The sequence below is a fragment of the Miscanthus floridulus genome, chromosome 9, assembly GCF_019320115.1.
Source record: "Miscanthus floridulus cultivar M001 chromosome 9, ASM1932011v1, whole genome shotgun sequence".
Classification (NCBI taxonomy): Eukaryota; Viridiplantae; Streptophyta; class Magnoliopsida; order Poales; family Poaceae; genus Miscanthus; species Miscanthus floridulus.
In genome coordinates, this window is record NC_089588.1 from 116,077,604 (window position 1) to 116,149,349 (window position 71,746).

General features: G+C 46.3%; 3 protein-coding genes and 1 pseudogene across 3 annotated transcripts; 1 reads left to right on the top strand and 3 right to left on the bottom strand.

Annotated features, from left to right (window-relative positions):
• Positions 1-21,588: 21,588 nt before the first annotated feature.
• LOC136480661 (tropinone reductase homolog At2g29290-like) lies at positions 21,589-22,038 on the top strand. The gene is made up of 3 exons (XM_066478140.1): positions 21,589-21,642; positions 21,729-21,878; positions 21,958-22,038. Exons 1-3 carry the CDS (start codon positions 21,589-21,591, stop codon positions 22,036-22,038), a joined length of 285 nt encoding a protein of 94 aa, XP_066334237.1.
• A 784-nt stretch (positions 22,039-22,822) lies between these two features.
• On the bottom strand, positions 22,823-26,013 carry LOC136482732 (noroxomaritidine/norcraugsodine reductase-like). Its single transcript, XM_066479927.1, has 4 exons — positions 25,579-26,013; positions 23,972-24,197; positions 23,290-23,396; positions 22,823-23,193 (listed from the first exon to the last, which is right to left on the bottom strand). The coding sequence occupies exons 1-4, from the start codon at positions 25,873-25,875 to the stop codon at positions 23,029-23,031; spliced, it is 795 nt and encodes a 264-aa protein (XP_066336024.1). The 5' UTR covers positions 25,876-26,013; the 3' UTR covers positions 22,823-23,028.
• Positions 26,014-35,656: 9,643 nt separating this feature from the next.
• Positions 35,657-36,229, bottom strand: LOC136480662 (uncharacterized mitochondrial protein AtMg00810-like). The gene has a single exon (XM_066478141.1). It carries the CDS (start codon positions 36,227-36,229, stop codon positions 35,657-35,659), a length of 573 nt encoding a protein of 190 aa, XP_066334238.1.
• Positions 36,230-49,171: 12,942 nt separating this feature from the next.
• Positions 49,172-52,602, bottom strand: LOC136480663 (uncharacterized; annotated as a pseudogene).
• Positions 52,603-71,746: the final 19,144 nt, after the last annotated feature.

The following is a 71,746-nucleotide window of genomic DNA, read 5'->3' on the forward strand; positions in this document are numbered from 1 at the left end:
TTTCACCAAAAGAAGTCGCGAGGGTCGACAAGCTCCCCCAGGCTACGGTCAGCTCCGATAACCGATGAGTGGCATCGAATTGTTGCACCACGTCATCGGACAGGGAAGGGCCGCCGGAGGCAAAAGAAGGGGAAAGAGAAGCCGGCTGGGGCGAAGCAGGAGCGACCAGAGCAACCTCTAGGGAAGCCAGAGCCAAATCCCCAGAAGAACCCAGCACAACGGCCATAGTTACCTCTGGAGCGACCAAGCCCGCAACTCCGCCAGGTAGCTCTGAAGCCCCCGCCGCGACTTCATCAACAGAATGTTGTGAGTCTCGAGGCTCAGAACTCGTTGGCTCGGCGGGAAGCAGAGAAGAAGTCGATGGAGAAATTAGAGAAGACGAAGCACTGAAAAGTGATAAAATGAAGCACCAATAAGAACTAGAGGAAAGAAGATAAAAGCCAAAAAGATGAAGCAAGAATCTACTCACCCGACTACTTTTTTCCTTGCGAAGCCAAGAGAAGGCCTCGCAGGGGGAACCACGACGGCGAAGACGTCCCCGTCACCCAGCGACGGGAGCGGGACAGCCGACAACGGAGCCACGGAAGAAGCCGGAGCTGGAGCCGTGGAAGAACTCCGCACCGGAGGAGCAGTACAGCTCGGGGCAGAAGAAACCAAAGAACTCGACCCCGGAGCTTCGGAAGAAGTCGGCGCGAGAGCGTCGGAAGAACTCACACCCGACCTCCGATTACTTCAAAAAAGTTCAAGACTAAGATTAAAAACAAAGAGGAAAAATTCAATGCGACAAGAATACAAAAAACAACTCACCACCGCATGATAAGGGGAACTTCATCATCCTCTTCTTCCTCGGCCAGCGAAACCAGAGCACCCGCTGAAAAAGAGATGAAAAGTACTCGGTTCAAGAGAGAAACATGAAAATAAAAGAACAAAGAGTACTAAATGTGCTCACCTAAGAGCATGCTAGCAACAACTGGAGTACCTGAAGGAGTACTTGGTTTGCGAGGCTTCTTGGAGACAGGCAAGCCAGATGAAGACCCGTCCATTCGCCCCCTCTTCGGGACGCTGCGAGGACCGCGAGGGACTAGACGAGGAACATACTCTTCATATACATCATCAAATCTGAAAGATACCCCAGGAAGGGCTGTAAAAGTTTGAGACTTACTAATTACAGAAGTACCGGCTAGATGATCCCCAGCCTCCGCCACAGCAGGGAGAACATCAAGGTGGATCGGATCAACAAAGTTCCGCCCAAGCACCTACGAAAAAAGACAAAACACCAAGACAAGGAAAAACTAAGCAAGAACGGACGCAGAAAGAGTACATAAAGAACTCAAGTAAAAAGAAAAAGGAGGATAGACAACTCACAGCTGGGGGCGGGTTGTTGGCCGAGTACTCAGGGACGGCAGGAGGAATGACGCTCACTCCTTTCAGCATTTTCTGGAGACGCTCGAGTACCTCCTCACCGGTCAGCTCAAGAGCTGGGACCATGCGCGAAGAATCCTCGGCCCCAGAATACTCAAAGCCGAGATGTCCCCGCTCTTTCAAGGGCTGAACCCGACGACAAAGAAAACTTGAGACAATACCAAAGCCGGTCAATCCTTGCTGTTTTAGCGTACTAATCCTATCAAGGAGAGGTTGGATCGCTTGAATCTCAGCAGGAGACTCAAGCTTTTTGTCCCACCGGTCGTTTGCCACAGGACCGGATCCGGAGTGGACAACAAGAGAAGGGATCAAATTGGCAGCGTAAAACCACTCGGCGCGCCAATCCTTGACAGAATCGACCAGGTCATAATCAAAAAACTTGATTTTGAGACCCTGGCGAAACTGAATCCCGCAACCGCCAAGGACACTGGTTTCCTCGCGGCGGGGTTGAGGTTTCAGGCGAAAGAAAAAACAAAAAAGAGATAGAGAAGGAGGAATCCCAAGGAAGGCTTCACAAAGATGGACAAAAACAGAAAGATGGAGAACGGCATTGGGGGTTAGATGGTTCAAACTAACCCCGAAATACCCAAAAACTGATGAAGGAAGACGGAAGCAGGAAGACAGAGACCAGCGTGGACAAAAGAGACAAAAAGGACAATCTCACCAGGACCCAGGGCCGGAACCCGATGCTCGCCCGGAACTCTCCATTCAGCGATGACTTTGTTCTGGATTAAGCCATCACTAACGAGCTCGCGCAGCTGGTCTTCGCTGGTTGTTGGAGCCGGCCAAACCTTCTGAGCTGCCCTCATGGCCACGAACTCCTGGTTTTCAATCAAAGATAGCGACGACTCCTCGTCCACAAAGGTCGCCTGAGATTTGCTTGCGGTCTTTTTCTTTCCCATGAATTGGCGGAAGCAACAAAGGCGCTAAGGAGGATGAAGCTAGAATGATGGTGCTCGGGCGATAACGACAATGACGGCGGCGGTTTTCTGAGAACTAGGGTTTAAAGGAAAGAGCTGGGTGACAAGGGAAAGAAGATAAAAGGTCTTTAAATAGATTTCTCAGTGATACAAACGGCCCATAAGGCCCGTTAAAGCACATCGTGGGAAAGCAACGGTCCATTTACCGATGCAGCTAAAACGATGGAGGGCACGAATCCACACAACGGTACGAACCAACGGGCAGATTTCAGACTTATCTGCAGCAACGCAGCAGGGTTATCAGATGACCACAGGAACAACTCGTTGAACCAAGAAGAAAGAAAGGGCTACCTCACAAGTAACAAAAGAACCCGGTTATATAAGAAAGAACTCGATAGTCTCATGAATGACAGGGATCAAAACAGAAGAGTCAAAGACAACTCAGAAGACAAGATTCGTTACATTACAATCGACTTCAAAAATAGAAGATTACAAACCCTACAAGACCCAATGAACTCGGCATCACGAAAAGCAAAGTAGCAAAGAGGAACACGGACACGACTAGGCTCTGGAACGACTACGTGTCCCAAATTGCTACTCGGAAGGATAGACCGCCATCAGCTACACTGTTTTCTTCAAAGGACGAACGCAATGCATCCAAGGCGGAAATCGGTAGCACGGCAGGGCAACATGGAGCAGAGAAGGCCGGCGGGCATCTGTCTACCCAAGACCAATGTGATGCTGGATATGGTGTTGATCTGCACCGGACGGTCTCAAGACAGGCGACGAGGATCAACCCAGAACTGCCGGATGAAGGAACGAAGCCCACATCACAAGACTTCCTCCAACTACCACCACGTACATCCTGGCACAATGCTGTCGCGGGATTAGCCTACCTCTAATCCCTATCACAAGACTTCCTCCAGCTACGACAAGACATACAGGAACTACAAAATACGCCCGGGGGCTGCTCTACTTCACAAACTACCATGTTCACAGCCAAGAAGGTTTCAACAGAATGTCCAATGGATGAAAGCAAGCACTCCGGGACAGTATTTATAGGCCAAAGGATCGGCGCACATGGAACAAGAGTACCAACGAAATATGCCCAACAAAGGACACAATGAAAAGACAGGACTCAATAATGAATGACTCAGGCGAGAAGAAAAAGTACTCGAAGACGGGCATATTCGGAAGAATATACCAGCACAGTACAACCCGTGAACAAAAGGCATTTACGCTCAACCACCACCATACAACTACATCTGGCAACAGCAGACTATCAAAGAATACGCCAAGACCTCGCATCTAAGTTCTTCCTGAAACAAAAGAACCCGGACATAAGCTCGGAAGCTGCATGCGGCGAAACTACTCGGATAACGAAATAATCCAAGTCTCGGGGACTACTTCAGAACACAAATTTTTCAAACAACATAAAGGATCAAGACCCTCCAACTTTTTGTTCCAAATAGCAAGAGGCTCGGGGGCTACACTCAGTGAGTGCACTTTTTCTTTGAAAAAGCGCACGTCACCAAAAGACTTCCTCAACGCAGACCACTTCAAGACATTACGACAAAAGAACCCGGAATGATCCATATTCGAGTTCTTTTTAATAAAACTTCAACGAACAATCAGAGCAACTTCAAGACAAGATCCTCTAGCTCCTTGTTCCAAATAGCAAGAGGCTCGGGGGCTACAACCAGATAGATGTATTTTTTCTTAAAAAAAGGCACTCGCGACTCAAAGATCCCAAGAAGCGCTACAAGGTTTCACTCCAGAAAGCACTCGGATGACATTTTGTTCCTACCCAACAAGACTTGAAGGAGCAGAGCGAGACTTTCAGAGCTCAACCATGAAGTGCTCGGGGGCTTGTCGATGCGGGACCCATAGGATACCCCGCAAGAGAGAGAGAAGATCTAGTCCAACTAGGATTCTTCCCATGTAATCTTAGTAGTATAACTATTAAGTAATCCTACTAGGAAGCCTCATTATAAACCGACTAGGACTCTGGCCTCCTGACTATATAAAGGAGGGTAGGGCTCCTAAGACAGGGACAACAATTGTACAACACAACACTCGACAATCAATCCAACGCAAAGGCTAACGCCGACTGGACGTAAGGTTATTACTCGATCTACGATCGAGGGCCTGAACCAGGGTAAATCAACTGTGTCTTGCGTTAACCATCGAGTTCGGCATACGCCAAAGCCTGAACATACTGCCCCGGGTACCCCTGTGGCAGGCTATCGGTGGTGAAACATCGACACCACCCAAGAAGAAGCAGCAGACCTATCCTGCTCGGGTGCATAGTACGACTGTGGATGAGATTTCTGAGGGAGAGCCCGTAACCGCTGGTAAGTTTCCTATCAACCAAAACCCTGCTGTTATTCTATTTGATTTTGGATTATCGCATTCTTTTATGAGTCAAGCATTTGCATGGAAACATGAACAACTATGCACAGAATTGGGTTATGGTTACCGTATAAGTTTAGCAGGGGCTGATGTTTTGACCAATCGGATGGTTCAAGGGGCAACCCTTGAATTAGGTAGCAGAAAGTTTCGAGTGAACTTGATAGTTATGCCTGGACTAGTTCTGGATGTCATTATAGGGATGAATTGGATGAAGGATTGGGGAGCAGTTATAGATACAGGAAGTCGGGTACTTACCCTTAAGGATCCCCTGGATGAGGGTACTTTCCAAGTACCATTGCCTTAGAGGACAGACCTTATAAGTGTGATATGTGCTACTGAAATTATTCCTATTCATCAGATTCCGGTAGTGTGTGAGTTTCCGGATGTATTTCCAGATGACTTACCCGGTCTTCCGCTAGATAGGGATATTGAGTTTGGAATTAAGTTAATCCTCGGGACAACTCCAATTTCAAGGAGACCCTATCGGATGCCTCCGGATGAATTAGTTGAGCTGAAGAAGCAACTAGAAGAGTTATCGAAAAAGGGGTTTATCCGGCCAAGCAAGTCTGAATGGGGATGTCCTGCCTTGTTTGTGAAGAAGAAGAAAGAGGGCACGTTGAGAATGTGCGTGGATTATAGGCCACTTAACGCTGTAACCATCAAGAATAAGTATTCCTTGCCTCATATTGATATTCTATTTGACCAGTTAGCCAAGGCTAAGGTGTTTTCAAAGATAGATTTGAGATCCGGTTATCATCAGATCAAGATTAGGCCGCAAGATATACCGAAAACCGCATTTTCCACCAGATACGGGTTGTATGAGTATCTTGTCATGTCCTTTGGCTTGACAAATGCTCCTGCATACTTTATGTTTTTGATGAATATAGTTTTCATGCTGGAATTGGATAAGTTCGTGGTTGTGTTCATTGATGACATTCTGGTGTACTCCGAGAACGAGAAGGATCATGAAGAGCATCTGAGAATTGTCTTGACCAGACTTAGAGATCATAAGCTATATGCTAAGTTTAGCAAATGCAAATTCTGGTTGAAGAAAGTTCCTTTCCTTGGTCACATTCTATCAAAAAATGGAGTTTCAGTCGATCCAAGTAAGGTGCAAGAGGTTATGAATTGGAAGGCACCGACCACAGTTCCTAAGGTTAGAAGTTTCTTAGGATTAGCTAGTTACTATCGTTGTTTTATACTGGACTTCTCAAAGATTGCTAAGCCAATGACAAGTCTGCTACAAAAAGATCACAAGTTCGTGTGGACAGAGGAGTGTGAAGCAGCTTTCCACACCTTGCAGAAACTGTTGACCACTGCTCCTGTTCTAGCACAACCGGACATTGAGAAACCATTTGATGTGTTTTGCGACGCATCGAAAACTGGTTTGGGCTGTGTCCATATGCAAGAAGGAAGAGTCATTGCTTATGCCTCATGTCAGTTGAGAAAGCACGAGGTCAACTATCCAACACATGATCTTGAACTTGCTGCAGTTGTGCACGCCCTAAAAATTTGGAGACATTATCTACTTGGTAATGTGTGCAATATTTTCACAGATCACAAGAGTCTCAAGTACATCTTTACCCAACTAGAGCTGAACATGAGATAACGAAGGTGGTTAGAATTGATCAAAGATTACAACTTGAATGTGCAATATCATCCTGGAAAGGCCAATGTAGTGGCAGATGCTTTGAGTAGAAAGTCACATTGCTTGAATGTGCAGTCATTACTTGAAGATGGGTTCAACCTGATGCATCCTACTATGTTACATAGTATTCAGATTAGTTGCTCTTTAGAGAGTAAGATAATAGAAAGCTAGAAAACAGACAAGGGAATATTCCACATCAAAGAGAAAATAAAAGAAAAGCCATCTAAGCACTTTAAAGTGGATGAACAGGGCGTGTTGTGGTTTGATGACCGTCTTGTGGTTCCCAAGGATCGAGAGCTTAGGAATAAACTCATGGATGAAGCTCACCTTTCTAAGCTATCTATCCATCCGGGAAGTAGTAAGATGTATCAAGAACTGAGACCTCGTTATTGGTGGACCAAGATGAAGAAAGAAGTTACAGCCTACGTTGCCAGATGTGACATGTGTTGTAGAGTGAAAGCTATTCATATGAAACCTACCGGTTTGTTGCAACCTTTGTCCGTACCTAGTTGGAAGTGGGATGATATAAGTATGGATTTTATCTCGGGTGTGCCCACTACTCAAAAGGGACATGATTCGATTTGGGTGATTATGGATCGTCTTACCAAGACCGCTCATTTCTTACCTGTCAAGACAACTTATCGACCACCTCAATATGCCGAGAAGTATATTGCAGAAATTGTGAGGTTGCATGGTGTACCAAAGACTATAGTATCTGATAGGGGGCCACAGTTCATGGCTCACTTTTGGGAACATTTGCACAAAGGCTTGGGAACTAGTTTGATTCGTAGTACCGCTTATCATCCTTAGAGAGATGGTCAGACTGAACGAGTGAATGTTGTTCTAGAGGATATGTTAAGAGCCTGTGTGTTGTCTTCTAGGGGTTCATGGGAGTCATGGTTACCATTAGCGGAGTTTGCTTACAATAATAGTTATCAAGAAAGCATCAAGATGGCTCCATTCGAAGCTTTGTATGGCAGAAAATGTAGAACACCACTAAATTAGGTTGAGCCAGGAGAAAGAAGGTATTATGGCATTGACTTTGTAGAAGAGGCCAAGAAGAAAGTTCATATTATTCAACAAAATATGAAGGTGGCCCAATCACATCAGAAAATTTATGCAGACAGGAGAAGGAGACCCCTTGTGTTTGAAGTTGGTGACTATGTTTATCTGAAGGTCACGCCAATGAAGAAGAAATGGTTTGAAGTCCGAAGAAAGCTTGCTACTAGATTCGTAGGACCATACAAGATCTTGGAAAGAAGAGGTCCAGTAGCGTATAAGATAGAGTTACCTGAGACAATGAGTACCGTCTTTCTAGTTTTCCATGTATCGCAACTCAAGAATGTTTGCGTGTTCTGGAGGAAAGAATAGAACCTCGGGGCATCCAACTCAAATCAAATTTGGTGTATCGTGAGCAACCGGTCCGTGTGCTAGACACTAAAGAACGTGCTACTCAGAATAGTGTGGTGAAAACATACAAAATACAGTGGAATCACCATGATGAGGGAGATGCAACTTGGGAAACGGGAGAATATCTACAAAAAGCTTATGAAGATTTTTATAACAAATGGTTCGTAACCCAAATCTCGGGACGAGATTTTTATAAGGGGGGAGGGCTGTAACACCTCGGTGTTAAGCATGCACTAACATTCCATCCCATTAGCATAATCATCATCACCTCATGCATAAGCATCATTCATGCATTTCATTTCGAAAGAAATGAAGTATCATTTCATGTGATGCTTAAGTGATTGAAATTCATCTATGGTTCAAACAATGTGAAATGCCATGCTCATGCTTGGGTGCCATGATTTATTGTTTTGATCACTAAGATAGCTTATAAATATTTAGGATACAATTTGGAGCAAAGTTCATATTTAAATTTTACCAAATTTTGCCTTTAAAAGTAATTCTCCAAAATTAGGGTTTTGAGTTAATATTGATTTTATTTTGTAATTCAAAATCTATTTGGAATTGGACTTTGGTCATAAAAGAAAAGTTGTAGATCTTGAAAAATGGAACAACTTTTATTTTTACACCAACTTTTGAAACTGTTTTGAAATTGCTCAAAATTTGCTTTGAAGGAAAAAGGAATTGAAATTAATTTTAAAAAAAATAACATTTCACCTAATTGGGCCGCAGCCTCGCTTTCGGCCCAGCTCGCAAAGCCAGCCCAGCTCGCGCGCCCGGCCTGCTCCCGCGCGCCGCGCCCAGCCACGTCAGAGAACGCCCACCGCGTGGCCGCCATGCGCCGGCGACGCACGCCGCTTGGCAACCCTGGCCTGCCCCACGCGACTTCACCTGCCCGACCGCGCTGCCTCCTCCTCACTCCTCCACTTCGCTCTCTCACCTCCGCCAGTGCAAGCAGCAGCCGCAGCACTCGCCTCTGCCACGCGCCAACGCCAGAGTTGGCCATTCTGGCTGCTCCAGTGCGACTGAGCCATCTCCATCTCGCCCGCAGCTCTGCCTCCACCTCGCGCACCCCGTGCTCGCGTCACTTCGCCGTGGTAAGCGTCCCTTCCTCGGGAATCGCTCGCCGGAGCGAGGTTGAGTTTGCCGGAATGCTCCGCTCTATGGACTCCCCCTCTCCGCTCCACCTCGCTCCTTCCTTTCTCGCGCATGAGCACCGCACCGCGTCGCTGAGTCTCCCGAGCACCTCCTCTCGCCGTGCCATGGCCGGGGAGGCCTCACCGGCGACAACCCGCGCCGCCGCTCCGCCATGCATGGCAGCGGCCGACTTCCCATGCTCCTTATCCCATGCCACGGACACCGTTAGCTTCGCAATAGGGTGGGGAGCATGCCAGTCACTTGCACCAGGCCGGAGACCTCGCCGTCGGCGAGATCTCGGTGTTCCGCCGCCTCCTCTGTCCCGTGAGGCTGCTAGCTGGGGCTGGCTGAACCGCGGGGGCCACTGTCAGCCGCAGGGGTGCGACCCTGGGTAGAGATCCGGGTGGATCTAGCATTTTTGAACATGGATTTTCAGAAAGGATTTAAGAAATGATTTTCAGATTTCTATTTAAATGCTTTGGGAATTTATAACTTGCTCAAAATGGCTCCAAATTTGTTGAAACAAATTTTGTTGTGTTTCTTGTTCCTAGATCTACCTGATAAAAATATTGCATGTCAAATTTATGATACTTTTCTATGTAGCTTTATTTAAATTGAATAAATGCTGAATTCTTGGGAAATGTATAGTAAATAGAATATAGGTTAGAAAAATATGGTTCTAATTTTGTTGATCTCTTTAGGTGATGTACTTTCTGTGAAAATTATATTCCATGCATGTTCTGTAGAAAAATTATGAGGTGTAGTTCAAGTGCCTTTAATGACTGATTTTTGTTATTTTTGCTAGAGAGCAAAATTTGTATAAAACAAGCATGTGATAATTTTTGTACAGTGATTTTATGATATGAAGATCATGGGAAAAATACTAAATCTGTTGTTTGACACTTTTCATAATACAAAGTATTTTCATGCTCATAATTAGGTCCAAGCTTGTCATTTTTGTGTAGGCTATTCCACTTATCCAAATGCCATAAAAATATGATGGTAGACTACTTAGGGTAGTATTGTGTTATGGTAATTTTCTAAGATTTTTCTAAGCTATAAAAATAGATGTTGCTATTCAAACCTAGTATTAATTAGGGTTTAATCAAATGTTGCTTTATGCATGATTAAGAAATTAGTGAAGCTTTGGTGTCTCTTTGAAGCATTTAATGAGATGTGTTGACTTAGCATTTAGTAGTAGAAGAGAATGCAGTAGATGACATGTGCTTGTAGTACATGTTCTTGGATGATGTTGACTACCTTGCATTCAAGCATATCCATTGTGTTCATTTCATCCGATGCACCTTTTGCATAAGCACTTACGCACATGCATCATACAGGATCGCAAACCGAGAGCCCAGTCATCATAACCGAGGAGCTTGAGGAGCAGCTCAAGGTGCAGCCACAGGAAGTGACCGAAGCAGACGAGGAGGATGTTGAGGAACTTCCGGAGTGGCCCAATCACCACCCGAGCTCCTTCGAGAGAGGCAAGCCCCGGAGCATTTTTCTCCCCGGTTTGCGATTATTAATTAAATGCTTTACTTTAATTGATGCATTACGTTCAGGAGTTGTTTGTAACCGTTGTTGCATTATACCTTGTCTACCTTTGTTATACTATATCCTTGTTACCCTGGTATCCACAGTCGAGTCAATGCTTAGCTGGCTTAGACCGGTAGAAGTTGGGTGATTTCCTGTCACCTGCGAGCTATAGGTGGTTACCTGGATCTGCTTGGAGAACTATGTAGTCATGGTATAACTAAGTGTTAAATGAAGTTGAGACCGGACGGAGACTTACAGAGTTTTGGGACTGTAGTGCTTTCTGTCTGTGTCGATTAAGGACCGACCGTTGTTGGGCCTCGAGTCATGTTGAACGCATGCCTTACATTTAGCTGGCCGAATAAAGTACCTTTCGACCGCGAAGCTGGGAGATTATTCAGGCCGAGTAGATTGCCCGCAGCGCACTATGCCGGAGCAGGTGTGGTAGGACATGGGGGCGCGATGATAAGACCAAAGGGTAGTCGGTCGGCCCCCAGGTACATGTGGTTCCTAGCAAACTCAAGATTTCCTAGATATTTGACTCGGTGACCGATACCTCACTTTAGCGGGCGAGTGAGGTTTGTGTAAGGAATAAATCACCAGCTGGTTAGGAATCGATTCGAATCACCATCGCTCCTGGATAGTGAGCACTTGACTTGAGTGACTTCATCGTAGTAATGTTGATGGAACACTTGGACAGTTATAATGAATATGACATTATGAAAGTTGTTAATGATCATTGGTTATCATTATTTGTTTAATCACATGTTTGCTCTAGTATAGGTGCAAATCTAGTTGACAGGTAATAATAGTTAACTTGACAATAATGCTTTTGGAAAGGTCCTTGAAATACTAAAAATGCCTCTTTTTGCAAATGAGTCAGCCACCCTACTATAAAGCCCTTCATAATCCTTGGTGTCACTTTATTTTTGGTTATGTCGGGTAAGTCTAGCTGAGTACCTTCTCGTACTCAGGGTTTTATTCCCACTTGTTGCAGATGGCCAGATGTATTATGGCTACTGTATCAACTACCTTCATCCAGCGATGGGTGATGCTTAGGACCATGGGCATGGTCATTCCTTACATCTCGTCTGATGCTTTTGTCGGAGATGATCATTCGCTGGCACTGTATTTGAACTCCATGTGAGTGTGTGTGGTTTTGAACAAATGGCTTCCGCTACTTCTATTTGAACTCGTTTTGTAATAACTATGTTTAAACTCTGATATATCTGAGATGCGAACTTTTATGTAATATGTGATGGTGACCGCTAAACTTATTACGATCTTGGCTGGTATGTGAGTTGGTTTAAAATCCTTCGTGATTTCACGGACTAACGGGTTATACGGACTTAAGTTTGCTAAATTGTCTGCTTTGTCGGGTGATTTTCTTACTTAATTTCGTATAATTGGTCGGTTCTGTTACACTACCTATTGCAATCAGGGCTATAAAACCAGAGTTCTTGAAAATGGCCATCACCCGCATGTGATACTTCTTTTCGAAGATCTCATAGAAGATGATTGGCAAGCAAGAGCTAAGTTACCTACATGAATTTGTGGTGGAGACACAAAACTAACTAGAGATGTGTTTACCTCCTGCTTTTTTTATATAATGCCACATCTCATGATTCACATGGTTCATCAGATACAGGAGCTAGGCCCTTGCTACTTGCATGAAATATGGTCCTACGAGCGGTTCAGGTCGGTTCTAAGTCGATACGTGCATAATCGAGCATACCGAGAGGGCTCCATGATAGAGGGTTACAGTATTGAAGAAGTCGTTGAGTTCTGTCAAGAGTACCTAAAAGTAGAGAAAGGGATTGGTAAACCCGATTCTCATCACAAGGGTAGGCTGGCTGGGAAGGGCACCAGTGGTAGAAAAGTGTTCATAGACCATAATTACAAAGAGGTGAGTCAGGCACATTACAGTGTCTTACAGAGTACACAACTGATGCAACCGTACATTGATGAACACTTGGCTATCATTATGGTGGAGAGAAATAGCCGTTCGGATGATTGGGTCATGAAACAACACAAGCAACGACTAACTACATGGTTAAAGGACCAAAACATACCACCTGGAGAAACCATAGACTCTATTACCATCAGTAGGTTAGTGGAGAGGCCATCGAGACAAGTGACATCTTGGAATGCTTATGACATCAATGGGTATACGTACTATACCCACGCAAAGGATAGTAAATATGTGAACCAAAACAGCGGCGTTCGAATAGAGTCTCTCGATGGATTGGGGCGAAAGATCCAATACTTTGGCATCATTGAAGATATATGGGAACTTGACTATGAAAGGGATATAACGGTGGTCCTGTTTCGATGCCGCTGGATCAAACAACACCAACTGATCGAGATCGGATTGAGAGTCCTGGACCTCAAGAATCTAGGCTACCAAGATGACCCTTGGGTTCTCGCTTCGCGTGTCGCACAAGTTTTCTATATGTCTGACCCACAAAGTAACCTCCCCCCGAAGAAGAAGACAGCACGTGGTTGCCTCTGGGAAATAGCACATTATTGGAGTTGATGGCATGGATGATGTTGAAGCTTACAATAACTACGATGAGATGCCGCTATTCATAGACTTTCCTAAGAAGATCAGTGTTGTGGAAAAGAACCTCCCCAAAGACATAATGCCATGGGAACAAAAATGTGTCAAGGGGAAAGTCGTTACAGCGGACTAGCTAGTTGTTGAACATGGAGTGTTTATATAAGTGTGTGTTTGTAAGACTTCATTTATGCATGCGTGTGAGACTATATATTTATGTATGTGTGTAAGACTACATATTTTTGTATGTGTGTGAGACTACCCATTGCAACATCCAGATGACTCTATTTGAACATCCACTCTATTACTACTAAAACTTTATGAAATCACTTAACACTTTATGAAATGAAGAAATGACCAAAACAAAAGTAGGAGATCTTGATGAGTTATACAACTTTTATATTCATCACCTTTACAGCTGAAATCATTTAGTGTTTAAAAATCAGGTTTGAAGCTATTATTTTCTGAAATTTAAAATTTGAATTATTCAAAATTAGTGACAAAAATAGATGACTAGACTAAAATGATAGAGCATGATTTTAGAAAATTTTAGGGAAAAAACCATCACATTTGGAGTTAGTATGAGGGAGAAAAACTAGTTACAAGTTTCTCGTATAGTTCATGAAACTATGAGTCATATGTGAATTTATGAACAATGTTTACTCATACTTTGTCACATGAAGAAGTGACCAAAATAAAAGTTTTAGATAGTGAGGAGTTCAACAACTTTTATGTTCACGACTTTTATTGTTGAAATCATTTAAGGTTTCAAAAATTTGTTTGAAGTTGCTATTTAGTGAAATTCAAAATTTCAACTATCAAATTTGGTCAAATGAAAATATGATCAAAATAAAAGTTGTACATATTGATGAGTTCTACAACTTTGGTATTCATGAGTTTTTCATCTGAAATCATTTACTCTTTCAAAATATTATTTCAAGTTGAATTTTTTTGAATTTCAAATTTTGAATCGTTCAAACAAAGTCACATGACAAGATGACCAAAATAAAAGTTGTACAACGTCATGAGTTATACAACTTTTATGTTTACAACATTTTCATTTTATTTTATTTAATGTCATAAAATTGTAGTCAAAGTTTTAAAATTCAAACTTTTAATTTTTGTTTTTTTGTTTTCTATATTGTTTTGACTACAATTATTTATATATATATTTCTTCATATATAGAATAATACAAAATATTATATTTGTGCATATACACGATTTTTTTTATTACTTTGTGTTTTTATGATATAAAAAATATAGAATTTATAATTTAAAAAAATAGAAAATATTTGTAGGGGCGGTTGGATCAGGAACCGCCCCTACAAATAGTCTCGAGTATAAATAGGAGGGCGCACGGGAGTCATCTAGTCTGGGCGCTCTCTTCTTCCTCCGACGCCGTTAGGCTGCCCCGTGCGCCTAGGGTTTCCGCCGCCGACCACGCCGCCGGCCCCGCCGCCGGTCCTGTGCCCGCTCCCGCCGACACCAGCCCCCAGCGCTCGGCGTCCCGCACCCGGCCCCCATCGCCCGCCCCCGCACGCTGACGACGCAGGCTCCCGGCGCCCCGCGCTCGGCCCCCTGCCCCCGCGCATCGATGACACAGGCTCCGGCGCCCGGCCTCCCATGCCGCCCCTAGGCCCCGCGCGTCACACAGGCGAGCTCAACCCCACCTACCACAAGCTCCCGGCGCCGCCCCTCGGCTCAGCTCAGGTAAACCTCGTCGCTTCGCTCTTCTCGTGGTGCTGCCCTCCTTGAATTCGGGCGCGGTTTAGTTGTTCGGAGAGGGCTTTGCTTGCTCGGTCGGGATGGGAATTGGGAACAGCCTATCGCTTGACGCGGGTAGGGATTTGCTAGATTCATGATTGATTCATATATGTTTCTAGTTCAAAATCATGGGGGTATCTGAGGCAGCTTGATCCTAGTTAAACTGATGCTCATGGGTGCCTGAATGTTTCTGTTATTTCTGCTCACGCTTCACAATGAGGAGTGGATGTGTAGGCCTGGAGCTGGATCCAACATTGAAAATTCGAGACACTAGCAGTAGTTTTTGTGAGACATTTAGTTCTCAGGTTAATGATGCGGATTTGTTTGTGTGTATCTGTGAACCTCATGTGGTTTATTTGCGTGTTAGTTTTTCAATCGTCTTACTGCAGATAGAAAGCTATATGTCACTGAAGAAGGGGTGTGTTTATCCTGTTTCTCATGGAGTTCGTAACATGTGGAAGGCTGGATGGGGTGTTGGTTTAGTCTGGTTGCTTCCTGTTACTTTGTTTTGCATTGTTTTGTCCCTGGTCAGCTATAAGGCAAAAGTTGAGATGTGATACTGAATGTGACGATTGATCCGATATGCGTGAGCAATTTCGATGGGCATTTTTGTGATAGTAACACGAGCTTGGGCATACATATACTCAAGTGCTTGGGCATTCATATACTGCTCGTGTTACTAACACGAGCTTGGGCATACATATACTCAAGTTGAGATTTGGGCATACATATACTCAAGTGCTTGTTCGATTATGTTTCTTACTTCTTACAAGACAAAAAGAATAGAGTGCTGCACTACAACAATATTCACATCGGCTTAGAATTAGTAGGTCTTAAAATCCTCAAGGATGTATTGGAGCAACCACTTGAGTTAGAACTTAGAAGGAACATCCATCTGTAGTTTGGCATGATGGGCACACTGACTACTGACTGCAATAGTTGCTGGGCCAGATCTTAGACTCATGTCTGCTCTGTACACTATAGGCTACTATACTAGAATTTGCTACTGTTGTTTGATTTGTGCTAAAATTGTTTGTGTTTTGCTGAAGCTATGTTGACATAGCCACATATATGCTTCCTGAAATTCAAATTACCTTAGCTTCTGTATATGTATGCCCAAATCTCCTAGTGTGTCAAGCTGTTACGATGGAATTAATGGTGAAAGGTGTTCCGCTACTAAACTTTCAAACTTTCTGATAAATCTGGAAATTAGCTCTCATATCCCCTGGATTTTCTTAGTCATTATAGAAATTTTATATGGGTAGACTGTTGGTAAATGAGAAAAATGAAAATTTATTGCTTCCAGTTCCAATATAGTGTGTCCTAAGAGTCATTCCCACTTTTTTCTGTTGTCTTGTGCTACTTGCTCTTTACTTATGTTCAGTAGGGTCGGTCACTTGATTTGAACTTGTTCAGTAGGGTTGCTCTTTTTCTGTTGTCAGCCAGTAATTTGCCTAACAAAAGTTCTAATATATGCACATGGCTCTACAGTGATATATATTCTTCTTACATTGTCATTTGTCAGTATTATGATGATCCTCAAGTTTTAGTAAAAATTAAAAATACACTATTGTGGCTAGTGGCTACTAATCTTCTCTGTACTTGCTGTCTTCTCTGTACTCCTCTTCTACTACTACTCTCCTCTACTCCACTCTACTCCTCTCCTCTCCTAACCAGTTGTTGCTTTTTTTGCTACTTCTACTACTTCCCTACTACTATTGTCTACTACTTCTGATTGTCCGATCTGCTTATCAGGTTCGGAAGATATTAAGCATATGATGTTCATGTGTGATCGAGCAAAGTCAATATGGCAGTTGTTGCTTTTTCTGGAAAGCAGCACCTGCTTTTTTTTGCCAAATCTCCCCTCTCCTCTATTTGTTGCCATCTTTCCTATCCTCTATGTTTTGGAAGCAGCACCTACTTTTTTTGCCAAATCTCCCCTCTCATCTCCTTTCCTTTGTTTTGCTGATGATGAAATTGTCCAAGTCCATACATTATATGGAATATGAGCTGATGATCAAGACTTGTGAGGAACTTGGCATCATTAGCAGCCGCCCCTACATTACCTTCTCCTCTCTTCTCTGTTATGATGCCTTGATGCTCCAAGTTCATGATCAAATGATGATTGACATGTTTCTGAGGCCTCTACTACTACTGCTACTACTCGTTTTTTTATATATTGTTGTTTTATAGGACTACTTTGGTTTATAGACCTTTTTTTATTTCTTATACCTTCTCGTGTACCTAAAGTACACATTCTTGCATCTATTAGAACAAAGCATGAAATAATGTCGCGGACACCATACAGTGTAGCCCGATGCCCTAAGCATGATGAGCAGTCAAACCTATGAGGAACAAGCACTAGAGGATCAGCTTACTCAGGAACAGTTTGATAACGAGGTAGAAAAGGATCTATAAGTGATGCTTACTCAGGAGCAGTGTGACGAGGAGGAAGGGGGAGCAGGAGAGGCTATTGAAGGTGAAGAAGAAGAAGAGGATGATGATGATGATGACTCAGAAGAGGGATATGAAAGTCCTGACGATCCTTTCCCATGTGAAGCCAGAAGGAGGCCAACAGAGGAAGATTTGGACAAGGATTTTGACCCGAACGAGGAGGTAGGGAAAAAGCCTTAGCTTGTAATTTTTGCTAAAGCTTTGATTGTGTTACCTCTGCTAACACTTTGACCTGTCGTATATACAGGTCCCTCTTAAAACTTGGAAAAGACGACGTCGACGTCCGCGACATCTCGCTGGACAAGACGGAGTAGAGGAAAGGAGAGCAGAGGCAACAGCCACAGAGACAGATCATGATGCCTCTGCTCCACAACCTCAAGACACAACCACGACTACCAAGCCTAAGAGAAAATAAGAGGATATAAAAGGAAATCTATATCCAGATAAGGCATGCTATGTGATAACGGAGGTCGGGCTAGTAGGGGAGATCCTTGAGCCGAAGGAATTAAGAGGACGATTCCGTAATGCGATCGTGGCCCTGGTAAGAGATAAATTGAACCCAGCAATCCCTAACTGGAAAGAGGTACCAGAGAACACAAAGAATGCACTATGGGATAGGCAGCTGAAGCTCAATTTTAGATTTCCAGAGGGTAAGCACGAACTGGTAAAAAAAATGCTATCAGGATGATGGGAGAGTCATTCCGATGTTGGAGGTCGGAGCTCAACATGAAGTATATCCAAAAGGGGTTAACTCGCTTCAAAGAGTTCGGCAAAATAACTCCTAGTCAATGGGAGGAGCTCGTGGCTCAGAAGACTTCACCGGAGGTATTGGAACTCAGTGCTCGTAACACCGAGCTGGCGAAGAGGAACAAACACCACCATCATCTAGGCCCTGGTGGCTACTATGACAAGGAAGAGCAGTTTAGGAAGATGGACGAAGAGGCCGCAACTGCTGGGAATATCGATGTGACGAATTTGAAGGTACGCTCAAGGAACTGGATATATGCGAGGAGTACAGAATCATCCTGCGGTAATCTTAAGTTTGATAAGTCGGAGACCCAAGAGGCAGTATCAAGGATACTGAAATATGCTGAAGACAAGGAGAAGGGCTCATTCAATCCTTCTAGAGAGAGGGACGAGCTTAGCCTTGGCTTGGAAAACAAGGAGCACATAGGCCGCACCAGGGGGCTAGGGAAAAGGATGACCTGGAAGCAAGGATTCAAAGAGGACAGGCACATGTACAAGAAATATGGTAGAGACCGAGAGACTAGTCTTGAGCTCCAGGTGAAGGCTCTAGTTGTGAAGGCGCTGGAGGAGCAAGGACTGTTTACGGAACCACAGATATTAGTGACGCCGCCGAGAGAACTAGCATTAATTGGCAGCCCTCCAAAAGTTCCTAGCAGCCAAGGTTCCACTGCAGCCACAACCCCCGTCGATCGCATACTGGAACCAACTAGTTGCACCTTGGTGTTTCTCAGCGGCCGACAGAACACTGTGATGGAGGTGGCAACGGGTGTGGCACATCCTCCCGGAGGCTTACACCACAATAATAAGATACCGTCGGACTACACAAGGGTCGAGGTGCATACAGTGAAGCCCGAGTTCATGTAGTGGAGGATAGACTACGCAACTCCCGAGGGGCTGGTGTTACTCGGAGACGTTATGGGGCAGTTCATCCTCTGGCACAAACAGGATATTATATTAACTGCTTCTTCGCCGCCTCCCCCTCTCCCAAATTTGGAGCGAGTTGTTGAGGTTGGGGCGATATTTTCACCGTCTCGTGACCCCCACATTCCTGAGATGCCACATTCTTCCCCGCCTCCTAGCGAGCATGTGCCTGATGAGATGCCACAACCTTCTCCAGCTCATACCGAGCAAGTGCATCATGAGATACCACAGTCTTCTCAACAAGCACAACCGATACATGAACAACGAGTGCCTCCTGAAGAAGGTGATGCACAAGAAGATGAGGACGTGCCTGAATGGGAACTTCAAAAGAAGCATCCAATCACCATAAGGCCAGTTTATGCTCCGATCAAAGACGTCTCGTCGGTGTCCAAGTGGTTTTCCCATGACCAGTTCAAGCCTGAGAACCAAGTTAAAAAAGTCTCATCATGGGGTTCTGAGGAGGCCGTCACTAGCAAACTCCACCAAATTGTAAAGCAGTATCCAAACGTTGATGCCATCAAATGGTCAAAGGATTGCCCGAAAACATATGAAAGAGGCAAGCCCTTCCTACCAAACAGGGACATCCAGCGCCTACCACTTGGAATGAGAAGGTTCCATGATTGGTACTTGCGTGTTCTCCCAACGAGTATAGATATCATACAAGCATGCTTCCCCACCGGCACATTTGGAAGCCTAGCCGGGAAAATTGTCTTTGACTTCAATGACATGCAGACATGCTTTCACCTGGGAGAAATGGAGATGAATCTAATTCGCACGTGGTGCCTGTAAGTCCTTGTCCTCCCGATATGATATGAATGTAATCTTTGAATTTTGTTGTAACTAACCCACGCCGTGATTTGTAGAATGCAAGTGCACATTGTCAAACAAATGCCAAGTGTGAAAGCTAGGTATGTAGACCCTCAAGCTATAGCCCAAACAAATTTTAATTACCCTAAACGGTGGACACTGGATGCCAAAGAGCTAGCTGCTGCAAAGACTCTTCGGGAGAAAGAGTGCATCCGTACGGCGAAATTAAGGGAAGAGTCCCTTAAGGTTGCGGCATACATTGCCCTGGCTTTTAAAAATCTCCAACAACACTTTACTATATGGCTACCATACAACTTCGAGTAAGTTCAAATCTATACTTAAAGCTTTGTTCGATATATTTTATTCGATGCAAAAGAGCTTATCTAGTTCTATGATTAAATCCATGCAGCAATCACTAGATTTGTATAGCCGTCGATGTCGGGAGGAGCATGGCATGGGTCTTTGATTCAATAGATAGGGACTCGGCGACATACAAAGACTTCATATCGATTCTCAAGACGTATACATATCGACAATCCTCATTAGCTTATATGTTTGTATACATACTTGTAACGTTCACTTTTGGATACTAACAAGTTGTATTTGCTAAAATAATTCGAACAGGGCATTTAGGTTCTATGTCACTCATCATCACGGAAGCCTTTATCCAGCAAGGAAGGAAAAGCTGGCTATAAAAACACTATGTGCGGTAAGTGTAACTTACTTCTTTAGTACTCCGTTACATGGGTGTCAAAAGCATTACCTAACATTTTCATATGCAAAACACACAGTGCCCCAAGCAGAGGCCTGGGAGTGTACATTGTGGATACTATATATGTTCTATGATGAGTAACACCAGTGCCTACAGGAGACACCCCTTAAGGGTAAGTTTGAACCTCTTCATCAGTAGTATAAAAACTTCGTACATGGTATGAAATACTAAACCGAAACTTGTTCTCTTGTAGTGGAGAAAAGAGAAAGGAATGAAAAAAAGACCCATACAAAGATGACCAACTCTTAGAGCTCATCGGCGATCTTTGTAACTTCATATTGGACCAGATTGTACACATCAAAGGCGCCTACCATGACCGAGAGTCTGACTTAGGTAGAAATCCTCAGTACCAACACCTTCATGAGCCTAAAAGGCTAGCTCTATGACGTTGATATCAATGTGTATGGAATTTATATATTTAATGATGGATTGTATATATTCTTATGAATTGGACTTGTAATTTATAGTTTATATAATACTACTGTGCTTGTAGCGTTCGGAACGTTGGTCGCGGGGTGTTCGGCAACGCGAACGCGGTTCGAAACATTGGTCGCGCGGCGTTCGGCAACGCGAACGCTGGATGAAATACGCGGAAACAAACAATTCTGGTCGAATTTGAATTGTAAATTTGAATTTTTTTTGTGGAAAAACGTATAGGGGTGGTTCTAGATTAAACCGCCCCTACAAATAGGTATTATAGAAGCGGCTGGCACTACAACCGCTCCTACAAATCTATTTGTAGGGGAGCCGCTCCTACAAATCGATTTGTAGGAGCGACCTGAGAACCGCCCCTACAAATACATGATTTGTAGAGACGGTTCGATAGGGGCGGCTGGCCAAACCTCCTCTATAAAAGGTTACCAGCCGCCTCTAAAAATGATTTTTGTAGTAGTGGCCATGCCCGTGCTAGTGTCGTGCCGGGCGGCCCGTTTGGCCAACTATATACGTGGCTGAGGTGGCTCTTTCTCCTTGAGAAGTGCCCTTCGTCCTCAAATTATTTGTTACTGCAATCACAAAAGTCGCAGTGGCATCGCATCATTGTAGTACTGGTTGAACACACAGGAGACACAGAAACAGAGGATGGCAGCGGCGGCCAGCGGCGAGAGGTGGAGCCTGGCCGGCGCCACAACGATGGTAACCGGTGGCGGCAAGGAGATCGGCCACGCGATCGTGGAGGAGCTGGCCGGGTTCTGTGCTCAGGTGCACACGTGTGCTTGCAGCACGGCGGACCTGTGGAGTGCCGCTGGGGGTGGGCCGAGATGGGGCTCCGCGTCACCGTCTCGGTCTGTAACGTCGCCGTGCGCGCCGACCGGGAGAAGCTCATCATGCACACGGTCAAGGCGACCATCGACGGCAAGCTCGATATCCTGGTAAGCTAAAGGTGAAACCATACATCTCCGGGCTCCGGCTCCGGGGATCCCATACACGGCGAAGTAAGTGCCCGTACAGGTGAACAATGCGGCGCTGCTGATCCTCAAGCCACCGGCGGAGTACACGGCGGTGGACGACTCCCAGACGGCAACAAGATAATGGAGTTTGTTTGCTTGGCCGTCACCGACAGGCCAATAGTTCACCTTGGAACTCGGCCGTCCCCGTCTGGTCAATAATTACTGTCTGTGCCGTTTGTTTGTTGGGTTGGGCTGAAAACATGATCGTGTCAGGTTGTAATGTAATTTTTTTTGGCATTCGTTCAGCAGCTCCAAATGAAAGATCTTTCACCAGAACACATGCATCAATATCATCATCATTCGATGTTTCAGTCACAGCTTTAAGACCACCTAGGACGCTCATAAGAAGCGTGTCATTTGTATGGTTAAACTCTTCTTCTTAATTATAATGATACATAAATTTTTTGCGTATTCGAGAAAAAAATATCATCATCATGAGTTTCAAAAGACAGCGAGCCAGTTACTAGGCCATGGCACAAGCCAGAAGAATGCAGGATCCATGAGTGTGCTGCCTTGGTCGGCGGCGTCAACGGCGCATCCATTGTGATTGTGGTGGCCGTCCTCGCCTACCTGCGACATGGGCATTAGTCGGCTGCGGCCTGCGGACGTCCATAACGAAATGGCTGATCCGAAGGCCGGAGATGGATACGTTGACCCACTTGGGACCTTGTTTGGGTCTTGGAAGGGCCGGGCCGGTAAATAATAGTAACTGAGAAATAACTGATTAATCTCGCCTCGAGATTTTGTCGGCCCAATTTTCAAAGATGCTGATAGTGTAGGATTAGTGTGGGTGCGCCGTAAGATTCTGCATGGTATTGTGTGATAACTAATAAAAAAAAGGTGGGCTACTTTTGAGATGCGTGCAATTCTAGGAGAGAGGACTACTAGAGCAATTGTCATAACAAAAATATAGACACAGTAGCGTGGTGCCACAAAAGAAAATACGCAGTCATAAAAAACAACAAGACAACCAGCGGAGGTTGCAGTTCAGAACGCGAAATGACAAACGGATTGGACGACGAAACAAGAACACGACGAGCGTTATTCTGTGGCGGCTAAATCACCTGCTAGATCAGGCACTAATGGTCCAGCCGCCGTCCACGCAGATGACCTGGCCAGTGACGTAGGACGCCGCCGGCATGCAGAGGAAGGACACCATGGACGCCACCTCCACCGGCTCGCCGGCCCGCCGCATAGGGGTCCTGGTTAACGATTGCTCAATGGCCTCTGGTGGTGCCTATTAGGAGTATTTAATTTACATTGTCAACTAATTTCATGTCGGCAATTATATATACTGTATTAATTATGTCTCCATAGTTAGGAGTATAAGTACCTCTTTCGCCATGTCGGTCATGATCACCCCAGGTGCCACGCAGTTCACACGAATCTTATCGCTGGCCCACTCGGTGGCTAGGCTCCTTGTTAGTTGGTTCATTCCGGCTGACATGCGCGCAAATAAAACAAATTTACTTTCAAGGACATAACATATGGTAAGATAAATGACGTATATACCCTCTGTGATTACAATAGTTATGTTGGTAATAGACACTAATGAGGTATACATGGGTCTTTTGGGTGTTTGTTATAATTTGGTACAAACATTGAACTCTGTATTTCTTATATTTCAGGAGGAAGGGAGTATCTCAAACAAGTAAATTTAAACTTACGGTGTGTGTGTGTGTGTGATTTAAATACTTTCGAATTTTCCAGTTTCTGTGTTGTGCCGTATACCAAGCAGTTTAACAAGGAAAATGGAATGTCAAATTCAAAATTCGAACAGAACAATTCCCACTTGTACTTGTCTTGGCAAGTAGTTGGACAATTTTTTCCATCATCTTGACAAACAACCTTAATTAATTTATTTCTTCTAATACAACACTTTGTCAGACGTTATAAAAACAATAAAAATGAATAATTATTTACTTTAAAACATTGGAAGTTATGCTTAGAATTGTATTCTGAAATCAGAATATCTGAAAAGTCTTGTGAATTTGGAAAATTATAAAGGCCTATACCTTTGGCAGTGCCATAGAGGGTGACGTCGGGGTAGGCCAGCAAACTTCCAATGGAGGAGACATTGACGACGCTTCCGCCGCCAGCGAGGGAGGCATTAAGGAGGAGAGGATGCGCGAGCTGGCAAAGGTGGAAGCACGACTCCAGGTTGATCGCCATGCAACGTGAGAAGTCTTCCGCCGTGCACTGCGCCACCGGTTTCGGGAACAACTGCGCCGCATTGTTCACCTGTGTACGTGCAAGCATGTATATATCACTACTACAAAAATGATTTTGATAGACAAGATGTTTCGTTAATAGAGGTAGACAAAAAGGTAAGGTAGTCTCTAAAGATAACCAATAATTTTCAGAGGCGGTCGACTCATTTTTAAAGCTAACACAAGTCAAAAATCCATTAACAGAGGCACTTCTTAAGAGGTTTGTCTCACTAAATGAGCCTGAGGCTCACGAGGCCTAAAACTGAACATGCATATATAAGCACACACTTAGCTCTCTCTCGCCGTTTCTCTCCCGACTCAACACGGTGGCAACCCTCTCTCACTCCAAGCTGCCGAGCCACGGGCACAGAGCATAGTGGAGAAACCTGTGTTTCGGCTCTGGTTCGGCTTTTCTGTCCTCAAGCTTGACACCATCGATGGCTCCAGTGAGATCGATCTGTGGCAGCGTGGCACTGGTCCACATGCGGACTGCAGTTGGGCTCGGTAGCAGGCCTTTAAAAACGCTCAACACCCATCTCTAAAAACCCTTTTTTTTGCGCTAGTTTTTTTTCCACTCTTTCTACATCTCAGTCGACTGAGATGTGCTGGTTGTTTAGCCGATGGCGCTCGCGCCCCTTCCCCACGCGCATGCACACGTATCTCCTTCTCTCCCCACGCGGCGGCGGCGGCGGCGAGGTAGGCCCTCCTCCTCCTCTGGACCTCGCCCCAACTCCGGCGAGCTTCTCCTCTCTCGCCCCAACTCCGGCGAGCCTATCTTCTCTCTCTCCCAACATCGGTGACCTTAGTAAAACGAGGGGCCCCGGGGAGATAGACAGGGCCAGCCGGTGGGGTCGGCGCCCGGGAAGTTTGGAGCCCTAGCCACGGTGGAGGCGGCCAGCTAGGTAGGGGCTGGGGAGTCCTGACCGTTCGCCGGAGTTGAAGAAGAAAGCGACGGCAGGAGCTAGGAAGGAGCAGAGGGAGTCTACCACAGGTGTGGTAGGGTCTCGCCGGAGCTCTGCGACCGCGGCCGCAGCAGCAGAGCTCCGATAAGACCCTACCGCGGCGGGGCGGTGGGCGGCTGCGGAGGTGACTTCTGCTGTGGCGGGGGTAAGAGCTGCTGGAGCCTGGAGGAAGAAGATGAATAGGGGCTCATCTGGACCGTCCGTTTCGGATCCAAGGGCTGAGATGCGTCGCCTTAAAGAAATGCAAATCTCAGGCGCCTGGAATATAGCAACATCTTTTTTTTTTTGAGGAACTGAAGGAGCTAAATCCCCTACAGGAAAGGATGCATTAAAAAAACAGGAATGAGAGGAGGTGCATCATGCATGGACGTTCAGTATTGACGTGTGATCTGCCGTCGTCGAATGGACATGGATAGCATGTACGGGATAGGACAGTAGGTTTCAGCTTACCAGAATGTCGAGCTTGCCGTCGAAGGTGGCCTTGACAGTCTCCATGAGCCTCTCCCGGTCGGCGCGCACGGCGAGGTCGCAGGCGGAGACGGTGACGTGCAGGCCCTTCTCGGACCACCGCCGGCGGCACGCCTCCAGATCTGCCGCGCTGCGCGAGCACGTGTGCACCCGCACACCGAAGCCAGCCAGCTCCTCCACGATGGCGTGACCGATCCCCTTGCTACCGCCGGTGACGAGCGCCGTCGCGCCCGCCAGGCTCCACCGCTCACCCCTGCTATTCCCGCCGGCGGCCGCCATGGCCCTCTCCCTCCGTACGTCTCCGTGCGCGCGTCTCACCTCCCAGTTTACGATGCTAGCTAGCTGCTTCAGTGATTCGGTGCTTTATGAGAGCAAACAGACACCGCACGACGATCCAATCTTTTGTAAAATCTGGCAGCGAGCTTGTCGCCTACTCGCCCCTGATACAGATACAGTGTCCATTTGCCCGTCTCATCGATCCGACGCCAGTCGCTACACGTCGTCGCAATCGGCCACGCCAGAAGAGTGTACTTTTCGCACTGTGTTGTTTCCAGCCGTTCATTTGGTCGATAATATCTGGACACAGACAAAACGGAACAGCCGTGTGCGTCTCTTCCTTGCATTGACAGGCTACTAGTAGTGATGTCGGTAGTCGTAAATACTTTGAAAATATCCATGAAGATTTTAAAACTTTAATTTGACTGGGAAACTGTGAAAGCTTAAATAAATATATCCGTATTACTAATTAAAAACCCTAACAGACGTGCTAAGAAAAATTAATAAATCCTAAAAATTCTCATAGTGGTCAGAAAAATCTAGCATTTAATTTGTTAGACTCTAATCATCATTACCGGCAATAGCCATTGGATTTATTGTTGTTTACAAAAAAAAATTATCCAACTCCGTTATTATAAAAAAATACATAAAGTAATCGCTAATTCTGCATCTAAATTACCCACATCCGTCATTATGAAAAATAATTTAAAATAACCACAAACGGAAACGAAGCAAAAGCTTATTCGTCCTGTTCGTTTGGACTTGTTTGGCTGATAAGCCATGTGTCGATATTTTACCACCGATAGCCTGCCACGGGGGTACCCGGGGCAGTTTTGTTCGGGCTTCAGCGTATGCGGAACTCGACGGTAAACGCAAGAGACAGTCGATTTATCCTGGTTCGAGCCATCGACCGTGATCGAGTAATAGCCCTACGTCCAGTCGACGTTAGTCTTTGCGTTGAATTGATTGTAAAGTGTTGTGTTGCCATATGTTTCTTCTGCTCGACCCCCATCTAAGGAGCCCTGCCCTCCTTTATATAGTCAGGAGGCTAGAGTCCTAGTTGGTTTACAATGTAGAGTCCTAGTAGGATTACATGGTGGTATTACTACTAGGATTACATGGGAGGAATCCTAATCAAACTAGATCTCCTCTCTTCCTTGCGGTGTATCCCGTGGGTCCCGTATCGACAAGCCCCCGAGCACTTCATGGTTGAACTCCGGAAGCCTTGTTTTGTTCCTCTAGGTCTTGCCGAGCAGGAACAAGCGTCGCCCGAGTGCTTTCTTGAGTGAAACCATGTAGCGCTTCTTGAGATCTTCGAGTGGTGTGTGCTTTTTTGAAGAAAAAATACTCCCATCGTGTAGCCCCTGAGCCTCTTGCTGTTTGAAATAAGGAGCTGGAGGGTCTTATCTTGAAATTGCTCTGATTCTTCATCGAAGGGCTCCCGAGCATATACCCAGGTTCTTTTTCAAAAAGAACTCGGATATAGATCGGTCCGGGTTCTTTTTGTCGTGAGGCCTTGAAGTGGTCTATCTTGAAGAAGTCTTCTTGGTGACGTGCGCTTTTTCAAAGAAAAAAGTGCACTCACTGAGTGTAGCCCCCGAGCCTCTTGCTATTTGGAACAAAAAGTTGGAGGGTCTTGAATCTGAGTTTTTCAAAGAACTGAAAACCTCTTCTGGGGATATGTAGGATCTTGTAGACATTCTCAAGGGTGTATCCAAGTAACCCGTGAATTGCAGTAGACTATCCATATACCGTTGCAAGTCAACAGAGCTGCGCCACCGAGTACTTTCCATAATTAGCTTGCGCGCTTGATGTCTTCTTGCATGCTGCTGCATGTCATGCCTCTTCCTTTGTTTCGCTTGAATAATGAAAGTATATATAAATATGCACGTGCATCCTCATATTCATGCTCATCTTGCTGACGCAAAATCTTCTCGTTCGATCATGATCCGGTCCAAGTAAGGCAACCTAGATAATCCGTCAAAAGGCTTCGGGTGGGCAGTCCCCTCACCGGAGACCCCGTATCACCCCACCTTAGAATTTCCAAATCACCGCAACAAGGTTGACCTTAGCTGTCGAGTAGTTGATCACCCCAACCGAGTAGTCGATCACCGCGGCCGAGTAGTCAGACATCCTGGCGACTTGTTGAGCAGCAACCGAGTAAGACAGTGTGGGGCGTGTGTCTCACCCAACGAAGTAGTCGCCAAGTAAGGCAGCCAGCGGTGGGCGAGCTCCTTATTTGATGACGTGGTCCAGAAAATGGTTCCCTTTCCGGCGAGTAGGCTTCACGGATTAAGGCCTCAGCAACCTAGGTAAATCAAATGTAGTAGAGCCGCGGAGGCATATGGATAATATCCAGAGATATATGATGATTAAAGAATAGTTGAAAACATATTAAACCATGACTTAGCTTGATTGACGGCCGCGTGGTAGAATCAGCGCGCGATCCTGGCATTTTGCGCTTAGGAGACACCGGTGGTTGTAGCCCCCGGGCATCAGCTTGCGAGTACTTGGAGATGAGCTATCGAGTAGTTGGTCACCGCAGCCAAAGTAGTCGGAAACTGTGATGAGTAGTCAGACAACTGGCTTGTTTCAACCATTTTGGTTTTTGGTTCGGGTGTTAGCTTATTAGCTACCCTCATCAGTGGGCTCAAGCATCTTTTCAGCTTTTTTGCTCTCGGCCGGTATGCTAAGGCCTAATTTTAGCCATTTTGCTTTTGGTTCGGGTGTTAGCTTATTAGCTACCCTCATCGGCGGGCTCAAGCATCTTTTCAGCTCTTTTGCTCTCGGCCGGTATGCTCAGACATAATTTAAGCAAATTTTGCTTTTGGTTCGGGTGTTAGCTTATTAGCTACCCTCATCGGCGGGCTCAAGCATCTTTTCAACTCTTTTGCTCTCGGCCGGTATGCTCAGGCATAATTTCAGCCATTTTGCTTTTTGGTTCGGGTGTTAGCTTATTAGCTACCCTCGTCGGCGGGCTCAAGCATCTTTTTAGCTCTTTTGCTCTCGGCCGGTATGCTCAGGCGTGATTTCAGCCATTTTGCTTTTGGTTCGGGTGTTAGCTTATTAGCTACCCTCATCGGCGGGCTCAAGCATCTTTTCAGCTCTTTTGCTCTCGGCCGATATGCTCAGGCATAATTTCAGCCATTTTGCTTTTTGGTTCGGGTGTTAGCTTATTAGCAACCCTCATCGGCGGGCTCAAGCATCTTTTCAGCTCTTTTGCTCTCGGCCGGTATGCTCAGGCGTGATTTTAGCCATTTTGCTTTTTTGGATCGGGTGTTAGCTTATTAGCTACCCTCATCAGTGGGCTCAAGCATCTTTTTAGCTCTTTTGCTCTCAGCCGGTATGCTCAGGCGTGATTTCAGCCATTTTGCTTTTTGGATCGGGTGTTAGCTTATTAGCTACCCTCATCGGTGGGCTCAAGCATCTTTTCAGCTCTTTTGCTCTCGGCCGGTATGCTCAACTTGGCTACTCTGAGTATGGTTTTTTCTGCTTCCTCGGTCGTGGCTTCCGTTTGGCCCCAGTCTTTCAAAAGCAGACCTCCTTTGACTTTGTACTTCTTGCCCGACTGAAACGGCGGGTATTCTAGAGCGGGTCGTTCCGTCGTGTGCTTTTAAGGATGTTGTTCGTAAAAGTTCTCGGAGTCGCTCTTGTTCTTCATTGGGATGTGAAATGGCTTCAAGTTCTTCTAACACTTCTCGGATCTTATCATATGGAGCATTGCGTGCCCTGGCTGCTCGTCTTTCTCTGACTTCTTGATCGTATTTCTTCTTGTCGTACTTGGTTAATTCTGTCTTGTACTTGATCTAGGCTTCTTTGTGTTGTCTAGCACGGCGTCTGCGGCCTTCTTTTAGTTTATTTCTTCTTTCTCTGGCTTGTTTCTGGCCCTCAGACTCACCATCGTATTCCAGGGCGTTGGGAGATATGTTGGATTCTGACTCATCTAAGGATCTGACATCTGGTTCTTGTGGCAGTCTTAGCGGTGATTGTAGAACCATAAAAACTTCTCGGGCATGTACTGCTTCTATGTTTGCCTTGCATGAGTTGTTGATGTCTTCTGTGGAGGCATCGGTGTCATAGAGCATACTGCCTTTTTGGTAGGGTAGAACGGCTGTCTCATCAACTAATCGGGCATTGCTGCTTCTGGGAATAGGACCCGGCTAATGGACGAGGCAATCTTGAGATGTCATGGTTAGTATGAGGCCTTCCTGTGCTCCGGTAAGCCGTAGCCATCGCACTGGACCGGTGACTTCTTGGAGTGGGTCTTGGTAAGATCTTGCTATATTGTTGAGTCCAATTGGGAGAGGACCCGACTTCTTGAAAGGACTCTGAGTGTATTCCGAGTTGTTTTCTTGGTAGGCCGAGGTCATGTTCTGGAGCCCCGCCGGAAAAGAACTTGGTTTCTCGAAAGAACTCGGTAAAGACTCCATCTCGGATGTAGAGCCTGAGTCTGAGTCGGATGCGCAAAGCCACGAAATCTGAGTTGGATCGGACATCACGAGTTGCGCGAATCTTCCGGTGAGTTGATCTGTCGTAGTCGCTGAAATAGAAAGGTCTTCAAGGTGATCCGAATCTTTGAGGAGACGGCTTTGGAGCTTGCCATTGTCGCTTGCCTCGCAGATCCATGAACCGAAGAAGAAGGTTGATCCCATCGAGAAGATCATGTTGTCGAGGTCCGTCGAGCTCTCGGATGCAAATACGCCGAAAGCCCCTACCTGGCGAGCCAGCTATCGATGTTTCACCACCGATAGCCTGCCACGGGGGTACCCGGGGCAGTTTTGTTCGGGCTTCAGCGTATGCGGAACTCGACGGTAAACGCAAGAGACATTCGATTTATCCTAGTTCGGGCCCTCGACCGTGATCGAGTAATAGCCCTACGTCTAGTCGGCATTAGCCTTTGCGTTGGATTGATTGTAAAGTGTTGTGTTGCCTTGTGTTTCTTCTGCTCGACCCCCATCTAAGGAGCCCTGCCCTCCTTTGTATATTCAGGAGGCTAGAGTCCTAGTTGGTTTACAATGTAGAGTCCTAGTACGATTACATGGTGGTATTACTACTAGGATTACATGGGAGAAATCGAAATCAAACTAGATCTCCTCTCTTCCTTGCGGTGTATCCCGTGGGTCCCGTATCGACAAGCCCCCGAGCACTTCATGGTTGAACTCCGGAAGCCTTGTTTTGTTCCTCTAGGTCTTGCCGAGTAGGAACAAGCGTCGCCCGAGTGCTTTCTTGAGTGAAACCATGTAGCGCTTCTTGAGATCTTCGAGTGGTGTGTGCTTTTTTGAAGAAAAAATACTCCCATCGTGTAGCCCCTGAGCCTCTTGCTGTTTGGAACAAGGAGCTGGAGGGTCTTATCTTGAAATTGCTCTGATTCTTCATCGAAGGGCTCCCGAGCATATACCCGGGTTCTTTTTCAAAAAGAACTCGGATATAGATCGGTCCGGGTTCTTTTTGTCGTGAGGCCTTGAAGTGGTCTATCTTGAAGAAGTCTTCTTGGTGACGTGCGCTTTTTCAAAGAAAAAAGTGCACTCACTGAGTGTAGCCCCCGAGCCTCTTGCTATTTGGAACAAAAAGTTAGAGGGTCTTGAATCTAAGTTTTTCAAAGAACTGAAAACCTCTTCTGGGGATATGTAGGATCTTGTAGACATTCTCAAGGGTGTATCCAAGTAACCCGTGAATTGCAGTAGACTATCCATATACCGTTGCAAGTCAACAGAGCTGCGCCACCGAGTACTTTCCATAATTAGCTTGCGCGCTTGATGTCTTCTTGCATGCTGCTGCATGTCATGCCTCTTCCTTTGTTTCGCTTGAATAATGAAAGTATATATAAATATGCACGTGCATCCTCATATTCATGCTCATCTTGCTGACGCAAAATCTTCTCGTTCGATCATGATCCGGTCCAAGTAAGGCAACCTAGATAATCCGTCAAAAGGCTTCGGGTGGGCAGTCCCCTCACCGGAGACCCCGTATCACCCCACCTTAGAATTTCCAAATCACCGCAACAAGGTTGACCTTAGCTGTCGAGTAGTTGATCACCCCAACCGAGTAGTCGATCACCGCGGCCGAGTAGTCAGACATCCTGGCGACTTGTTGAGCAGCAACCGAGTAAGACAGTGCGGGGCGTGTGTCTCACCCAACGAAGTAGTCGCCAAGTAAGGCAGCCAGCGGTGGGCGAGCTCCTTATTTGATGACGTGGTCCAGAAAATGGTTCCCTTTCCGGCGAGTAGGCTTCACGGATTAAGGCCTCAGCAACCTAGGTAAATCAACTATAGTAGAGCCGCGGAGGCATATGGATAATATCCAGAGATATATGATGATTAAAGAATAGTTGAAAACATATTAAACCATGACTTAGCTTGATTGACGGCCGCGTGGTAGAATCAGCGCGCGATCCTGGCATTTTGCGCTCAGGAGACCCCGGTGGTTGTAGCCCCCCGAGCATCAGCTTGCGAGTACTTGGACATGAGCTGTCGAGTAGTTGGTCACCGTAGCCAAAGTAGTCGGAAACTGTGACGAGTAGTCAGACAACTGGCTTGTTTCAGCCATTTTGGTTTCTGGTTCGGGTGTTAGCTTATTAGCTACCCTCATCGGCGGGCTCAAGCATCTTTTTAGCTCTTTTGCTCTCGGTCGGTATGCTCAGGCATAATTTCAGCCATTTTGCTTTTGGTTCGGGTGTTAGCTTATTAGCTACCCTCATCGGCAGGCTCAAGCATCTTTTCAACTCTTTTGCTCTCGGCCGGTATGCTCAGGCATAATTTCAGTCATTTTGCTTTTGGTTCGGGTGTTAGCTTATTAGCTACCCTCATCGGCGGGCTCAAGCATCTTTTCAGCTCTTTTGCTCTCGGCCGGTATGCTCAGGCATAATTTTAGCCATTTTGTTTTTTGGTTCGGGTGTTAGCTTATTAGCTACCCTGATCGGCGGGCTCAAGCATCTTTTCAGCTCTTTTGCTCTCAGCCGGTATGCTCAGGCATGATTTCAGCCATTTTGCTTTTGGTTCGGGTGTTAGCTTATTAGCTACCCTCATCAGCGGGCTCAAGCATCTTTTCAGCTCTTTTTCTCTCGGCCGGTATGCTCAGGCATAATTTCAGCCATTTTTCTTTTTGGTTCGGGTGTTAGCTTATTAGCTACCCTCATCGGCGGGCTCAAGCATCTTTTCAGCTCTTTTGCTCTCGACCGGTATGCTCAGGCATGATTTCAACCATTTTGCTTTTTGGATCGGGTGTTAGCTTATTAGCTACCCTCATCGGTGGGCTCAAGCATCTTTTCAGCTCTTTTGCTCTCAGCCGGTATGCTCAGGCGTGATTTCAGCCATTTTGCTTTTTGGATCGGGTGTTAGCTTATTAGCTACCCTCATCGGTGGGCTCAAGCATCTTTTCAGCTCTTTTGCTCTCGGCCAGTATGCTCAACTTGGCTACTCTGAGTATGGTTTTTTCTGCTTCCTCGGTCGTGGCTTCCGTTTGGCCCTAGTCTTTCAAAAGCAGACCTCCTTTGACTTTGTACTTCTTGCCCGGCTGAAACGGCGGGTATTCTAGAGCGGGTCGTTCCGTCGTGTGCTTTTAAGGATGTTGTTCGTAAAAATTCTCGGAGTCGCTCTTGTTCTTCATTGGAATGTGAAATGGCTTTAAGTTCTTCTAACACTTCTCGGATCTTATCATATGGAGCATTGTGTGCCCTGGCTGCTCGTCTTTCTCTGACTTCTTGATCATATTTCTTCTTGTTGTACTTGGTTAATTTTGTCTCATACTTGATCCAGCTTCTTTGTGTTGTCTAGCACGGCGTCTGCGACCTTCTTTTAGTTTATTTCTTCTTTCTCTGGCTTGTTTCTGGCCCTCAGACTCGCCATCGTATTCTAGGGCATTGGGAGATATGTTGGATTCTGACTCATCTGAGGATCTGACATCTGGTTCTTGTGGCGGCATCAGCGGTGATTGTCGAACCATAAAAACTTCTCGGGCATGTACTGCTTCTATGTCTGCCTTGCATGAGATGTTGATGTCTTCTGTGGAGGCATCGGTGTCATAGAGCATACTACCTTTTTAGTAGGGTAGAACGGCTGTCTCATCAACTAATCGGGCATTGCTGCTTCTGGGAATAGGACCCGGCCAATGGACGAGGCAATCTTGAGATGTCATGGTTAGTATGAGACCTTCCTATGCTCCGGTAAGCCATAGCCGTCGTACTGGACCGGCAACTTCTTGGAGCGGGTCTTGGTAAGATCTTGCTATATTGTTGAGTCCAATTGGGAGATGACCCGACTTCATGAAAGGACTCTGAGTGTATTCTGAGTTGTTTTCTTGATAGGCCGAGGTCCCGTTCTGGAGCCCCACCGGAAAAGAACTTGGTTTCTCGAAAGAACTCGGTAAAGAATCCATCTCGGATGCGGAGCCTGAGTGTGAGTCGGATGCGCAAAGCCACGAAATCTGAGTTGGATCGGACATCATGAGCTGCACGAATCTTCCGGTGAGTTGATCTGTCGTAGTCGTCGAAATAGAAAGGTGTTCAAGGTGATTCGAATCTTTGAGGAGACGGCTTTGGAGCTTGCCATCGTCGCTTGCCTCGTAGATCCATGAACTGAAGATGAAGGTTGATCCCGTCGAGAAGATCATGTTGTCGAGGTCCGTCGAGCTCTCGGATGCAAATTCGCCGAAAGCCCCTACCTGGTGAGCCAGCTGTTGATGTTTCACCACCGATAGCCTGCCACGGGGGTACCCAGGGGCAGTTTTGTTCGGGACTCAGCATATGCGGAACTCGATGGTAAATGCAAGAGACAGTCGATTTATCCTGGTTTGGGCCCTCGACCGTGATCGAGTAATAGCCCTACGTCCAGTCGGCGTTAGCCTTTGCGTTGGATTGATTGTAAAGTGTTGCGTTGCCTTGTGTTTCTTCTACTCGACCCCCATCTAAGGAGCCCTGCCCTCCTTTATATAATCAGGAGGCTAGAGTCCTAGTTGGTTTACAATGTAGAGTCCTAGTAGGATTATAGGGTGGTATTACTACTAGGATTATATGGGAGGAATCTTAATCAAACTAGATCTCCTCTCTTCCTTGCGGTGTATCCCGTGGGTCCCGTATCGACACCGTGGCTGAAAGTACTATTAGCTGATTTGGTGTGAGAGAAAAATACTGTTCGTTGGTTGAAAAAGTACGATTATAAGCCAAACAAACTCAAACGGATATGACGATTATTGATGGTTTGGAGCGCTGGAGCAAGGAGCATCATGGTGACACACAAGTGCCTCTGAGGAAATTAAACCGAAACGAAACTTATAGTTGTCCTATTCGCTTGTCTTATAATCCGTACTTTTTCAGGCAACGAACAATATTTTTCGCTCACAACAAATCAATCAATAGTACTTTTAGCCATGTCTTATCAGCCAAACAAACCGCACAAGTGCTGCCTCAAGCTGTTGTCATGCACAGCAGCAATGCTTTTGGATGGTGAGGTGTCCGCTCATGTGCCAGCCCTACTTGTAGAAGACAAGAATAGGAGCCAACGACTGTTTGTATTGCTCTCTGAAGAATATTTATACCGAGTACAAAACCGTGTGCGCGGAGCGCACAGTTACAAAACGTAGGCGACGCGCGCGGTCACCGTACGAACACGATGTGAGGGCGCTGACCAACCGCAGATGTGGCCAGCAGAACGCATTGCTTCAACTCCTGGAACATTGAGGTAGGAAGGCCCTTCGTCATGACGTCGACGTACTATTCACCAGTGGGAACATGGAGGACGCGAAGATCACCGAGCTGGACACGCTCTCGAACAAAATGAATGTCCCAGCTCTATGTGCTTGGTGCATTTGTGAAGCACTCGATTGGCGGACAAATACACAGTGGAGACATTGTCGCAATAGGTGACGGTGGCCTTGGTGACGCAGCACTAGAGCTCATCAAGTAGCTGCCGCAACCATATGCACTCAGCAGCGGCGTCGGCGACGGCGCGATACTCAGCATCAGCGCTCGATCGAGAGACCGTGGCTGCCGCTTGGAGGACCACGACACCAGGGCGTCCCCTAGAAAGATGCAGATGCCGGACGTCGAACGCTGTGAGTCAGGGCTGCCAGCCCAGTCGGCGTCGGAGTACGCCGGGATGGTGAGATCGGAGCTGTCGTGGAGACACAGACCCATGCTGATCGTCCCGCGAACGTACTGCAAATTGCGTTTCAGTACAGCCTGATGCGGTCCGCGCGGATCGTGCCTATTGCACCCAAAAGCCAGGTCCGGGCGCGTTATAGTTAGGTACTGCAGCACGCCGGCCAGGCTCCTGTACTGTTTGGCGTCGTCGACCTTGGGACCGTCCGAGGAAAGTTTGCCTTTGGTGTCGATGGGTGTGCTCGCCGGCTTGCAGTTCACCATGCCGGCGCGGTCCAAAATATCTTCCGCATACCGTTGCTGGGAAAGGAAGAATCCAGCAGCCGTACGTTTGACTTCGATGCCGAGGAAGAACCGTAGTTTGCCGAGATCCTTGACGGCAAACTCGGCACGACGATGTGCTGCAGCAAGTCCTGGCTGTACCCGGTGGGCAACATGTCATCCATGACGAAGGACAAAGAGGGACGAGTCGGAGCGCGTGGGGGAAAAGTCGATGCTGATGGCGAACTTGGCGAAGCGATCAAACCACGCTCGTGGGGCTTAATGGAGGCCGTAGAGGGATTTGTCGAGACGACAGACAGCGTCAGGTCGGGAAGCATCGGCAAACCTAGTGGGCTGCTGACAAAAGACATATTCCTATAGATGCCCTTGAAGAAAACCGTTGGAGACATTGAGTTGTCACGTGGGCCATTGATGGGAAGCAGCAATGGTGAGCACGGCTTGAATCGTGGCCGGCTTAACGACCGGCGTGAAGGTTTCACCGAAGTCGACGCCGGCACGCTGGGTAAAGCCGCGAACGACCCATCGAGCTTTATACCGCTCGAGGTTACCATCCGGGTTGAACTAGTGCTTGAAAACCCATTTCCCAGAGATGATGTTGGCACCAGGCGGGCGATCAACCAGCCTCCAGGTACGATTGGCCTGAAGCGCGCTGAATTCATGTTCCATCGCAGCATACTAGTTGGGATCGCGCAGATCCACGCGAACGGAGGATTGAAGGGGAGAGACTGGACTAGCTAGAGAGGTTGCCGAGTCTGTGGCGAGCACATATCTGGGATTAGGCTTGTACACACCAGCCCGTGCACGAGTGATCATCGGATGTACAGGCACGGAGGGAGAGACGCCGAGCGATGGCGGGTTGGATGCTGCGGACAGCGGAGAAGACATGACGACCGCGGGCGCAGCACTCCCGAAGGACGGTGAAGGCAAGGGCTGGTGTGAAGGTGGGGAGGGTGGAGGAATAGAGGTGGAAGTTCTCGAAGGACCAGCTAGGGAGCGTGTGGCGGAATTGAGGTCGGAGCTGGTTGTTGAAGAACGACCATGTCTGTTGCCGGATCGGGAACAGCAACCCAAGGAGAAGGAGTCGCCCGTTCAGCGTGAAAGGGGAACTGATGTTCATCGAAAACGACATGACGCGAAGTAAGGATGCGCCGGGTAGCAAGATCAAAGCATCGATAGCCTCGATGATCTGACAAATACCCAAGAAGAACACAAGCGGTGGATCGAGCACTCAGCTTGTTCGGCGTGGTGGTGGCCTGGTTTGGAAAGCAGAGAAAGCCAAACACGCGAAGATGGTCGTAGCTGGGTGGAGCACGAAGCAGAAGCTGAAAGGGAGTAAGCTTGCCACTGGCGTGGCAGGGTCGACTGTTGAGAAGGTGGGTGGTCGTGGATAGAGCTTCCACCCAAAAAGAAGGTGGCATGCCAGCATGAAGAAGAGGACTGCGAATGCAGTTATTCATGTTGGAACCGGTGGTGACCACCGAGTTCACGATCTTGGACCAGGCTTACAGCCGGCCCGGCTCGTTACCATGAGCCTGCGCTCCCATAGGTTCTAGGTCCACCGGAGCTGACAACATATAAGGCCTTGGGCCTTCCCAACCCAAAAGACTAGCCTTGTAGATGAGGGTTCTCCCGCCTTATATGTTGTGCCCCCACCATCGCTACACGATGTGGGACTAAACCCTAACAATCTCTCCCTTAGTCACACATCGGGATGCCCCCGCCATATGTGACGCTCGAGATTTTTTATTGGGTTTAGCTTTTTTTGACCTTGGGTACCGGCTCTGTTACCAATTGTTGGAACCGGTGGTGACCACCGAGTTCTCGATCTTGGAGCTGGCTTGCAGCCGGCTTGGCTCGTTACCACGAGCCTGCGCTCCCATAGGTCCTAGGTCCACCGGAGCTACAACATATAAGGCCTTTGGGCCTTACTCAACTCAAAAGACTAGCCTTATAGGTGGAGCTTCTTTCGCCTTATATGTTGTGCTCCCCCACCATCGCTATGTTGGGGTTTAGTCTCACATCGTGTAGCGATGGTGGGGGAGCACAACATATAAGGCAGGAGAACCCTCACCTATGAGGATAGTCTTTTGGGTTAGGAAGGCCCAAGGCCTTATATGTTGTCAGCTCCGGTGGACCTAGGACCTATGGGAGCGCAGGCTCGTGGTAACGAGCCGGGCCGGCTGTAAGCCAGCTCTAAGATCGTGAACTCGGTGGTCACCACTAGTTCCAACAATTGGTATCATGAGCCCATGGTCAGAAAAGCTAAACCCAATAAAAAATATCGAGCGTCACACATATGGCGGGGACACCCCGATGTGTGACTAAGGGGGAGATTGTTGGGGTTTAGTCCCACATCATGTAGCGATGGTGGGGGAGCACAACATATAAGGCGAAAGAAGCCCCCACCTATAAGGCTAGTCTTTTGGGTTGAGTAAGGCCCAAAGGCCTTATATGTTGTAGCTCCATTGGACCTGGGACCTATGGGAGCGTAGGATCGTGGTAACGAGCCGGGCCGGCTGTAAGCCAGCTCCAAGATCATGAACTCGGTGGTCACCACCGGTTCCAACAATTCAAAGTCCGAATTATACGCGCGGCTTTTCCATTCTGAGAAGAAGTGTAAGGACATGAGAGACGAAGGGCAATGCCATGAGCAGCAAGGTGAGTGCGGAGAGCATGATTATCGAACTCCTTTCCATTGTCGATTTTGAGTGAAATCAGAGGGAGTTGAAACTATGTCTGAACATATGCGTGGAAAGATAGTAAACAAGCAAGAACATCAGACCTACATCGCAAAGGGAAAGTCCAAACATAGTGAGTGAGATTATCGATTAAGACAAGATAATACTTAAAACCAGAACAGCTAGACACGAGAGATGTCCAAACATCGGCATGTACAATCTAGAAGCGAACATAGCTCATGGAATTCGAAGAAGAAAATGGAAGCCTGGCATGCTTCCCAAATCGACAAGACTGACAAACATGACCAGAAGACTTGGAGCAGCTGAAGTCAAGGTGATGTAGGGTGTGATGGAGAGATTTGTGTCCTGGATGTCCGAATCGGAGGTGCAGAGGTCGACGGTGGGCGTAGTAGTGAGGAGAGCCTCCGGCGATGATGGTGCCAGAGGATACAGATCGCCGGTACTGTTACATCGTAGGAGCATCATTTGTGTCGGTGTGTCCTTGATGGAAAACCAAACGGGTCAAACTCGACAGTCACATTGTTGTCTCGCGTAAGAGAACGAACAGAGATGAGATTCTTAACAAATGAAGGAGACACAAGAATGTTGTTAAGAAAAAGAGGGGAGCGATTTGTGGCAATAGCTGTGGAGGCCTCTGAGTCATGTAGCACCTGGTTTTAAGAACAAAACCAGATACACATCATATATGAGCCCAGGACACTACTGGATTCAAGTTCTTTGCCAAGTGCCTGAGGCACTCGGCAAAGTCCAAATTGCCCTATGCAAAGCCTTTGCCGAGTGCGGCACTCGGCAAAGAACACACGGCAAAAAATTGATCGGCAAAGCCCTCTTTGCTGGGTATCTTTTATCAGGCACTTGGTAAAGGCTTTGCCGAGAGCCCCGGGGGCACTCGGCAAAGAAAAGCGACCGTCACGGCGCCGGCCCCGTTGACGGTCGCTTTGCCGAGTGCCAACCCTGCAGGCACTCGACAAAGATTTTTTATTTTTTTTAAAAAAATTTATTTGCCGAGTGCCCTCTATCCGGCCCTTGGCAAAGATGTTCTATTTTTTTCTAAATTTTTTTTGCCGAGTGCCCCCCTGGCCGGCGCTCGGCAAAGTTTGAATTTTTTTTTTAAAAAAAAATTCTTTGCCGAGCACCCTCTGGCCGGCACTTGGCAAAGTTTGAATTTTTTTTTTAAAAAAATTCTTTGCCGAGTACCATGGTCATGGCACTCGGCAAAGCTAGAAAAATGGTTTTCCGAGCGTCCATTTTTCCAGCTTTGCCGAGTGCTGTGACCATGGCACTCGACAACGGGTCCTTTGCCGAGTGCAACACTCAGCAAAGTGACCCAAAACGGCAATTTTTAATTTTTTTTACATTCCATCATGACAAATAAATTCATACAAACATATATCACATATATATCTCATCAATCACATATATATCTCATCCATCCACACATCCATCCACACATATCACATCCATCACAATATATGTCACATATATAATAATAAGTGCTCAAGTCCTCCTCCAGCTCCTCCTCACGCGGCGTGGGAGGAGACGACCCCCTCCTACGGCTGGCGGTCCTCCTCCTCCTCCTCCTGTCTGATCCCTCCGCCTCCTCCTGCAGCCGGCGTGGTCTTTGGTAAATCGAGGTCACGAACATATGATGGTCGCCCGTCATCTTTGTTCAATCACCTGCAATAAAAAAGAAAAACAATATGTAATTAGAAATAGGTGCAAAAATGAACAAAACATAATTACAAAAAACATAGTATTACATGTATTAGAAATAATCTTCATGATTGAGATTAGCTAGATCATAGGTCTCGTTATCACTATCAACATTGTCCAACTCATCAACACTATACGAAGGAGGAATGTTGTCTTCATTGTCATTGCCTAAACGTAATCGCTCAAGCATTTGTATGTCCTTCAGATTTCGCACCTCATCTCCAGCATCCTCGTCCTCGTCATCATCTCTTTCATTGTCTACTTCCATTCCTATCTCTTCGGTTAAGTCTATGTCAAACCTCCCTTGTGGCCCCTCTTCTTGATAGAACTCTCCATCATATGCGTTTGGGTTGAAGTTGTAATCTTCATCATTTGGGACATGTAGTTTACTATGTGGCGATACCTTATGCACAATAGACCAACCCTTAAGATGCTCGGCATCTTTGCACACGTATGACGTATAATAAACCTGGATGGCCTGTTGAGCCACAATATAGACATCTTTTCCTAGATAGACAGAATCCTATCAAATCTCGACTAGCCTAAGCTTAGGGGTCCGTCTCATTACTCCAGGATGAAACCAGTGACATTTGAATATGACAGGAGTAAGAGGTTTGGAACCATAGAATGATAGTTCATAGATTTCTTCAATTCTTTCATAATAGTCGAGTCCATCAGTGTCAGGCGTAACAACTTCGCTGTTTGTGGTTTTTCGATTGGGCCGACTCTGCTTGTAGCTTGCTGTGTGAAAACGATATCCATTCACATCATAACCAGTAAATGACTTGACCCTAATGGCACAACCGTTTGCAACCTGTCTCAGCTCGTCACTTATAGGTGCATCAGTTTGGGCTTTCTGTTTGAACCAACAAATGAAATCGGGGCTCTCTGGTCCCGCACCCTGTGAAAGAAGGGTATCATTTTCTTGCGGGGTAGGTTGCCTTGATCCATGCTAGGATTGATGAAGAAATTCCCTGTACCAACGAGAAACAAGGGGGTTGGACGAAGAAACAAGGACATACGGCGAAATGAAACAAGTTCGTTCAGAACTTACCCAATGAATGGCTGCACCTCGACAAGGTTGGTCAACACATATAGCATGATACTGCTCCACTCTTCATTTTTCAATTGCTTAGTGGTCGATGCACTTGCGCTTCCGAGTTTCCCTTGGAAAAGGCTGAGGTTCGATTCATTTTCGTCAGCATTGTAACGAGGGGGTGGATTATAAATGCTAGGAAGGTTCTCAGTGTAGTATTTCTCTATGAAGTTCGACACCTCCTCTAGAATGTATGCCTCTGCAATGGAAGCCTCAATTTTGACTTTATTTCTACATTTTTTGTGAACAGTCTTTAGACATCTCTCGATTGGATAGCACCAACGGTCCTGCACGCCCCCCCCCATCCGTGCCTCATACGGGAGGTGCACAATCAAATGCTGCATCGGCAAGAAGTAGTTGGGTGGAAAGATCTTCTCCAACTTACAGAGCAACATGGGTACCGCTTTTTCCAAGTCATCAATGATGGTCCGAGAGAGCTCCTTGGCACAAAGCTGGTGGAATAAGTACCTCAACTCTGCCAGCACTTGCCAGACATGCTCCAGGACATAGCCTCGAACCATCACTAGAAGAAGCCGCTCAATCCATATGTGGTAGTCATGACTCTTCATCCCGTTGACTCGCAGAGTGCCTAAGTTCACTCCCCTCTTTAGATTCGCTGCATACCTATTAGGGAACATTAGCGTCTAGATCCATTCAAGTACTTCCCTCCTTTGGTCCTTTTTCAAGGTGAAATCGGCCTTAGGCCTCCTCCAGGTCTTGCCACGACTAGGAGGCTGCATCTCTTGATTTGGTCTATCGCACAACGTTGCCAGGTCCACTCTAGCCTTAGGGTTGTCCTTAGACTTTTCAGTGTCCATGAGTGTTTCCCAAAGTGCCTTGGCGACATTCTTTTCAGTGTGCAATACATCAATGTTATGTGGCAGAAGAAGGTCATCGAAATAGGGGAGCCTCGTCATGCCTGAGATATGAGTCCACATATGTTGCTCACCATATCCCACAAAACCACCTTCTTCATTGGGCACGAGAGCATCTATCTGAGCATGAACCTCGGCACCAGTCATCATCCGCGGTGCAGGGTTTGTCACTTTGACACCTTTCATAAAAGTTCTTGATGTCTTGTCAGAATGGATGGTCAAGAGGTAGGAATTGACGATGTCTGTCGAACGACGAATACTTGCCACCCTTCTGCAACCAAATGAACCTCACACCTTCCTTGCATATTGGGCATGGGAACTTCTCATGAACACACCAGGCGCAGAATATCCCATACACCAGGAAGTCATGCAGGGAGTAGTTGTACCAAACGTGCATTTTGAAGGTTGTCTTTGTAGCTCGATCATATGTCCATACCCCTTCATCCTAAGCATGGACCAATTCATCAAACACAGGCTCCATGAACACACCCATATTACTCCCTGGGTGTCCAGGAATTATCAACAACAAGAATATGTTATGTCATTGAAAGGAGACACCGGGGGGAGATTAAGGGGGATAACGAAGACGGGCCAACATGTGTATGGGGCAGCCATCATTCCATAAGGATTGAACCCATCTATTGCCAGCGCGACACATACATTATGAGCCTCATCTGCTTTGTCATGATGTATGTCATTAATGCGGATCCAAGCTTCACCATCGGATGGATGTACCATCTTGTCAGGATTGTACCATTTGCCATTTTTGTGCCATGTCATCTATTTTGCGGATTCCTCGGTCTTGTATAGCCGTTGGATCCTCGGTAGAAACGGAAGGTACCATAGGATTTTCACGGGGATCGTAAGTTGCATTTTCTGGCCATCATCAAAGTCTACCTCTAGGTACCTAGAGGATTTACACTTTGGACAGAACTTTGCATGCTCGTGTTCTTTCCTAAATAGGACGCACCCCTTCGGACAAGCATGTATCTGCTCATACGGCATCTTAAATGCACGAAGCAGTTTCTGTGACTCGTACATGCTCTTTGGCAGAATGTGGCCCTTCGAAGGCAGGGTGCCAATCACGGCCAACATCTTATTGAAGCCTTCTTGACTCAAGTTTAACTCGGACTTCAACCCCATTAAGCGTCCAATGGCATCCAGTTGAGACACCGTTGACCGATCGTGAAGGGGTTTCTGTGCTGAGTCCATCATGTCATAGAACGCCTGTGCGGCTGCCTCCATCTCCTCCTTCTCACGTCCCTCATTAAACTATCCTTGGTGAAAGTCATCTAACATGTCTGCTACCCCGGCATCAACATCAAAAGCCTCCACCCGTGGTCTCACCACCTCCTCTCTCATACGATGGGCTTCACCATGGTGGACCCACCGGGTGTAGTCTGATGTAAATCCATTCTTCACAAGATGTTTACTCATTTCCACCTTGTTTACCCTTCTCCTGTTTCCACATTTGTTGCAGGGACACAAAACTAGGCAACGTCCTTTAGCAGCCTTGCCAAATGCACTGTTCAAGAAAGCTTCGGTCTTGTTCATCCATTCCGTGGTGTAATCACTCTGACTTCTCTAGCCCATGTACATCCACTAACGGTCATTCATCCTCTAACATATGTATCAGCGAGTAATGTAACCATCAATTGCATCTACATGGTGTTCCTACTGTCTAATTGGTGAGGATAGGTCCTAATCCCATCTGCGGATGCATAGATGAGGTTAGTTTCCATGCTCTACTCCTATCCGAGACAGAATTTCGGCAGCACCTCCCTGTTGTTCTCTAGATACATGTCCTGCCAAAGAAGAGTGTGTATCTGGAGAACAACAGGGAGGTGATGCCGAAACTCTATCTCGGACCAGAGCAGACCATGGAAACTAACCCATGTACGCATCCGCGGGCTATCCAAAAAACATGGACAATCCGAAACTGATATGGTCATAGATATGTAAAGATCTGCATACCTCCAACCGTATCTCTTTCGAACGGGAGATGCCAAACTGGGTTACGCGATCTACGGCCATGATACGGAAAGAGGGGTTATACCTAGGGTGGTGGTGGAGTCAGGCTAGCGAGGCCGTGGCGGGTCGGTGTAGTGGCGAGGCGACGCAGTGCAGGCAGACCGACATGGCAATGGGAACTCCGACTCGGCTCCGACGAGCTCTTCTCTACAAAAATGGAACAAAATACTGTCATTTTAAAAAAATTGGCAGAACCTCCCCTACACGGTGAGGTTTCCAAAACCTATAAAAAACAATGGCACGATGGCCGACAAGCACATATGTCTCAAGAGAAGCCATGTAGTTTGGATATCAATCCATGTAGAAGAATATATCCAAGTAGTACCACTACTTCTACTACTACTTCCACTATTGCTACTACTACTACCACTAGTTCTACTACTACTACTACTACTACCCCTATTGCTACTATGACTACCACTAGTTCTACTACTACTACTACCACTACTTCTAATGAGGAGTTCCTGGTACTTTAAAAGGGCTGCACAAAAAATTTGGAGGCCAAAAACAAAAAAAACTTTGCCAAGCACCGGGGCATGGCACTCGGCAAAGGCGGTCTTTGCCCAGTGCCAAGAATAAGGCGCTTGACAAAGAGGTTTTTTGAAATTTTTTGTTAGAAATTTCCTCTTTGCTGAGTGCCTTCACAGGGGCACTCGGCAAAGGTATTTAAAAAAATGTAATTTTTTTAATTCCTCCCTATGCCGAGTGTCGAAGCTGTTAGGCACTCGGCAAAGACATTTCAAAAAAAATATTGAATCTTTGCTGAGCGCCGTGTCAGGGGCACTCGGCAAAGTATTTTCAAAAAAAAAATCTTTATCGAGTGCCTAACAGCAGGCACTCGCCAAAGAAGGACGTGGCCGAACACCGTTACGTGGGGCAGCCTATGCCGAGTGCCGTGCTTTTGCCAAGAGCCTGGCACTCGGCAAAGAAGTCCTTTGTCGAGTGCCCTTTTTTTATCGAGTGCCCGGCACTCGACAAAGAATTCTTTGCCAAGTGCAATTCTTTGCCGAGTGTGGCACTCGGCAAATAAGGTCTTTGCCTAGTGTCCGATTTTTGACACTCGGCAAAGTAGTTTGCACTCAGCAAAGGCCCTATTTCCAGTAGTGGGAAGTCAAATCTCACATATAGTTACAAATGAAGGAAATATCAAAAGACAATGCTTAAATACATAACGTACTTAGTTGAAAAGATATAACCTTAGATAGCAAACAGCGGAATGACAACTCCGATCTTTAGGCGAAGACTCCAAATTCACACGGATAACTGACTGGTTGATCAGAAGCCTAACTCCTCCAGACTCTAGCAATCTGGTACCCATCCAGGATTTTTATCCAAGAATTGGAAAGAATAAAGCAAGCGTAAGCAAGCATAAGCACATGTCGTACTCAGCAATATAACATGAGGTTATGAAGCTCAAAAGGCTGACATTGGTTTACTGCGATTAGCTTTTAGTGAGTCATCTTTTAACCATTGAGTAGCAATAAGTTCAGCAATAGCCCCCAAATAACCACATAATCATGTAAACAAGAATAATGTATAGCAAAAACAATAATCTTAAGTGAGCATTTTTATCATCAGTATCATCAATGTTCATCATCTATTGAGTAAGGAGTCAAAGGCCGCTCATGACCATGAGCACGGCTGATATACCAGTTTTACACTCTGCAGAGGTTGTACAACTTTACCCATGAGTCGTGATTTACCCTTTCGCCCGAGGTGGCCAACCTCTTGATCCACTTCCAAGGAAGGTCAGCAGGGTTCACTATAAAGTCTTTCAAAGATTCATCTAACAAGTTAGGGCCGCTAGGTTTTGGTGGCAAGTAGATGTAGGAACCCCACTTTCGAATGGCACAATACCTTCACGGCTATACTCATAGGAATAGAGGTTGTTTTATACCCATCTCATCAAGCCCCTTTTGCGCCATAAAGGTAACCTCTAACAAGCTAGAAAAGGTCCTCATACTTGACTAAAGCCAGAGCCATGTAGCCCTCATGGTTGTACTGTAAGTCCCGGATGATCACTTATAAATAAGTCCTTAGGGAGGAAAACTGGAGCACTATAAAAACCCAATGCTCTAGCCCTCTTGATTCCATGTTGCTAAAAAACAACTTTTAAATGTTTATTGCATATACCATTAGTCAAGTTACAAGATCATGGTTATTTATCATGAGCACTAGCATAATACTACCCAATGCAAATCACCCATGGTGTAAGGTACAAGATATCAAGTAGCTAGGATATCCTTAGTGGCAACAAGGTAGACACATGCAATATGAATTAAGTGATATTAAAGTGAATAGGTAACAAGGTAGATCCTATACTATACTTGCCTTAAACTTAGATCCTTCTTCTGTTGATTCGTAACCTCCAAAGAATTGCTTCTTGATCATCACGTAAAACTCACCGACTGGACATGATCACAAAAGCACCACACAAGCATCCGAACAAACATACACAGCTATATTAGAATAGTACACCAATCATAAGGTAAAAATGTTTTAAAGATGTTCTACATGTCGCTACGAACACACAGATGTGAAAAGCACGCTAATCAGAGCTATGGTGAATAAGATACAACTACCGATAAATTTGCTTTAAAAAGAAACTATAAGCTTTATTTATTTTAATGATTATATAAAACATATATAAGATATTTTAGAGAAGTACCTAAATTGTACTAAGCCAAATTAGATTTGTATTAGGAAACCAACATAAGATTAATCTTATTTTGTTTACAAAAGACAGAGGTGGAAACCCTAAGTTACTTTTAATTGAAAAAGTAACTATATATAGATTAATCAAATTATTATTTTATTAAAAAGCTTTGAACATGTTAAACAATGCCACTAACACGTAGATTACGTTGCTACCAGCTAACACAACTTAAACGGGTCAAAACGGAGTTAAAACGGAGAACATATGGCCTAACGAAGGTAGTGGCAAATTTGTAAATAGATGGAACTTAATTTTTGAATTTCAAATAAATAAAATCCAATTTGAAACCGGCCAAGGACTGTGGATACTATTTTGAAGAAAGACATGGACTCTTGAGACTAAAAGCAAGGATGGCGGGTTCTATAATTAAAGATCTGAGGGGGTTTTTAGCAAAAGTGCCAAGGCAAAGAGGTACGGGCTGATCTGAGCCGCTGGATTGAGACTAGACGGCCAAGATTATAAAGAGGGAGAGAGAGAGAGTGAATACCAGCCGGAGGGGAAAGTCAGCGCGGCGGCTGCCATCGCCGACGACAAGAAAAGCTCGTTGGAGTTCAGCGAATCAGTGATTCCGGCGGCTGTTGGCTATACGGATGGCACAGGGAGATAGAGGAGGGAATGGCGGACTCGGCTATGGGTTCGGAGATGGCAGCGAGCAAGCAGGGGCGAGCTGAGGCTCGAGGAGGCGGCTCGGTTCTTCGGCAAAACGGTGACGGCGGCGCTGCGGCAGAATAGAGCGAGCTAAGGCACCTGGAGGCCTTCTTACCTCATATCGAAGAACGGGGAGTGGCTTGGGGCGGCGGCGAAGCTGCGAGACGACGAGATGAGCTTGGTGGCGGTAAGCTTGGGTTGCAGCTGCTGCGACTAACTCAAGGTGAGACGGAGCTTGCTCTAGGGTTTGGGGGAGGCGGTGCGGTGCAGGCCTCAGTATTTAAGGGGGCGATGGTCGTGGAACACACGCTAATCCGAGGAGACAGGGGCGTGGCAGACTCCAAAACGGAGCAGAGTCTGGAGCGAGGACAAGAGGTAGGAGACACGACTGACAAGGTAGGCTCACCTATCGGGCGTCAGCTAGAGAGAGAAGGAAGGCAACGCGGCGTCCACACGCGGTGTCTGCTGGGCCACTTGGTTGAGCCTGCCAGCGGGGAGAGAGGGAGAGTGAGCTGCAGAGGTTGCTGGCCCACGTGGGAGCGGCAAGGGAGTGGAGAGCTGGCCGGACTGAGCTGGGCCGAGAGAGAGAGAGAGGCAGGGGCCGGCTTGACTAGAAGAGAAGAGAGGAGGGTTTTCTTTATTTCTTTTCCTTTTCTATTTTCTTTTCTTATTCCAAAACCAAATTCAAATATGAAACAAATTGAATTCCAATATTATTTCAAATATACTTTGGATTCAAAAATAGGATAAGAACTCTTCGTAGGTTCTCAAAAATAAACTTTACAAATTTTTTTAAACTCTTTTATTTTCCAATTCTCTTTTTCTTTTCTTTTGTTTCAAAGCACTTTTCAAACTCATTTCAAAAGCATTTGAATTTATTTTGAATTTTTGTCAAAACACACAATATAATAAATCCAATGCAGAGGCATGAATGCACCAAAAATGTTTCTAAACCTTATGATGAATATTAATATAATGAAAAATTTTCTTCTTTATATTTTATGTGCACAAATATTCAAAATTAAAGGATTTTAACTATTTTCAAAATTGAAATTTTTAGGGTGTTACAAGTCACATGCAGCATACCGTCGTTGCCGACGGTGATTGGCCAAAACAGGATAGGGGTTGAGAAGAAGGGAATTGAAGTTACCGGCGTGGAACCGTCCGAGGAAAGTTTGTGTACAGGCACCACGGCGTGAAGTTGGGCAAGCTCTCCAGCATCTTCCACTTGGCGTTGGGGTCCTCGTCGTTGGCGCTACCGGTCCACGTCGGCGTGGAGTACTAGTAGCGGCTGTGCGTGATGCGGTGGAACTCCTGGATGTCCTTCTTTTTGGCCATGTCCGTGGTGTCACGGAGGTGGACGGAGAAGATGTCGCCGTAGGGCCTGACCGAGTGCGTGAAGTGCGGCAAGGTGATGGGGTCAGCGGAGACCGCGGCGAGGTCGGCGGTGAAGACGATGCTCGCCATGTCCGGGCTGAGCACGGGGTGGTTCACGTGCCCGGCGATGGTGCGTGCGCTGTGGATCACCCGCACGGGCACAGGCATGGCCCTTCTTGATGTCTTTCGCGTTCACCAGGTACACGGCGAAGTAGCCTGGGTACTTGCCCTTGACAACGTCTGCCTCTGGCCTGCCGGAGGCGGAGAAGACGATCCAGTCGCAGCCCTCCCTGGCGACCAGCTGCAGTGGGTGTCGGTCCACGCCCCGTCGGTGAGCGGCACCACGCCGGCGGCCTCTCCCTTCTCTGCGTCTATGATGTAGAGGTTCTTGTGCTGCCTCTCCCCTCCCGGCACCCTGTTCCTGATGGACCGGAACACGAGCTTGGTGCCCTCGGCGTTGGGGACGGGAAGGCGTAGTTTTACACCTCGTCGGTGAGCGGGAAGGTCTCCAGGCTCTCGTAGTCCTCCCTGGACACGTTGGGTTTCCTCATGATCTGCACCGGCTTGTCGATGGAGAAGGCCGGCCCTTCGCAGACATAGAGCTTGTCCAGGTCGTCGTTCTGGTTCCACGACGTGGAGAAGACGCTCTTGGACGTCCTCACCTTGTACACCACGCGGAGGCCGCCTCTACTGTCGGCGAGCCACACGGCCTTGAATTCGTTGTCCACGAAGGCTAGCTTCTTGCCGTTCTTGGAGACGGACGGGAACACGCCGGTCACCCTAAAGAGCCCCACGTCCGCGTGCGACTCCGGGGGCTGCACCTTGTCGAATCTCCACTGGATGCTCGTCGTACTCCTTTGGACCTTGAGTAGCTTGTCGGTTCAGCAGCGGTGGTAGCCGACGCGTCTTCCTCCGTCGAGCACGAAGGGATTGTAGTGGTCTCCTTCAGGCCTCGTCTTTGTCACGTTCCGGATCAGAACGAGACGGATAACTGGAATTGAAGAGAATTCGGTGTAGAGATTAGCAGGGAATTTGGGGCAGAAGCAAGAACAGCAGTGGGGCAGTTGAGACGAACAACAGGTTCAGAGTTTCAGTTTGGGATTCAGTTAATCGATGATCGCAAACACTCAGTTACATGGGCTTATATACATGCCCTGCCACCGCCTTTCCTAGGCCCAACTAATCAAGGCCCAAAGTGCCAACTAAACCATACTGTCTTCCATCGCAGGCCCACCAGCCACTTGTCGCGCCATCCCTGCCTATTGTCGGACAATCTTGAGGCTTACACTTCCAGAACACTCAGCAAACGGCACTCAGCGTACACAGAGTCGACAAATATTTCTTTGCCGAGTGTTTTTTGTCGAGCACTCGGCAAAGATTTTACCGAGTGCTAAAACTGACACTCGGCAAAGACTTATCGAAAAATATAAAAAAAAACCACCGCCGCCGCCGCCACCACGCCCACCGCCACCACCACACTGCCGCCGCCGCCACGGGTAAAAAAACACAGCGGGAAGAGGAGGGAACTTTGAGCTCGACGTTGATCACGCGGCAGAGCAGCTTGGAGGGTAGATCGTAGAGGCGCATCTGGTTCACGGCGACTTGGTTCATGGACGCCTCCACCTGAGAGCCCCCAGCACCCAAAATCAGCGCCCAGAGCAGGGGAGCAAGCTAAAGCTCCAGGGGAGCAGAGCAAGAGCAGGGGAGGAGGAGGAGATGTACCTGCTCGATGTGCCCCTGGGGGAAGTAGAAGACGAGGTCGCCAATGCGGGGGACGGTGACGAGCGGGCCGGCGCAGGCGCACCAGAGCTCTGGGTACAACGGATCCCCTGCGGGAACAGAGCGAAGGACCATCAGCATGAGCCCCCACGGGGAGGAGACGACTAACACGAACAGATAGAGAGAGAGAGAGAGAAGGCAGCGGGCCACCGGAGCTGACTGGATCTAGCGCCGGGAGAGGGAGGGAGGGGGCGGCGCGGGGAGAGGGAGGGGAGGGGGCGGCAGCAGCGGGAGAGGGAGGGGGCTCCGGCGGGAGACGGAGGGAGGGAAGGGGCCGGCGGTGCCGGGAGAGGGAGAGAGGCGAGGGGCGGCGGCGCCGGGAGAGGGAGGGGAGGCCAGTGGGTGGGAGGGGGTGGCGGCCGGGCGAGTTTATAAGGTTGCGAGTTTTCCGAGTGTAGGATCGGAACACTCGGCAAAGCCACATCTTTGCCGAGTGCCAGACTGGGGGCACTCGGCAAACCCTTTTTTTATTTTCCTTCTTTTCCTTCTTTTCCATAACGTGTGCCGGACAAAAAAAATGAAATTATTTGTCGAGTGCTAAATAATTACACTCGCCAAACATATTTCTTTACCGAGTGCCAGACAATTACAATCGGCAAACATATTTCTTTGCCGAGTGCCTAGTTTTGCTGAGTGTTTTTTTTCTAGTTTACTAAGTGTCGAACTTTGCCGAGTGTTTTTTTTCCTCGTTTGTCGAGTGTAATTATTTTGCCAAGTGTTTTTTTTACAACACTCGGCAAAGAGTTTGTTTGTCGAGTGTCCGATTAATTGCACTCGGCAAACCCTATTGCACTTGGCTTACCTTCTGTTTCCGGTAGTGCTCGTCTTCTTTGCCAGCTTGGTCCTGACAGTCTTCTGGGTGATGGTCACCGGCGGCTGCCCCGGCGACGCCGTGTCAAAGATCTCGATGTGCCTGTACTACGTCACCACGCGCTCCACCTTCATTACTACCTGCTTGGATTTCTCGCGGATGATCGCCACGGCTACCTTGGTCTCGCTGGTGGCCGCAGGAGTCATGGCATCGATGCCTTCCGGCGTCACACGTTCCTCCTTGCCTGCGGCGATGTCGTACCTGAAGACGCCCCACCTGGCGGTGTTGGAGGGCGGCGTGGTTTCGAAGCCTCGGTGGAAGAAGATGACATTGTCGCTGCCCTCCCCCATGTCAGCCAGCCGCCGTCCTTGATTGGCACCCTAAGGCCCCGGCCACCCTGCGGTCGCCGGTCCACGTTCATGATCACAATGTTCGTCTTGAGGTTCTCGATCTCACCATTCCACCTGTCCTGCTGGAAGTTGGCCACCGCCACCATCTTCCCCCATGGCGACACCGCCGGGCTCAGATCATACGGGCCCGGCGGCGTCAGGCGCTCAGTCTTGCCGCCGACGAAGTTGGTTTTGTACACCACCGGCTCCTTGGTGGATACGTACACTAGGTGTTGGAGTTGTTCCAAATTCACTCCAGGATATAGGCCGGGCTTCTGACGGAGCGAAGCGGAGGCCCGTCGCCGGAGGCTTGGGCCTACACCCTTGCTAGGGTTTCGTGGAGACTCAATTCTCTTGTAAGCCGCCATAGACGTGTAACCCAAAACTCTTGAGATAGTGAGATTGTTGCTGGCTGGTGCTCGTGGTTTTTCCCCTTCACATCGGAGGGGTTTTCCACGTTAAATCGTGTGTCTCCTCTGTGGTTTGATTCTTTACTTCATATTCCTATACGTCGTTCATAACAAGTGGTACCGGAGCTTTGGTTGCTGTTAGGGTTCATGACGACATCGATGAAGTTCGATCTTCCGCTGCTGAACTACGACACGCGGTTCTCGCTATGGCAAGTCAAGATGAGGGGGATTCTGGCGCAGACTCATGACTATGATGAGGCACTGGATAGTTTCAGAAAGAGGAAGGCCGAGTGGACTCCAGAAGAGATCCGCAAGGATCAGAAGGCGCTCGCCCTAATTCAGTTGCATCTTCATAATGATATTTTGCAGGAGTGTCTGAAAGAGAAAACTGCTGCAGAACTATGGCTGAAACTGGAATCGATCTGTATGTCCAAGGATCTAACCAGTAAGATGCAAATGAAGATGAAGCTGTTCACCCTGAAGATGAAGGAGGAGGATTCAGTGATCAGCCACATCGCTGAATTCAAGAAGATCGTCGCCGACCTAGTGTCGATGGAGGTGAAGTATGATGATGAGGACTTAGGTCTTTTACTGCTATGTTCTTTGCCAAATTCATATGTAAATTTTCGTGACACCATACTTTTGAGCCGTGATGAACTAACCCTAAAGGAAGTTTATGAGGCTCTCCAGTCTAGGGAGAAGATGAGAGGCATGGTGCAGAATGACAGGACGTTGTCCTCCAAGGGCGATGCTTTGCATGTGAGAGGCAGAACTGAAAACAGATCCTCCAATGATGGCAATGATGGTAGAAAGAACTACGAAAGGAGAGGTCGTTCAAAGTCCAAGCCGCATGGTAATAAAAAGTTCTGTGTTTATTGCAAGCTGGCAAATCATAATGTTGAGGATTGCAGAAAAGTACAGAATAAGGAGAAGGGGAAAAACAAGTCGGCTGGTAAGGTCTCTGTTGCTGCTGCTGCATCTGATGATGATTCTGGAGATTGTCTGGTAGTATTTGCTGGTTGTGTTGCTGGTCATGATGAATGGATTCTCGATTCTGCATGTTCATTTCATATTTGCACTAACAGAAATTGGTTTAGCTCGTATAAGCCTGTGCAGAAAGGGGATGTTGTGCGGATGGGAGATGATAACCCGTGTGATATTGTGGGAATTGGATCAGTTCAGATCAAGACTGATGATGGCATGACACGCACGCTGAAAAACGTCAGGTATATACCAGGGATGTCCAGAAATCTTATCTCATTGAGCACGCTTGATGCAGAAGGTTACAGATATTCCGGTTCAGATGGCGTTCTGAAGGTATCAAAAGGTTCTCTTGTTTGCTTGAAAGGTGATCTTAATTCTGCAAAGTTATATGTCCTTAGAGGGTGTACTTTACCTGGTTCTGATTCCACTGTTGCTGCTGTTACTAATGATGAACCTAGTAAAACTAACCTTTGGCATATGCATTTGGGACATATGAGTCACCATGGTATGGCAGAATTGATGAAGAGAAACCTGCTGGATGGCTGCACTTCGAGTAAAATAAAGTTTTGTGAGCATTGTATTTTCGGGAAGCATAAAAGGGTACATTTCAATACTTCTGTTCACACCACTAAAGGTACTCTTGATTATGTTCATGCTGATTTATGGGGTCCTTCCCGTAAGTCCTCATTTGGTGATGCTCGTTACATGCTTACAATTATTGATGATTACTCTAGAAGGGTTTGGCCTTATTTTCTGAAATAGAAAGATGATACTTTTGCTGCTTTTAAGGACTGAAAAGTAATGATAGAAAGGCAGACTGAAAGGAAGGTAAAATTGCTTCGTACTGATAATGGTGGAGAATTTTGTTCGCGTGAATTTAATGATTATTGCAGATCGGAAGGCATTGTTAGGCATCACACCATACCCCATACTCCACAACAGAATGGTGTGGCCGAACGCATGAACAGAACCATCATGTCCAAGGCCCGTTGCATGCTGTCTAATGCTAGGATGAGCAAGCATTTTTGGGCTGAAGCTGCTAATACTGCCTGTTACTTGATAAACAGGTCGCCTTCTATTCCACTAAATAAAAGAACTCCCATTGAGGTATGGTCTGGTACGCCTGCTGATTATTCACAGTTGAAAGTGTTTGGATGCACTGCTTATGCTCATGTTGATAATGGAAAATTAGAGCCTAGAGCTGTTAAGTGTCTTTTCCTTGGTTATAGTTCGGGAGTCAAAGGCTATAAATTGTGGAATCCTGAAACAGGAAAGACTTTTATGAGCAGGAGTGTTGTTTTCAATGAATCTGTGATGTTTACTGACAGTTTGCCCTCAGATCATGTTCCAGAAAAAGAGCTACAGCGTATGCGCATGTAGGTGGAGTATGTTGATGATGATACAGGTGTGCAGGTGGAGCCTATTGATGAGCATGGTGACCATGATAATGATGTTGCTGAGGATGATGCTGATGATGATGTTCAGCAAACTCCTCCTATTTTGCAGTTAGAGGAGGATTTACCTATTGCTCAACGCAAGTCAAAAAGGACAATTGCACCTCCTAAGCGTCTTATTGAAGAGTGTAATTTGTCTTACTATGCTTTGAGTTGTGCTGAACAGGTGGAGAATGTTCATGAGCCAGCAACCTATAAAGAAGCTATTCATTGTGGTGATACTGAGAATTGGATTTCTGCTATGCATGAGGAGATGCAGTCTCTTGAGAAGACAGTACATGGGAGATTGTACCTTTGCCTAAGAATAAGAAGACCATCAGCTGCAAATGGATCTTCAAGAGAAAGGAGGGTTTATCTCCAAGCGAGCCTCCAAAGTATAAGGCAAGGTTAGTTGCTAGAGGCTACAGTCAAATTCCAGGTGTTGACTACAATGATGTGTTCTCTCCAGTGGTAAAACACAGTTCAATTCGTACTTTCCTTAGTATTGTTGCTTCACATGATCTTGAGCTTGAGCAGTTAGATGTGAAGACTGCGTTTTTGCATGGAGAGCTTGAGGAGGACATATACATGGACCAACCAGAAGGGTTCATAGTGCCTGGCAAGGAAAAATATGTGTGCAAGTTGAAGAGATCCTTGTATGGTTTGAAACAGTCCCCTCGTCAGTGGAACAAGAGGTTTGATTCATTTATGTTAGCACACAGTTTTAAAAGATCTAAGTATGATAGCTGTGTTTACATTAAGCATGTTAATAGATCACCTATATATTTGCTGTTATATGTTGATGATATGCTGATTGCTGCCAAGAGTAAGATTGAAATCACTAAGTTAAAGAAGCTATTGAGTAGTGGTTTTGATATGAAAGATCTTGGTAGTGCTAAGAAAATTCTTGGTATGGAAATTAGTAGAGACAGAAAATCTAGTTTGCTATTTCTTAGTCAACAAAATTATATCAAGAAAGTTCTTCAGCGTTTCAACATGCAAAATGCTAAGGCTGTTAGTACCCCTATTGCACCTCACTTTAAGTTGTCAGCTGCTCAATGTCCTAGTACAGATGCAGAGATTGAATACATGTCAAGGGTTCCTTATTCTAGTGCTGTTGGGTCTTTGATGTATGCCATGGTTTGCTCTCGTCCAGATTTGTCATATGCTATGAGTCTTGTTAGTAGATATATGTCTAATCCTGGCAAAGAACATTGCAGGGCATTTCAGTGGATTTTCAGGTACCTCAGAGGCACAGCAGATTCCTGTTTAAAGTTTGGAAGAACTGATAAGGGTCTTATTGGCTATGTGGATTCTGATTATGCTGCTGATCTGGACAGGCGAAGATCACTTACAGGTTATGTATTTACTATTGGCAGTTGTGCTGTGAGTTGGAGGGCTACTTTACAGTCAGTTGTTGCTTTGTCTACTACTGAAGCAGAATATATGGCTATTTGTGAAGCGTGCAAAGAATTAATTTGGCTGAAAGGTTTGTACGCTGAGCTTTGTGGAGTTGAATCTTGCATAAGTTTGCACTGTGACAGTCAAAGTGCAATTTACCTCACTAAAGATCAGATGTTCCATGAGAGAACTAAGCACATAGATATCAAGTATCATTTTGTGCGTGATGTGATTGAAGAAGGTAAGCTGAAGGTATGCAAGATTAGTACTCATGATAATCCTGCTGATATGATGACAAAGCCTGTTCCTGTTGCTAAGTTTGAGCTATGCTCAAGCTTAGTTGGTTTAATTGGATAGTCCAAGAGACTATTGTTGGCACCAGTGGTTTTCTATCTTTATTATGTTCAGGATGAAGGGTTGATTTATGATACAAGATGAATTTGTCTCAAGGTGGAGTTTGTTGGAGTTGTTCCAAATTCACTCCAGGATATAGGCCGGGCTTACACCCTTACTAGGGTTTCGTGGAGACTCAATTCTCTTGTAAGCCGCCATAGACGTGTAACCCAAAACTCTTGAGATAGTGAGATTGTTGCTGGCTGGTGCCCGTGGTTTTTCCCCTTCACATTGGAGGGGTTTTCCACGTTAAATCGTGTGTCTCCTCTGTGGTTTGATTCTTTACTTCATATTCCTATACGTCGTTCATAACACTAGGGAAGCCCCTGCGACCATGATTTGGAACGGAGGGAATAATACCTTGTCAGCACACACCAAACAATGGCAAAAACAACACCAATCAGCCACCATATGCATTACTCCCTCCCGTCAAAACAAAGTGGAATAAAGGGAGGTATGCATAGCCATTCATATCATCATACAAAGTGGAAGCCGAAGGTGATGTGCTCTTATCTTGTGAGTATATTAGCGCTGTGTTATTGCACTCACTCTCTCATATAGTCCTGCTCGATCTTAGCAGGCAGGTTCAGGATGGCGTTCAACGACGATGAGAAGCCTGCTACTAGACCGAATCCGAATTGAGGTATCGTCTTCCATCGTCAGCCTTCCACTGATGCATACATTTTCGGAATAATCGTATATTAATGGAGTTTCTGTATATGATGATGATGTATGGATGTCATTTCATTGACGTGTGCTTTACGCATTGCAATGGTATGCATGGAGTTGCAGTGAACAAACAGGGTCAGTGACGATGAGGATTTCGAAGTACAGCAAGAAAGATAGGGCGAACGTACCCCTACCTATCCTTCAAGAGGGTGACAAACCTGCTTACATATGAATTGATCACAATGAGACCCTCATTGTTGATGCACATAAAGATAGTTAGATTATTGATAACTATGTAATCATTATGCAGACGTTGTTTCAGCAATTCGCACTGAATATTTAATTTATATTTTGTATGCATCTCTATAATTTAATTATTGACTATGTAATCAGTATTAAGATGATGTTCACAAACACTATTATTTGATAATTATAGACCATTAATTAATTATCATAGAATTAAATAATCAAGACACAAATTTTTGTGTTATTTTAGAATATAAACAAACTGCATTATTTCTATTAATAAATAAATAAAGAAAAGCAAACTAAGCGAACTCCCTACCCTAGCTCAGCGGTTAAGGCCGCGCACTCTGTACTCTGAGACCCGCCCTCGAATCCTACGCGGGCCAAACTTTTTTGATTTTGTATTTATTATTTAGTAGTGCATTACGATGGAATAAAAGAAAAAAAAATAAAACCATTCTAATCGAACTCCCAATCCTAACTCAGCGGTTAAGGCCGTGCACTCTCGACCTCGCGACCCGCGCTCGAATCTCATACGGGCCAAACTTTTTAATATTTTTTACAAAAACGCTGCGATGGCAGGCTCCAAACTGACAGTGTTTTTTTTACATTTTTTTAATAAAAGTTGGCAGCAGGGCCCTTCACTGCCGGTTTTAGTTTTAAAACCGGCAGTGATAACTTCTATCATAGACGGTTGCTCAAACCAACACAGAAGGCCCAATTCACTGTTGGATTTTAAACTAAAACCGACAGTGATGTGTAGATGCTCCTCACATGCTAATAGTGCTCCGATGATCACAACAGTTGGAACACTGCTCCCACCTACCCCGATAACTTTAGTTCAGAAATAAAAATGTACCACGACTGCTAGCCCCTATAAAATAGCCCTTGGCCAGGAGCTAGCCTCTCCATGCATGTTTGTTTCAGCTAGGCCTTATCAACCATGATATAATGTTTTTCTCTCACAACAAATAAATATTTCGTTCTTGTTAAAACTTTCCCACTGTAGTATCTAAATAAATATATACTTTACATATATGCACATTCAATGTCGGTTCTATTTAGAAACCAGCAGTAATAGCCACCTTCACTGTCGGTTCTATTTAAAAACCGACAGTGATGTCCATGCCCCCCTGTATAAAACAAACTGCTAGCCACATACATGTGTCGATCATTACTGCTAGCCACATACATGTGTCGATCATTACTGCTAGCCACATACATGTGTCGATCATTACTGCCAGCCCTATATAAAACAAATTGCTACTCCAACCAATGCTACTGTTACCGGCCGTGTCGATCATTACTGCTAGCTAAGCAACCTATACCTTGGATTGGATGCAGACATCGCCAAGAAATCCCCCGGTGGAACGTACAGCACCGTGCCCGACGGGATGAACCTAAGCGCGCCCTTCGCGCAGCTGCTGGGTGGCCTCCTCACTGTGGTGGCGCACGATGTGCGGCTGACCCTCACCCTAAAAACGACCGACGGCGACCTGGACACGATGGCGGTGGCCCCCTAAAAAGCTACTATCATTATCGCTCTAGCTTCTCTAGTTAGAAAATCATATGGTAAAACAATTTCTCGTGATGTTTGAACATAGTGAAATTTTTAAAATACTCTCTTATTTTTTCCTTCTTTTTCTTTTATTTTTTTCCAACTTTAGGTCCTGTTTGGTACATCTTCACGAGCTGTCTTTTAGCCAAACGGGTCTTCTGAAAATAGCTTCACCCATGAAACTCCTTAGATCATGCTCTCACATGGGAATCAGGTGGGATGAACCTAAAAATAGTAGCTTTTCACAGCTTCACCTCATACTTATGGGCCCTGTGTGGGATCCTGTGACAGCATGTTTTAAGAAATCTAAATACAGAGCTATTTTACCAAATAGGTCTCCAAAACAGATTCAGCTTCCCCGAGAAAGCAGTTCGTAAATCTGAAACCCCGAAAAACAGCTTCACTAGTACAGCTGAGCTATGTCAAACATGGCCTTATTTATTTCTCTATTCTCCACGAATTGACCTTATCCACTCGCATAGGCCATTTGGACCCTCCGCATGACTAAACGCATTGGCCGTCCAACACATACCACGCTTTTGCCTCAGCAACACCGGCACCAGACCTCCGCTCCTGGGACACCGTCGCCAGCTCTCCTCTGCCACAGCCTCGCATCACGCTGCCACTACCCCTCACCGGTCTCTTCGCCTCGCGCCGCCACCGCCTTCGCTAGCCTCTCTGCCTCATGTGGTCGCACCGCCTCAACCCCTTACCGGCCTATCCGCCTCGCACTGCCTCTATGCTTTATCGGCTTCCGCTCTAAGCCACCTTGCCCCCACCTCGTGCCAGTTAGGGCAAATCGTGCTACGATCGCACGCTGGACCCACGGAGTGCAAGGAAGTTGAGTGAAGTTGCTATTTTAGGCCCCGTTTGGTAGAGCTTCTACCGGCTCCAGCTTCTCTGGTGCATTCACTGTTACACTATTCATAGGAGCTGTTTTTCTCTCTCCTCTCTCCTCCTCTCATAGAGCCAGTGGGAGTAGGTGAAGCCAAAAAAAAGCTGGCTTCTCCTGCTCCCACTTGCTCTGTGAGAGGAGAGATGAGAGATAAAAATGGCTCATGTGAATAGTATATGAACAGTGCATGCGTCAAAGAAGCTGGAGCCGGTAGAGGCTCTACCAAACGGGGCCTTAGGCTTCATCACACAACTGCAGCTCCACCCAGCATGATTTAAGGAGCTTCTATGGTGTAGCTATTTGGGTTTTGGATGTTGGGTTGGAAAAGCAGTGAAGCTGCTGGAGAAGCTGGTGGAGAAGCATCACCAACCAGCTCTGTTGACAAAAAAAAATGACCAAAGGACTTTGCAATAATGTTCATGACGAAGACGGGGTCCTAAAACATGTTTTGGATTATCACATTGTGCTTCGGGAACAAGAAGAGGAAGCAGAGGTGCCCAGCTCTATTAAATCGGCCTGGCTGGTCTCCATAACCGGCCACACTGGCTTCCTGCTCCCTCGTGCGCCCTGGATAGGCCTCCCCACGCTGACCCATTAAAACCGGCCTAGCCAGTTTGGGACACAGCCAGGGCGGCCTCCCTGCGCCGCCTCTGCTCTGGCCAGACTGGTTCCCCTGTGTTGGCCGCCGGCTGGGCTGGGTGAGCCGCGAAAAAATCGGCCTAGCCGGTTTGGGATCCGGCTAGGCCGGTTTCCTTGCTATAGTCCGAACCGATCTCTTTCGAAATTGGTTTTTGGATCTATTTTTTTAGAAACGCGGGGATCACGATTTGGACTTGTTTCTTACTGGGGGAAGACCACCCCCTCTATATATATCAGAGGGTCACGGCCAGTTGAAGAATTCAACACACAATCCTCTTTTTTACATCTATTACCCAAGTTTTGTCCTTTTCCAACCCTCCTGTTGTCCATTGCATCTCCCAACCTACAGTGCGCGCCAGCGCGGGGTGCTCTCCCAACCTACAGTGCTCACCAGCACCAGGGGTCCTCGGCAAGCTCTATCTGCTCGCCCAGCATCGCTGCCAGCGCAGCCAGGCCCCAGCCGGCCAGGCCGAGCACGCAGCGGCCAGCAGCGGCTGCCAGCCACTAGAACCGGCCAAGCTGTGTCGTAGGCCGGCCAAGCCAACTAGCCCAGTAATTAAGCAGCGACAAGTTTTCATATTTTGGGTGTTTCGTTGGCCCGTTTCGCATGCCGTCTGTTCCATTGGCTTGCTGCTAGTCTTGTGAACTTTTCTCCGCTATCTTGTCACTAGTTGGCTTGAGGGTTTTGAGTCGGGTTCTTTCCACTTTGTGATAGAGGTGGAGAACACCGTTCTGAGTCTTTTATGTCATGTCAGATTTTCAGTCATTGTGCTGTCCCGCTGTGTTCCTAGCCACCAGTTGGCTCAAGGGCATCATGTTTGCATTGTTTGGTGCTTTTGGAGGGTGATCGTGGGACAGCGTCCATTTCGAGAGAATTTTTGAATTAGCTCCCATTCACCCCCCTCCTCTGGTCGTCTTGTTCGGTCCTTCAGAATAACAAATAAAGACTCATATCTCTCTTCAAACACCTTGTCCATGAGGAACCCAACAAGTTCTTGCATTTCAGAAGTCTCGGACTCTAGCAGCCGACCGTCGTAATGCTCTTCTCCCTGTCATTGAATTCAAAAGGTATTAATAAGATACACAATTAACATGTGTTACCGAAAACAATGGCATATTTCATTGAATTGATGAATGAAAATAAAATGGATAGCATGGATCACACCGGTTTTTCTTTGGTCAATTCGTGCATTTTATGCATCACGTAGAAACCGCAAAGGTCGTTGCCCTGTGGCTGATTTAGGGTACACTTCTTTATAGTATTTATTTTCAAAGTTTTCTGTACTGTCTATAATACATGCTTTTCTTAATGTACTCGGTGATGACACTGCATGAGATTATTACGATCTGATTAGGTTGAATATATGTGATCCTTAGAATGAAAATGTTTCACGCACTCGCAATGGTAGACAGGAGTATGCTTGGTACTCATTGGCAATTTAGGAATATCTGTCACGTCCCTGATAATATCATGTGGATCGCGAGTAATTCCTTTGCATATGTTTTGCTTTACATTGGCAGCACTACTGGAAACAGAGACTTTGCCGAGTGCAAAATTCTTTGTCGAGTGTCAAAAATCGGGCACTTGGCAAAGAGTTCTTTGCCGAGTGCCAGGTACTCGGCAAAAAAATGCACTCGGCAAAGGACTTCTTTGCCGAGTGCTAGACTCTCGGCAAAAGCGCGGCACTCGGCATAGGATGACCCGCGTAACGGTGTTCGGCCACGTCCTTCTTTGCCGAGTGCCTGCTGTTAGGCACTCGGCAAAGATTTATTTTTTTTTTAAATTTCTTTGCCGAGTGTCTCAGATCTGGCACTCGGCAAAGATTTAAATTTTTTTTAAAAAAAATTCTTTGCCGAGTGTCCCAGATCTAGCACTCGGCAAATTTTTTTTTTGAAAAATACTTTGCCGAGCGCTCCTGGCACGGCACTCGGCAAAGATTTAAAAAATTTTTTTTTTGAAAAAATACTTTGCCGAGTGCCCCTGGCACGTCACTCGGCAAATATTTAATTTTTTTTTTAAATGTCTTTGCCGAGTGCCCTGTGAAGGCACTCAGCAAAGAGGAAATTTTTTTAAAAAAAATTCAAAACCCTCTTTGCCAAGTGCCTTATTCGTGGCAATCGGCAAAGACCCCCTTTGCTGAGTGCCATGTCCCGGCACTTGGCAAAGTTTTTTTTTTTGTTTTTGGCCTCCAAATTTTTTGTGCAGCCCTTTTAAAGCACCAGAAACTCCTAGTTAGAATTTGGGGTTTTTTATGGCTTTTTGATATATTTAGTTACTTTATTTCATTTACTTGAATTTTTTTTAAAATATAATTTTGAACTGCACGTGGTACGAATAATGGAATTTAATGATTCAAAAAATGATAGTCATGTTACTGAGTGTAGTGTGAGGCCGTATCCAGGAACGGACCCAAAATTTCGGACATCTTGTTAATGAAACATGACCGCGAACTTGCGTGCGAAGTGTTTTTAAATTCTATAAAAAGCAAACGAAGTCCGAAAATCATGAAACTTGTTGAGATGTTGTGATATCATATGTGGAGGCTATGATAAAATTTTCAGAAGATTTCGTGCACGTTGTCACGTACGATGCTTGCAAACCAGGACATCTCTACATGTGATATCATTTTGTTCCATTTTTGTAGAGAAGAGCCCGTCGGAGCCGAGTCAGAGTTCCCGTCGCTGTGCCGGTCTGCCTGCACCGTGCCGCCTCGCCACAGCACCGACCCGCCATGGTCGTGCTAGCTTGACTCCGCTGCCACCCTAGGTATAAATCCCTCTTTCCGTATCATGGTCGTAGATCACGTAACCAAGTTAGGCGTCTCCCGTTCGAAAGAGATACAGTTGGAGGTATACAGATCTTTGTATATCTATGACCGTATCTGTTTCGGATTGTCCACATTTTTTGGACAGCCCGCGGATGCGTAGATGGGTTAGTTTCCGAACAGAGTTTCGGCATCACCTCCCTGTTGTTCTCCGGTCTGAGATAGAGTTTCGGCATCACCTCTCTGTTGTTCTCTGGATACGCACTCTTCTTTGGTAGGACGTGTATCTAGAAAACAGCGGGGAGGTACTGCCAAAATTCTGTCTCGGATAGGAGTAGAGCATGGAAACTAACCTCATCTACGCATCCGCGGGTGGGATTAGGACCTATCCTCACCTATTAGATAGTAGGAACACCATATAGATGCAATTGATGGTTACATTACTCGCTGATACATATGTTAGAGGATGGATGATCGTCAGTGGTGTACATGGGCAGGAGAAGTCAGAGTGGTTACACTATGGAATGGATGAACAAGACCGATGCTTTCTTGAATAGTGCATTTGGCAAGGCTGCTAAAGGACATTGCCTAGTTTTGTGTCCCTGCAGCAAATGTGGAAACATGAGGAGGGTAAACAAGGTAGAAATGGGTAAACATCTTGTGAAGAATGGATTTATGCCGGACTACACCCGGTGGGTCCACCATGGTGAAGCCCATCATAGGAGAGAGGAGGTGGTGAGACCATAGGTGGAGGCTTTTGATGTTGATGCTGAGGTACCAGACATGTTAGATGACTTTCACCAAGGATAGTTCGATGAGGAACGTGAGAAGGAGGAGATGGAGGCAGCCGCACAGGCGTTCTATGACATGATGGACTCGACATAGAAACCCCTTCACGATCATTCAACGGTGTGTCAACTGGATGCCATTGGACGCTTAATGGGGTTGAAGTCTGAGTTAAACTTGAGTCGACCTGGCTTCGGTAAGATGTTGGCCGTGATTGGCACCCTGCTTCTAGAGGGCCACATTCTGCCAAAGAGCTTGTACGAGTCACAGAAACTCCTTCGAGCACTTAAGATGCCGTATAAGTAGATACATGCTTGTCCGAAGGGGTGCGTCCTATTTAGGAAAGAATATGAGCATGCAAAGTTCTATCCAAAGTGTAAATCCTCCTGGTACCTGGAGGTAGACTCTGATGATGGCCAGAAGAGGCAACTTACGATCCCCATAAAAATCCTACGGTACCTTCCGTTCCTACCGAGGATCCAATGGCTATACATGACCGAGGAATCTGCGAAACAGATGACATGGCACAAAAATGGCAAACGGTACAATCCTGACAAGATGGTACATCCATCCAATGGTGAAGCTTGGATCCGCTTTAATGACAAACATCCTGACAAAGCAGACGAGGCTTGTAATGTACGCGTCACGCTGGCAACAGATGGGTTCAATCCTTATGGAATAATGGCTGCCCCATACACATGTTGGCCCATCTTCGTTATCCCCCTTAATCTCCCCCCCAGTGTCTCCTTTCAACGACATAACGCATTCTTATCGTTGATAATTCCTAGACACCCAGGGAGTAATATGGGTGTGTTCATGAAGCCCGTGTTTGATGAATTGGTCCGTGCTTGGGACGAAGGGGTATGGACATACGATCGAGCTACAAAGACAACCTTCAAAATGCACGTTTGGTACCACTACTCCCTGCATGACTTCCTAGCGTATGGATATTCTACTCCTGGTGTGTTCACGGGAAGTTCCCATGCCCAATATGCAAGGAAGGTGTTAGGTTCATTTGGTTGCAGAAGGGTGGCAAGTATTCATCGTTCGACAAACATCATCAATGCCTACCTCTTGACCATCCATTCAGACAAGACATTGAGAACTTTATGAAAGGTGTCAAAGTGACAAACCCTGCACCATGGATGATGACTGGTGCTGAGGTTCATGCTCAGATAGATGCTCTCATGCCTAATGAAGAAGGTGGTTTTGTGGGATATGGTGAGCAACATATGTGGACTCATATCTCGGGCATGACGAGGCTCCCCTATTTCGATGACCTTCTTCTGCCACATAACATTGATGTAATGCACACTGAAAAGAATGTCACCGAGGCACTTTGGGCAACACTCATGGACACTGAACAGTCTAAGGACAACCCTAAGGCTCGAGTGGACCTGGCAACATTGTGCGATAGACCAAATCAAGAGATGCAGCCTCCTATTCGTGGTAAGACCTGGAGAAGGCCTAAGGCCGATTTCGTCTTGAAAAAGGACCAAAGGAGCTAAGTACTTGAATGGATCAAGATGCTAATGTTGGGTATGCAGCTAATCTAAAGAGGGGAGTGAACTTAGGCACTCTGCGAGTAAATGGGATGAAGAGTCATGACTACCACATATGGATTGAGCGGCTTCTTCCGGCGATGGTTCGAGGCTATGTCTCGGAGCATGTCTGGCAAGTGCTGGCAGAGTTGAGCTACTTATTCTGCCAGCTTTGTGCCCTCCAACTTGCAGAGCAACACAGGTGCCACTTTCTCCAAGTCATCAGTCAATCCCCAAGATAACTCCTTGGCACAAAGCTAGCGGAAGAAATAGCTCAACTCTGCCAGCACGCGCCACACATGCTCAGGGACATATCCCTGGGTCATTGCAGGAAGGAGCCGCTCAATCCATATGTGGTAGTCATGACTCTTCATCCCTAAGACTCGCATAGTGGACAAGTTCACTCCCCTACTAAAATTCATTGCATGCCCATCAGGGAACATTAACGTCTGGATCCACTATAGTACTTCCTTCCTTTGGTCCTTTTTCAAGACGACATCGACCGGAGTCCTTCTCCATTTCTTGCCGGGCGTAGGAGACTTCATCACTTGCTTTGTCCTATCGCACATCGTTGCCAGGTCCAGTCTAGCCTTAACGTTGTCCTTTGACTTATCAGGAATGTCCATGAGTGTTGCAAAAAGTGCCTCAGTGATATTCTTTTCTGTGTGCATTACATCAATGCTGTGTGGAATAAGAAGGTCATTGAAATAGGGGAGCCTAGTCAAGCCCAATTTATGAGTCCACTAGTGTTCCTCACCATATCCAATAAAACCACCTTTCTCTTTATCATCTTTGAGAGCCTCTATCTTAGCACGGACCTCAGCACTGGTCATCATCTGAGGTGTAGGGTCGGTGACTTGAACCCCTTTCCTGAAGTTCTTGACGTCTCATCTGAATGGATGGTCAAGAGAGAGGAATTGACGATGTTGGTCAAATGAAGAAAACTTGCCACCTCTCTTCGGCCAAGTGAACCTCACAGCTATCTTGCATATTGGGCATGGGAACTTCTCGTGAACACACCACGCGCAGAATATGCCATATGCTAGGAAGACATGCAGGGAGTAGTGGTACCACACATGCATTGTGAAGTTCTTCTTTGTAGCTCAGTTGTATGTCAGTACCCCCTTTTCCCAAGTAAGGATCAATTCATCAATGAGAGGCTCCATGAACAAACACATCTTGTTCCCCGGGTGTCCAGGAATTATCAGTGACAAGAATACGTTCTTGGGTTGAAACATGACATCGGGGGGAAGATTGAGGGGGGTTACGAACATAGGCCAACAAGTGTACGGGGCCGCCAGCAATCCATAGGGGTTGAACCCATCTGTTGCCAGCGCTACATGTACATTCCGAGCCTCCTCAGCTTTACCATGATGTATGCCATCGAAATGGGTCCATGCATCGCCATTCGATGGGTGTACCATCCTATCAGCATTGTATCTTTTGCCATGTTTGTGCCATGTCATCTGTTTCACGGACTCCTCTGTCATGTACAGCCGTTGGATCCTCGGTATGACAGGAAGGTACCGTAGGACCTTCATGGGGATACCAAGCTGTTCCTTCTTGCCATCATTAGTGTCGACCTCTAGATACCTAAAGGATTTGCACTTTGGACAGTGCGTTGCTTTCTCGTGATCTTTCCTAAATAGGACGCAACCATTTGGACAAGCATGGATGTGCTCATACGACATCTTAAGGGCATGAAGAAGTTTCTGTGACTCGTACAAGTTCTTCGGCAGAATGTGACCCTCTGGAAGCAGGGATCCAACAACTGCCAACATACCATCGAATTTGTCTTGACTCATGCTACACTATGACTTGAACGCCATTAGGCGTCCAATGGCATCCAATTGTGAAACCATTGTCTTTTTGTGAAGGGGCTTCTATGCCGAAGATAGCATATTGTAGTACGCCTTTGCGGATTCCTCTGGCTCATCCTCTAATCCTTCACCGAACCGTGCCTCCTAAAAGTCATCCATCCAGTCTGCTACCCCCGCATCTCCATCAAAAGCCTCGAGGCGTGGTCTCACCACCTCCTCTCTAATACGATCGGCTTCACCATGGTGGATCCAGTAGGTATAGTTTGACGTGAATCCATACTTGCAAAGATCTTCCCCCACGTTCTTCCTATTCTTTCTTACACGGTTGTCACATTTGTTGCAGGGACACTACATCCGACTCGACCCTCTAGTAGCCTCACCAAATGAATGCTCCAAGAAAGCATTAGTCTTAGTCATCCATTCTGGGGTCATACTTGTGTGGCTCGTGTACATCCAATCACGGTTCTCCATCCTTTGGCATATACATATGTAAGCGAGTAATATAACCAGCAATTGCTTCTGCACGACGTTCCTACCATCTAATAGGTGAGGATAGGTCCTAATCCCACCTGTGGATGCGTAGATGAGGTCAGTTTCAATGCTCTGCTCCTATCCGAGATAGAATTTCAGCAGCACCTCCCCACTCGTCCTGCAAGGGAGAGTGTGTATCCGGAGAACAACAGGGAGGTGATGCCGAAAGTTTGTCTCGGACCGGAGCGAACCATGGAAACTAACCTCATCTACGCATCCGCGGGCTGTCCAAAATACATGGACAATCCGAAAGAGATATGGTCGCAGATATGCAAAGATTTACATACCTCCGAACGTATCTCTTTTGAACGGGAGACGCCTAACTGGGCTACGTGACCATATAAAACATGCATGCAAAGGAGGAGGGGGTTATACCTAGGGGTGGCGGTGGAGTCAGGCTAGCGGGGCAGTGGCATGTCGGTGCAGTGGCGAGGCGATGCAGTGCAGGCAGACCAGCAGCACCGACGAAGACGATCGGGGTCGCCGAGTCCCTCCCACAGGTCCTTCTCCTACATAAAAAGGCAATAGGTTAGAATCCATTGAAAATTTCGGCAGCACCTCCCCTGCACGGGGAGGTTTCCAAAACCTGCAAGAAACGTAGGCACGATGGCCAACAACCACATATATACCAAACATAGGCACGAAGCCCAACAAACATATATATACCAAGACGAGCCATGTACTTTAGTTCTCTTTCCATGCAGATGAAAGTATCGAAGTAATACAACAAGTACTACTACCACTACAACTACTACCAACACTAACACTACTACTACTAACACTACTACTATCACTACTTACTACTAACAATACTACTAACACTACTAACTACTAACTACTACTACTTACTAACTACTACTAACACTACTAAGTACTACTACTAACTACTACAGGTGTAGGGCATACCTTCACGACGAGAATGGCAGCGACGAGGGTCGGCGACGACGATGGGGACGACCGCAGCAGAGTGAGGGTCGACGGGCCTAGGCTGGCACCTTCCTTCTCCTCTCCTTCTCCTTCTCCTCCTCTCTTCTCCCCTTCTCCTCTCTTCTGCAGTGGCACGGTGGCCGGGGCAGGGTGGTTGAAACTTTTTCAATTTTTTTCCACAGCATACGCATACGATACAGCGACAACTCGACAAGTTTCAAGATTTTCGGAATTTGTTCGCTTTTATACAATTAAAAAACCACTCCCACGCAAGTTGGCGGCATTGCCCCGTGAGCACGTTGATCGAAATTTCGAGACAGTTCCTGGATTTAGCCTAAATTTACACTAAGAAACAAGGATAACATTTTTTAAACGAATGTAATCCATTATTCGATGCACCTGCAGTTCAAACTTATATTTTCTGGAAAAATTCAACAAAACAAAATAAACTATAGAAATATGCCAAAAGGCAATGAAAATGTCCCAAATTTAAACATGTTGTTTGTGGTAGTGTACTAAAGCTTCAAAAAAAATTGGTGGCAAAAAACAAAAAAAAATTATTTTGCCGAGTGCCTAGGGTTGGCACTCGGCAAAGTAAATTCTTTGCCGAGTGCCAAACGGGGGGCACTCGGCAAAGAGGAAGCCGCTGGATGCCGTGAAGCCCTACCAATCTTTGCCGAGTGTCTGCCTTTGCCGAGTGCCAGGCACTCGATAAAGACAGCTTTTGCCGAGTGTAGGTCTTTGCCGAGTGCCAGGCACTCGGCAAAGGCCTCTTTGCCGAGTTTCATATTTTGTCGAGTGCGGCGCTCGGCAAAGCAGGTCTTTGCCGAGTGCCCGAAATTTGGAACTCGACAAAGATTTTTGCACTCGGTAAATCACGTGTTTCCCATAGTGGTGACTGATTTAGGGTACACTTCTTTATAGTTTTTATCTTCAAAGTTTTCTGTACTGTCTATAATACATGCTTTTCTTAATGTACTCCGTGATGACACTGCATGAGATTATTACGATCTGATTAGGTTGAATATATGTGATCCTTAAAATGAAAATGTTTCACGCACTCGCAATGGTAGACAGGAGTATGCTTGGTACTCATTGGCAATTTAGGAATATCTGTCACGTCCCTGATAATATCATGTGGATCGCGAGTAATTCCTTTGCATATGTTTTGCTTTACATTGGCAGCACTACTGGAAACAGAGACTTTGCCGAGTACAAAATTTTTTGCCAAGTGTCAAAAATCGGGCACTCGACAAAGACTTTCTTTGCCGAGTGCTGCACTCGGCAAAGAACTTTTTTGCCGAGTGCTGCACTCGGCAAAGAATTGCACTCGACAAAGAGTTCTTTGCCGCGTGCAGGGCACCCGGCAAAAAAATGCACTTGGCAAAAGACTTCTTTGCCGAGTGCCAGACTCTTGGCAAAAGCGCGGCACTCGGCATAGGATGACCCGCGTAACGGTGTTCGGCCACGTCCTTCTTTGCCGAGTGCCTGCTGTTAGGCACTCGACAAAGATTTAATTTGTTTTTAGAAAAATTTCTTTGCCGAGTGTCCCAGATTTGGCACTCGACAAAGATTAATTTTTTTTTAAAAAAAATTCTTTACCGAGTGTCCCTAGATCTGGCACTCGGCAATTTTTTTTTTGAAAAATACTTTGCTGAGTGCCCCTGGCACGACACTCGGCAAAGATTTTTTTTAATTTTTGTTTGAAAAAATACTTTGCCGAGTGCCCCTGGCACGGCACTCGGCAAATATTTAATTTTTTTTAAATGTCTTGGCCGAGTGCCCTATGAAGGCACTCAGCAAAGAGGAAATTTTTAAAAAAAATTCAAACCCTCTTTGCCGAGTGCCTTATTCGTGGCACTCGGGCAAAGACCCCCTTTGCCGAGTGTCATGCCCCGGCACTCGGCAAAGTTTTTTTTTTTGGTTTTTGGCCTCTAAATTTTTTGTGCAGCCCTTTTAAAGCACCAGAAACTCCTAGTTAGAATTTGTGGGTTTTTATGGCTTTTTTATATATTTAGTTACTATATTTCATTTATTTGATTTTTTTCAAAAAATATAATTTTGCACTGCATGTGGTACGAATAATGGAATTTAATGATTCAAAAAATGATAGTCATGTTACTAAGTGTATTGTGAGGACGTATCCAAGAACGGACCCGAAATTTCGGACATCTTGTTAACAAAACATGATCGCGAACTTATGTGCGAAGTGTTTTTAAATTCTATAAAAAGCAAACGATGTCCAAAAATCATGAAACTTGTTGAGATGTCGTGATATCATATGTGGAGGCTATGATAAAAATTTTAGAAGATTTCGTACATGTTGTCACGTATAATGCTTTCAAACCAGGACATCTCTACATGTGA

Excerpts from the sequence above, each read along its gene's own strand:
- LOC136480661 (XM_066478140.1), top strand. The coding sequence starts at position 21,589 with ATGGCAGCGGCGGCCAGCGGCGAGAGGTGGAGCCTGGCCGGCGCCACA. Across the intron at positions 21,643-21,728 it reads TGGCCGGCGCCACAACGATG|CACGGCGGACCTGTGGAGTG; the intron begins GTAACCGGTGGC and ends GTGTGCTTGCAG. Across the intron at positions 21,879-21,957 it reads ACGGCAAGCTCGATATCCTG|GTGAACAATGCGGCGCTGCT; the intron begins GTAAGCTAAAGG and ends GTGCCCGTACAG.
- LOC136482732 (XM_066479927.1), bottom strand. The coding sequence starts at position 25,875 with ATGGCGGCCGCCGGCGGGAATAGCAGGGGTGAGCGGTGGAGCCTGGCG. Across the intron at positions 23,397-23,971 it reads CCTCTATGGCACTGCCAAAG|CCGGAATGAACCAACTAACA; the intron begins GTATAGGCCTTT and ends CGCGCATGTCAG. Across the intron at positions 23,194-23,289 it reads TGACCGACATGGCGAAAGAG|GCACCACCAGAGGCCATTGA; the intron begins GTACTTATACTC and ends TACTCCTAATAG.
- LOC136480662 (XM_066478141.1), bottom strand. The coding sequence starts at position 36,229 with ATGGTGAACTGCAAGCCGGCGAGCACACCCATCGACACCAAAGGCAAA.